At 44.8% G+C, this 71379-nt stretch overlaps 1 protein-coding gene and 2 long non-coding RNA genes across 7 annotated transcripts; 2 read left to right on the forward strand and 1 right to left on the reverse strand.

Annotated features, from left to right (window-relative positions):
• Window positions 1-16376: 16376 nt before the first annotated feature.
• Window positions 16377-17663, reverse strand: LOC309871087. The gene is made up of 2 exons (XR_014315023.1): window positions 17563-17663; window positions 16377-17034 (listed from the first exon to the last, which is right to left on the reverse strand). It is a non-coding gene; the product is annotated as an uncharacterized lncRNA (long non-coding RNA).
• Window positions 17664-26292: 8629 nt separating this feature from the next.
• Window positions 26293-33902, forward strand: LOC309870865. The gene is made up of 2 exons (XR_014314860.1): window positions 26293-26626; window positions 33498-33902. It is a non-coding gene; the product is annotated as an uncharacterized lncRNA (long non-coding RNA).
• Window positions 33903-39141: 5239 nt separating this feature from the next.
• On the forward strand, window positions 39142-55486 carry SLC20A1 (solute carrier family 20 member 1; the record flags this gene model as incomplete). Of its 5 annotated transcripts, none has more annotated exons than XM_082743418.1 (12): window positions 39142-39278; window positions 39753-40380; window positions 40525-40665; window positions 40879-40964; window positions 46138-46234; window positions 46324-46776; window positions 49084-49203; window positions 50683-50952; window positions 51061-51619; window positions 52606-52791; window positions 53557-53641; window positions 54494-55486. In XM_082743418.1, exons 6-12 carry the CDS (start codon window positions 46752-46754, stop codon window positions 54653-54655), a joined length of 1407 nt encoding a protein of 468 aa, XP_082599544.1. In that variant the 5' UTR covers window positions 39142-39278; window positions 39753-40380; window positions 40525-40665; window positions 40879-40964; window positions 46138-46234; window positions 46324-46751. The 5 variants fall into 5 exon arrangements, with proteins under 5 accessions (XP_082599544.1, XP_082599545.1, XP_082599543.1 ...); XM_082743419.1 differs by having other exon boundaries at window positions 46324-46382; XM_082743417.1 differs by lacking the exon at window positions 46324-46776.
• Between the last annotated feature and the right edge of the window lie 15893 nt (window positions 55487-71379).

A 71379-nucleotide genomic window follows, 5' to 3' on the forward strand; every position in this document is an offset into this window, starting at 1 on the left:
CTAGAAGATCAACTACAATAAGGACCAGTCAGCACAGTGGGCTGAACCACCCTACACCAGAGTTTCTCAACCTCATCACTACTGACATTTTAATTGATCAATTAATTAGTTTATATTATTATTTTCTTGGTGAGTTCTACGCCCAGTGCAGGACTCAAACTCATGATCCCGATATCAAGAATCACAATGCTCTACCAACTGAGCCACCCAGGCGCCCCTTTATTGACATTTAAGGCTTGGTAATTCCTTGTGGGAGTGGGGGGAGGTCCTGGGCATTGTAATATGCTTAGCAGCACCCTGACATCTACCCCCCAGATACCAGTGGCATCCCAACCCTGTCACGGAAATAAAAAATGTCTCTAGACATTGTTCTATGTCCTCTGCGCAAAAAATAAGCCTTGGTTCGGAGCCATTGCTTCATTTTTTTAATTAATTCATTATTTTTTTAATTGAAGTGTAGTTGAACTAATGTTACATTAGTTTCAGGTGTATGACATAGTGAGTCAATACTTTTATGCATTATGCTCTGTTCAGCACGAGTGTAGCTCCCATCTGTCACCCTGCAATACCATTACAATACCATTGACTGTGTGTCCTGTGCCATACCTTCTATCCCGCTGACTTATTCCATAACTGCAATACCTCCCACTCCTCTTCCTCCATTTTGCCCATCCCCCATCCCCCTCACCTCTGGTAACCACCAGTTTGTTATCTGTATTTATGAGTTTGTTTCTGCTTTGTTTGTTTTGTTTTTTAGACATATAAGGGAAATCATATGGTATTTGTCTTTCTCTATTTGACTTATTTCACTTAACATAATACCCCCTACCTGCATCCATGTTGTCACAAATAGTAAGATCACGTTATTTTTTATGGCTGAGTAAAATTCCATTGTGTATATATACCACATCTTCTTTATTCATTCATCTCTCAGTGAACACTTAGGTTCCATCCATATCTTTGCTGTTGTAAATAATGCTGCAATAAACAGAGGATGAATATATCTCCTCTAATTAGTGTTTTCACTTTCCTTGGGTAAATACCCAGTAGTGGAATTACTGAATCATATAGTATTTCTAACTATTTAATGAGGCTCCACACTGTTTTCCACAGTGGTAACACCAAATTAGATTCCCACCCACAGTGCGAAAGAAAAGTTCCATTGCTTTAGATGATACTCTACAGAATCAGTCATAATTTTTTTTTAGGATTTTATTTATTTATTTGACAGAGAGAGCTCACAAGTAGGCAGAGGCAGGCAGAGAAAGAGGGGGAAGCAGGGTCCTGCTGAGCAGAAAGCCCGATGTGGGGCTCACTCCCAGGATCCTGAGATCATGACCTGAGTCAAAGGCTTATCCCACTGAACCACCCAGACGCCCCCAAACCAGTCATATTTTTACTGACTCTTGGATCTTCCCCAATGGACTAGCTTTCTGCTCTGTTACTCAAAACTGCTGACTGATAAAGACACCACTCTTTGGACTGCAAACTGGAAAAAAGTTGTGGTTGGTGATTCAGCACACTGGGCTCGTGGTAAGGGCCCTTTCTTTGAGGAGGCTGACTGAAGTCAAGGTGTTGGTCAAGCCTATGTGGTCCAGATTGCCTCCTGGACCCACCGTCACCCTGAACATGGCACTCCATCCACCATCATACACTGGACACAAAGTCGAGGACACTGTTTCTGATGCAGAAGCCTCACTGCATCCAGACTTGTGACTTCTGCCAAGAGCTGCCCCCCTTATCTCACTGTGAAGGAAGCCATAGGACAGAGGGCACTGGCCCTCCCCAATCTTGATGGATTGACCACATTCGACCTTTGACTCTCCTTTTTTGGCTTCCAACAGTACTTCACCATTGTTGGCACTTTTTAAGGTTATGATGTTTCTGTTCCAGTCTGATTAGCTGACTCTGGTCTACTGTTGAGGCCTTTGAAACCAAACTATCATGTATATGGCTTTCTGGATCATTTAGGTTTGACAGTGGTGCACCTTTTGTAGCAAAGCCTGCAAAGCCACCCAACAATGGACCAAGAGTCCAAGAAGTCAATGAATCTATATGCTCTCTGTCATCCACAGGCTTCTGATATTGTTGAGCTTTGCAACAGCCTCCTCAAAAATCAACTCTCTCGTCTCCTCCTTGTCCAAATGCCTGGGTAAGGCAGTTTGGTCACTGTGATGTCTTTGTAGTATGCCAACTTGGCTAGAGTGAACCATATTTCCAAATTCCCATAGCTCGGTGTTGGCTGCCCCCAAAGGCAGATTGGACATTCATCAATGTCATAGCCATAGCAATCTTCTTCAGAAAAGAACCATTCTGTTGAACCCATGCCTAGACTCCATTACTCACTATGGCCAAACAATGTCATACAGGAACTCTTCCATGTATACTGTTCCCACTTGTACATGGACCTAGTGAGCACTGGCAACATCACCTGATTAAAGTTGTGAAAACCTATCATCTGGATTTCGTACAGTCCAAACATGTGAGTTAAATGAAGATATGTTGGGGATCACCACCTTTGCATCTTTTGAGTTCTGGATGGTGATAATTCTGGATGGTGCTAGCAAGAGCTAGGGATCCCCCCCAGGGATACGGCATTGATTTTTGGTTGAGTATCTAAGGTGGAGGTGGGGAGGGAGCAGTTCTAGAAGCTTTCACTTGACCTGTCCCATCATAATACTATTCTTCGGTCAGGAAAGAAATGTGGGGATTTTGCCAGTTGAGAAGGTAACCTGATGTGATCGGGGAAATAACCATAAGGTCAGTTCAGGGTCTCACCTGACCCACTATGAGATGAACTACTGCCAAACTTCTGTATCTATTCACCTCCATAAGCTCTTCTCTCTCCAATGGATGATGGGGCACTTTGGCTTTCCAGAGATTAGGTTCAGATACGAGCTAATATCCACAATATGGCATCTAGTAGAATGAGCACAGGCTTTAAAAATGACCAGAATCTGATTCTTGTTCTCACTTTATTCCAGTTTTGTTTTCCCCTCCAGGGGAAGGAGGAGGAGAGGCAAGGGTTCTAAGTTCTCTGAGCCTATTTGCTTATCAGTGAGATGGAGCTAAATATACTTATCTGATTGTTGTGAGGATATAGGAAGACTGTTGAAGTCAGATGTTTCAAGTGTTGCCTAGAATACAGTCTAATGACCACGAATACCATTTACTTCTATAAAAATGAGAGTACAAACCTGACTCACTATCATTCCTTCATCAATATTTTGATAACTTACATTCCATAGCATTTTGATTTTTAAAATTCCAAATGCTTTACATCATTTAAACATTCATATTTCTTGAAAATAGCTTGAGCTGATAGAAATTCCCTCCTGAGATTTTAGATACCGAGACCTAGAGAAGACAGATGATTTGTCCCTTATTTGCAAATAACAAGCTATCCAATTTAACTTACATTAAAAAATACATTTGGGGGGCGCCTGGGTGGCTTGGTGGGTTGAAGCCTCTGTCTTCGACTCAGGTCATGATCCCAGGGTCCTGGGATCCAGCCCCACATCGGGCTCTCTGCTCGGTGAGCCTGGTGAGCAGGGTGAGCCTGCTTCCCCCCTCTCACTCCGCCTGCCTCTCTGCCTACTTGTGATCTCTGTCAGGTAAATAAATAAAATCTTAAAAAAAAATACATTTGGGGCACCTAGGTGACTCAGTCAGTTGATTATCTGCCTTTGGCTCAGATCATGATTTCAGGGTCCTGAGATCAAGTCCCGTGTCAGGCTCCTTGCTTAGCAGGAAGTCTGCTTTTCCCTCCACCACTCCCCCTGCTTGTGTTCTCTCTCTCTGTGTCAAAGAAATAAATAAAATCTTTTAAAAAATTAAATAAAAGGGGCACCTGGGTGGCTCAGTGGGTTAGGCCTCTGCCTTGGCTCAGGTCATGATCCCTGGGTCCTGGGCCTGAGCCTCGAATCAGACTCTCTGCTCAGCAGGGAGCCTGCTTCCTCCTCTCTCTGCCTGCTTCTCTGCCTACTTGTGATCTCTGTCAAATAAATAAATCAAATATTTTTAAAAATTAAATAAAAAACACATCTGGGGGTGCCTCAGTGGCTCAGTGGGTTAAAAACACATTTGTATTCCCTATCTTAGAACTTAATTTAGCAATTTTTTTAAAATGTTGGTGAGGGTGTAAGAATTGTGTTCCAACCATAGCTAATAGGAGTATAAATTGGAGAAGCATGTCTGAGAGATTTAGTAAGACCAAGAAAAATATCCATAATTTTAAGGCAGCAATCCACTGCCTAGAAATTCATTTATTTTGTCTTTTTTGCAACTTCTTAAGTTTACTTACGTGGATCTTTAGTTTTCTCTAACATTAGAGCATTTAAGGCTATAATCTCGAGACAATATTTATGGTATGGTAGTATTGTCACTGTTTTTAATTTCTACATCCTAAGTGATTTTCACTACAGTTTCTTCTTTGACACATGAATTATTTAGAAGTTATTTCATGAGGGGGCGCCTGGCTGGCTCATAAGGTAGAATGTGTGACTCTTGATCGCGGCCCGTAAGTTCAAACCCCGCGTTGGGTGTAGAGCCTACTTAAAAAGAATAAATAAAAAAAGAATAGAAGTTGGGGCGCTTGGATGGCTCAGTGGTTTAAAGTCTCTGCCTTCCGCTCAAGTCCAGATCTCAGGGTCCTGGGGGCTCTCTGCTCAGCGGGGAGCCTGCTTCCTCCCTTCTCTCTCTCTGCCTGCCTCTCTGCCTACTTGTGATCTGTCAAATAAAAATAAAATCTTAAAAAAAAAAGAAGTTATTTCATGAATTTCCAAATGTGATATTTATCTTTTTTTTTTTTTTTTTTTTTGGTTAATACTTTCTATTATGATTGAATTGTGGTCAGGGAGTGACATCAATCCTTTGAGATTTGGTGAAAAATGGGATGCAGGGTCCTTTTTCATAAAAGTTCAAAATGAGACTCAAAACAACGTGTGGTCCACAGCTGTTGTTCCATTTCTGCCCAAAAGATGTGCCTTTGACTGCAAAGTGTAGTCAATATAGTAACATCTTGGTCAAAGTATTAGAGGAAATGCTGTGTAAAACATCCCATGGATAGTAGCATTGTGAATTTCTCCTTATAGTTCCACCCACTTTTATTTATATACAGTATTTTATGCTATTTAAGTTTGCACAAGTTTGTATTTATTTCATGCTCCAGTGAATTAAGCCTTTTATCATAATGGAGTGATCCTCTTTATCTCTAGTAATGCTTTTTGCCTTAAATTCTATTTGGTCTGATAATAACAGCCACATCTGCTTTCTATTCCTTAGTTTGTCTAAATATATCCTTCTGCATTCCTTTACTATAAATCTTTTAAGTGAAAATTTTCAGTTATTTGTGCGATACACATTCGATTACAATTTACATGATAATCAGCAACCTGTTTGGAATATCTTGGCCGTCTTATTTTGTGCTTCCTATTTGCCTTCCTTTCTCATTCTCTTTGTCTCTGGCTTCTTTTGTATTGAGGAAGTATTTCTCTATAAGTCCTTTATTTTTTTTCTTTGAACAAGTGTGGGATTTCTATCTCTAGCCTAATAATTTTTACCCTAGATATTTTGACATTCACAATTAACTTATTAAAGTCTAAAATTAATGAATGGCTTTACTATCCTTCACATCATACAAGGATATTTGAATACATTAACCTCCCATCCTCTGTCCCTTATTTTGTTTCTCATCTTGTTATTTTATGCCTGGCAGGCATTTTTATCATGCTTTGCACCATAAATGTTCCCCTTTCTTTCCTTCAGTCTTTTTTCTGGATTGCCCTCTTTCTGACTAAAGTACGTCCTTTAGGGGCACCTGGGTGACTCGGGCAGTTGGGTGACTGCCTTTGGCTCAGGATCATGATCATGGAGTCCCTGGATCAAATCCTACATCAGGCTCCCTGCTCAGTGGGGAATCTGCTTCTCCCTCTGACCCTATCCCCTCTAATGCTTGCTCTCTCTCTCTCTCTCTCTCTAAAATAAAAAATAAATAAAACCTTAGAAAAAAAATAAAGTACATTCTTTAGAATTCCCTGCTGCTCTGTTGTCTCTACTTTGTTAGCTAGAAAATGTCTTCACTTTGCTATCATGCTTCAAGAGTATTTTTACTGGGCACCTGGGTGGCTCAGTGGGTTGAGCCACTGCCTTCGGCTCAGGTCATGATCTCAGGGTCCTGGGATCGAGTCCCGCATTGGGCTCCCTGCTCAGCAGGGAGCCTGCTTCCCTTTCTCTCTCTCTCTCTCTCTGCCTGCCTCTCTGTCTACTGTGATCTCTCTCTGTCAAATAAATAAATTAATTTAAAAAAAAAGAGTATATTTACTGATAGCAAAATTCCAAGTCGACCGTTGGTGGGGGAAAAGGGGGGGAGGTAACATAGCAGGCCCAAGACTGCTATCTTTAAAAAGGACTGCTTACAAGGATGGCCCTTGGCTGGCATCTGGGCCCTTGGCTTTCAGCAGGGTTCCCATCATTCCTTAACTGACAGGAATGGCTTCCTGTGTTGAAACTGTAGCATATGGTCTATGCTGAACATCTGCTCTCCAACTGGGAGTCTGGAATTTTGATATGTGCTAGACAGAGGTGCCTATGTTACCAGTTCCCAATACAAGTCTTACATGCTGAGCCTCTAATGAGCTTCCCTGGTGGACAACATTTCACACGTGTTGTCACAACTCTGCTAGAAGAATTAAGCATGTCCTGTGTGACTTCATCGGGGGAGAGGACTCTTGGAAGCTTGCAGCTGGTTTCCTTTGGACTGTGCCCCATGCACCATTTCCTTTTTTCCCCTTATATCTTTTTACTGTACTAAATCATAGCAAGAGTCTGACTATATGTCGAGTCCTGTCAGCCCTCCTGGTGACTTGTTGATCTTGAACCTGAAAGAGTCTGGACACTCAGTCATCTCATCTCAGAACACTGGATAGATTCCATCATTTTCTGGCTTCCAAGCTTGTTGGCGAGAAGTCAGATGCAAGTCTAGATGTTATCCTTATATTCTCAGCTCAAGCACAGTGATTGTCACATGGTAGGAATTCAAATACTTGCCCAAAAATGGTGGAGAAAGGGATTCTGTAGGAAGAAGGGGACTTCGGTCGTTAAATGCCCAGAGGCTCTCCTGCTCATTCTACGTTGTGACCCGGTCTGCCTGAAGAATGGCTCGGGCCTGGAAATGAACAAGAAGCTGTCTCCAGGATAAAATATTAAAATATCCTTTTAGAGGAACTCGGGCAGTTCTGAGGCACCTGTCTGAGTCTCCTGGACTCATGGGTCAGGTGCAGGAGGCACAGACTGAGAGCCATAGAAGCTGAAGTTCAAGGATTCTTAAATATTGGCGATGCAGGAGGGAAATTTAAGGGCCAACAGATGGGAAGACAAGAAGAAACAGGAGGTTCCTGCTACATTTTAGGTGAGAAGGAGCAGGTCTCCTGTTTGGAACGGCTTGGGGAGATGGAACGGTTAAATGCAGAATTTGCAGGATGAGGTCAAGCCCCAGGGCAGAGGAGACAGTGGGGAAGCTGGTCTTGGGAGAGAGGTTGAAGGGCTTGTAAAAGTAACTCATCTCCTTGCCTCCAATGTTCTTTCTCCAGTCCATCTTGGGGGAGGAGAGCAGGTACTAGAAGTGAATACACATCCCCAGAGTTTGTGTTCAAAGGGGAGTTCCGTGCTTATTATGTTCCCTATGACTGCAGTTATCTGGGAACACTTTTAGTTGGTCTACTCCTGCTTGTAACCTAACCCAGACTTGTTCTCAGGGGGATCCCAATTCCACCCCAAATCATCTTTGATCATAACCAGAGGGTGGGAGAGTTATACTCTGGGACAAGACTGTAGGTGGTCGCTGGCAGGGCTACAAAAGGACCATTAGCCAGATCACCTGACTGCCCTACTACTGCCCTGAGAGCCTGTTTAGCTCCCCTGAGAAGACATCTGGATACCCTCTCAGGTGAGGCAGTGATGACCCCTGGGGCCACCCTTTGGTTGTGTGCAAGCTATCCACTCGCTTTCTGCCAGGATGCATCCGGTTAGGGTACCAACCGTTGTAATTTAAAGGGACAGGCACCTCCACCTGCTCGTTCTTTCGTCTTTATGGGTGTGCTACTCTGAGCCTATCCCCCTGGGATGAGTGTTGTTTTGGATAGATTATTTTGGTCAGGGGAAGCAGCTGCAGAGGCTTCCCCACTCCAGGGCTTCTTCCCCACAGGCTAAGGACCACATGGAGTCCTTCGGATGGGCAAGCATGTCCATTCCAATGATCTACGTGTGGATCAGGGAAATGAGCCTCAGGTGGATCTACAGACACGGCGGATCCACTAGGACTTGGCCTGGTCCAGGACTCCATGTATGACCTTCCTTCTGTAATGGTAATACTTCATCTCTACTTTTCAGTTTTAACTCAGGTCCTTTGTCCAACTGTCCTTGAAATATCTGCTTACTCCCCTTTCTTCTGAGGTCCTTTTAGAGGTCCATTTGGAGAAGGACTAGAGGCATCATTACCATATACATTTTCCATGACATGGGGGGATCCTTCCTTATGCAGCCTGGCCTCCCTTTTAGTCAGAGGTCTGATGGGCCAGGGATCATAATTAAAAAAAAAAAAAAAAAGATTTTATTTACTTATTTGAGAAAGAGAGAGACAGAGAGTATGAGGGAGAGAGAGGGAGAAGCAGACTCCCCACTGATCAGGGATCCCCCACCCCCCGATTCAGGGCTCAGTCCCAGCACCCTGGGATCATGACCTGAGCTGAAGGCAGACACTTAATGGACTGAGCCACCCAGGCGCCTCAGGATCATAATTGTTTATTGAGATGGCTGCCTCGAGCCTTTATCATCCATCCTGATTCTCTTTAGTTGTATAAATTAAGCTCTATCTTGCCCCCTAGGAATACTATGCTAAAATACCACTTCTGTAACTCTGTGAGAACGACTCCTCTGCCTGGCTGCCATGAATTAGCACCATACTTGTCACGTACTACAGTAATCTCGCCCACCTTCCTGCAGGCAGCGGTGTGCCATCACCTGGCCTCTGTTATTCTGACCTTCTGTCATCCTCATTAGAATTAGAAGCATAGGGGCACCTGGGTGGCTCAGTGGGTTAAAGCCTCTGCCTTCGGCTCAGGTCATGATCCCAGGGTCCTGGGATGGAGCCCCACATCAGGCTCTCTGCTCAGCAGGAAGCCTGCCTCCCCCGCTCTCTCTGCCTGCCTCTCTGCCTACTTGTGATCTCTGTCTGTCAAACAAATAAATAAAATCTTAAAAAAAAATAAAAAAGAATTGGAAGCATACTTCTTTCTGTAATGGCATCTCCCATCAGGCCTGGTCTACAAAGGAGCTGCCACTGAACTTTTCACGATGCCGTGGGCCACCTTCACCGGCACATTCCTTACCACTCGGGAAAATAGAATGTTCTTCAGGTCCTCCTGTGGACCACACCCACCTGATCCCTTCGTCCACTATTTGCCAGAGCCATTCTGGCAGTTCTGTCTCACTTAGTGCGGGCCAGAAGAGGTGTTGGTTATTACACATCCCCTCCCTTGACTGGTCAGCAGAAAATTCAGGCAATGTGATCATCCATTACACTACATAGTTCAGCCTGCTTATGCCTGGCAGGCAGTATATACCTGATCCTCACTGTAGGCAGTAGGGTTCATCTGGGGCAAAGGTGTGTTCGGAGTGTTAATACCCAACTATCATAGCCCAGCCCAACTTCAACACCGTGTCCTCCCTGAGACAACGTACAGCCTGCTAATAGTTGGTCTGAGTCACCTCAGCAACAACATTTTGTTAATGTGAAGTCAAGGTTCAGTGCTGGCAAGACTGGGGAGTTGGGATTAACTATGTAAAGGAACTCTTAGTACCGGAAAGAACCTATAAGGGAGAATACCTTCTAGAGGAATTCTTTCAGAGTATCCAAAGGAGGAACTCTCAAGGGTTTGTCAGCAGGGTCAAGAGCATAAGACAAGATTCAGCAATCCAAGGGAATTTCGTGTGGGGAAGGGGAGATTAGCAATAATAAGATAAGGCTGAGTAGAATCTAAGTGTCCTGAAAATTAACTTTTTTGACGTGTTGGATCAAGATTCTCTACTCCTAAAGTCCTTCATTTAAACTCGCCACTAAAATGGTTGTCCTGTAGTTAGTTGAGGGCAGCGGTGATAGCGCGGGAGCAGGTTACCCAAGTATTCCAAGACAATAGGCCCAGCCAGGTGCTGTGTGGGCCAGAGATAGAGAGGTCTAGGGTATTCCTTCACCATGAGCCTGCGAGGTTGCGCACCTTTCAAGGTCACGTGATGGGTATATGTAGTCCCTGCCATCCATTGGCTACTGCCCATGGATCATTGAAAGTACAGCAAGGTCCATTTTGGAGGGCGTGTTCAGGACAAGCGTAGCTAACTCCCATTTTGTCCACTGGGCAGAGTTTTCCTCTTCGTGCAAAGTTTTGGACACTTTTTTTCCATGGTTGCACAGTAGCAGGGCCCAAGCGTATTTCACCAGCCTTTCCCGTGGCTGGTCTGTCTATGAACCAGGCCCAGTCATCCTTGGAGACCTTGGGGCACTAATGCCCACCAGAAACCGGAGGCGCTGGCACAAACTTTTTCTCTAGGATTGCTGCCTCTGGGGATGTCTGGTCACGTTTTTGAATGCCTGGAGGCTCCTACCAGTCACTGACTTTTGTAGCTGAAAAAGCTGACTAGGACCAGTGGGTCAGAGGGGGAGAGCAGTGTGGACAGCCTGCGGGAAGCCTGCCTGGACCAGCTCTTCCATCAGTGCGGTAGGCTCTTCCCCACAGCCTGTGCTGTCTTGCAGTCTCCCCCATATGACTGGGCTGGGCTGGGGTGCCCGCTGGGTCCCGCATGGATACCCAGCCCACCAGCACTGTCGCTGTTGTAGTATCTGCCCAACAGGGTCTCTTAACCATCAAGAGAAGTTCAACACATACTTGAAACCGCTGTGTGTCCCCACATCGTGGAGGGTGCGTGACCTTGGGTGCAATTGTTCCTGTGAGTCAAGGTCATTCTTGGAAGGGGACTCAGCAGAGCCACCAGCAGCTGGAGGAATGAGTCCTGATGAGGATTCAGGGCAGTGCCCTCAGGTCAACTACAGACCCCAAAGTCATTGTCTTCACATTGCCCCCACAACTGAGACTCCAGCGGGCAGTCACAGCATTCTGGGAGGCTATCTGCTTCTAGGAGATACGACATGTGGTAATGTCAGGGAATTCCATGATTTGGGCACACTGCCACATTTTTTGTCATAAAGTAGCGTCTCATGGTCAAATAATTTGTGGGACGCCCTTGTAACTGAATAAGCACGTGTAAATCTATGGATAGCGATGTTGGCAGAAGTGCCGTGGAGAGCTAAGCAAACTCATCCCCAGAAGATGTTTGTGTTCACTTGCCTTCATTCCCCACCACCGGTAGCCGTTCACATCCACCACACAGGGGAGCTAAGTGCAGATGTGGTAAAAATCATTAGCCCTTTCAAATCTTTATGCAACTTATTTCTGCAATGTTCCGGAAGCACAGAATTTGGGGGTATTATCTTATCTGTAGGAGGCCCATTCAAGGACTTCATTGGGCCATTCTTGCCATAATAGACCTATTCCTCTGGTAAGGGAAGCAAGGCTGGCGAAATAGCCCTGTGTTGTGTCTGGGATCCTACTTGACCTTCTGCGAGATGGACTCTGGCCAACACTTATCCTGCTCCTGACCTCCCTAATCCTCTCTCCAATGAATCACAGCACCCCGGGGATTAGGCTCAGATAAGCACCAGTATCTACAAATGTGGCTTTCAGGAAAATGAGCACAGACTGAGATTAAGGCACCTGATTCCCGATCCTCTCTTTTGCTAGGCGTGTTATCGGGCAAAATCCTTAAACTCTCTAAGCCTGTTTGCTCATTCGTAAATTAAAGCCAAAAATATTCTTCTGATTGTTTCTTGTTTGTGCTGATGTGATAAGATGACACACAGAGTGCTTTACACACTGTCTAGGATACAGCCTAATACCCATTGATACCACTCGCTGTTTCTTCTGGACATTGTTTTTTGTTTTTAAAGATTTTATTTATTTACTTGACAGAGAGAGACACAGCGAGAGAGGGAACACAAGCAGGGGGAGTTGAAGAGGAAGAAGCAGGCTCCCCACAAGCATGGAGCCCAATGCAGGGCACATTCCCAGGGCCCTGGGACCATGACCTGAATCGAAGGCAGATGCCCAACGACTGAGCCACGCAGGCACCCCTCTTCTGGACATTGTAAAGATGCATAGAAATATATATATATATATATTTATTATCTATCAGTGTTTTAATAGCTCACTTTATGCATTTTTAATTATTTTGCATATATTTCTGATTTTTGTTGCTTCTTAACATAGAATTAAGGGATAAGAACTTAAGTCAAGGTCAGCCATCAACTGAATGAATATTCTTATATGACAGATTGGATAGTAAGGCCCAGAGAATCAAATGACTTGATCCTTATTTGTAAAGAAAGCAGCTCTAAGATTTATCTTTTACTTCTTAACATCTCATCTGCAACGCCAGTCTAGATTTAATTTGGGAAAGATTTTTTTTTTTTTTAATTCACAAGACTGTAGAAAACGTGTGCTCTAACTGTAGCTTGTAGTAACATGAACTGGTAAAGCATTTCTGTAGAGCGGATATCTAGATGAGTTAAAACACCGACTTCTGGACTCAAGCCAAAGAATTTGCATTTCTGACAAGTTCCCAAATGATGCTGATCCTGATGCTGCTGGCCCACAGACCACATTTTGAGAACTACTGATATATAGAATTTAGAGTATTCTGGTAAATTTTTTTTTTTTTTTAAAGAGGGAGTTGGGGAGGAACAAGGGCAAAGGAGAGAGCGAATTTTTTTTTTTTTTTTTTAAAGATTTTATTTATTTATTTGACAGATCACAAGTAGGCAGAGAGGCAGGCAGAGAGAGGAAGGGAAGCAGGCTCCCTGCTGAGCAGAGAGCCCGGTTTGGGGCTCGATCCCAGGACCCTGGGACCATGACCTGAGCCGAAAGCAGAGGCTTTAACCCACTGAGCCACCCGGGTGCCCCAAGAGAGCGAATCTTAAGCAGGCTCTACCCCCAGAAGAGGGCCTGACTTGGAAGGTCGATCTCACAAATGTGGGGCTCAAGATCATGACCCTTAGATCATGATTTGAGCTGAAATCAAGAGTCAGACATGTAACTGACTGAGCCACCCAGGCGCCCTGTATTCTGGTAACATTTAAAAACCAGCTGTGTGGGGCACCTGGGTGACTCAGTGGTTTAAGCCTCTGCCTTCGGCTCAGGTCATGATCTCAGGGTCCTGGGATCGAGTCCCACATCGGACTCTCTGCTCAATGGAAGCCTGCTTCCCCCTCTCTCTCTGCCTGCCTCTTTGCCTACTTGTGATCTCTGTCTGTCAAATAAATAAAATCTTAAAAAATAAAAATAAAAACCAGCTGTGCCTGGGTGGCTCAGTAGTTAAGTGTCTGCCTTTGGCTCAGGTCATGATTCGGGTCCTGTGATCGAGTCCCATGTCGGCCTCCCTGCTCAGTGGGCAGCCTGCTTCTCCCTCTCTACCACTTGTGCTCTCCAGCATGCTGTCTCTCTCAAGTAAATAAATAAAATCTTTAAAAAAAAAAAAAAAAGAAAGAAAGCCAGAAAAATATTCATAAACTTTGACCCAGGATAAAAGAAGATGAGCATGATCTCCCTGATATGAGGAAGTGGTGATGCAACATGGAGGCTTAAGTGGGTAGGAGAAGAATAAAAGAAACAAGGTGGGATTGGGTGGGAGACAAACCATAAGTGACTCTTAATCTCACAAAACAAACTGAGGGTTGCTGGGGGGAGGGGGTTTGGGAGAAGGGGGTGGGATTATGGACATTGGGGAGGGTATGTGCTTTGGTGCGTGCTGTGAAGTGTGTAAACCTGGTGATTCACAGACCTGTACCCCTGGGGATAAAAATATATGTATATAAAAAATAAAAAATTAAAAAAAAAAAAAGAAGATGAGCAGCCCCCCAACACCTACTTTTGATGCTCCTCAACTGAACCCCCAAGACCTGCCCCCCTCCTGTCTCATGAGGCAAGCCCCCCTTGCAGTAGGAAGCACAGAGGAGGCATGACTCATGGGGGTGAGGGAGAGCCCCCCCAGGTTCTCCAGGTGTGGCTGAGTCAGCAAAAAGAAGGGCGTTCAGGACCACGCCCTAGCCCCTCACCCTACTTAAGTGTTTTCCATTGCCAGTATCAGCATCTAGCAATCACAGATATGACTGATTTATCTCACTTACTACCTCCCTCTACAGAGTTTAAGTTCTCTGGAGCCAGAATTTTTGTGTTTGGGGCAAGAACAGTGCATGGATCATAGCAGCTGCTCGTAAGTATGGATTGAATGAGCAACTATCCACATGTGTCTGTATGTTCACAATACTATTTCTATAGGGTTCCACAAGGAAATAGCAGCAGACCTCCTGTGGGTCAGAGGAATGGGAGAAAGGATGGGAGTGAGCATAATTTTCACTGACTCTATTCAGCCTCTGAAGGTTTCCTACCAACAGTTAAAAACAAGACAACAGGCCCCAAATAAAGTCCTTCATGCTGAGCCCCACATTACCAAACCAAGACTTACTTAACTGTCAGGTCTCCCAGAAAGGGAGTACTAAGCCAATCCAATCAGGAGCCACCTGATCAGCAGGAGTTAGGCGACCTGCCCGAGAGACCCTTGCCAGCCCCTAAAGGAAAGTAACTTTGCAATACCCTATGCACTTTTTTTTGCCTGGCTTGATTTTCTCCCTTGTTCCTGCTCCGCTCTAGCTAGAAAAGTCTTTCATCTGGTAGAGCTCCTCTGAACGCCTTTCTATGCGCTAGACTGAATGCTGCCAGACTAAATAGATTTTTGCTCAAATAAACACTTAATTTTTCATGTGCTTCAGTTTATTTATTTATTCATTTATTTTATTTTTTAAGATTCTGTTTATTTATTTGACAGAGACAGACACAGAGAGAGAGGGAACACAGGCAGGGGGAGTGGAAGAGGGAGAAGTCAGCTCCCCCACTGAGCAGGGAGCCTGATGTGGGGCTCAGTCCCAGGACCATGGGATCACGACCTGAGCCGAAGGCAGACGCTCAATGACTGAGCCACCCAGGTGCTCCAAGTTTATCTTTTTTAAAGATTTATTTTATTTATTTGAGAGTGAGAGAGAGCGAGCGCACGCGTGCATGGGCAGGGGGAGGAGCATTCCTCAAGCAGACTCCCTGCTGAGTATGGAGCCTCATGTGGGACTCGATCCCAGGAACCTGAGACCACGACCTGAGCTGAAATCAAGAGTTGGATGCTCAATCAGTCTCCACCCAGTCGCCCCTATCTTTTAGCACAATATACCTAGCTAATCAAAACTGTTAGATCCCTAGTCGTCTTATTACTATTTTAAGTAAGCTCTACATCCGGTGTAGGGCTAGAACTCATGACCCCGAGATCAAGAGTCCCATGCTCTACCAACTGAGCCAGCCAGATTCCCCTAGATGCCTATTATCGATGAGGGAAAAACAAGGTGTCAGAGAAATAAGCCTAACGGGAAAAACACAAGGGCCACACACACAGTATGGTGTGATGGTTCCATGGGGCGGAATAAGAACACCCCAGACAGGCTTGAGGGAAAGCTCAGTGCTTGCAGAGTATCCTGGCATGTGGCCTAGACCTGACACCTCACCTCAACCCCTCCCTAAGCCTTCGCCTTGCCCCAGACTAACCCGGGGCGGTTCCCAGAGGTCCCTCCTGGAAACCAGAAGTTTCCAGCCCTTCCCACCCAGTCGTCTTAGTTACAAGTGTCAAGTAACAACAGTAGTTAATGGAGGAAAGAGACACTTGCCTGTAGCTGCTTCAGGAAGCAGAGAATATCTCTATGTCCCATGAAATAAAAGGCCAAATGAGAATCCAGGGGTCCAGAAGGGAGACAGAAGAACATATGAAGAGAGAAAGGGGAGAAGGAATGCATTAGATCTCAAGTGATTAGTGAGCATCTCAGAGTTCCAGCGCAGGGCGTTGCTGGGAGTGGGGTTAAGGATTTAGAGGTCCCTGAGACCAAAGGAAGAAGCCCTGGTAGGATCACCAAGACTAGCAGCTTGGAACTGGGAAAGCCAGACAAGAGGTCTGTTAGAGGAATTTCAGAAAGAAGACAATAAACTGTAAATGCTCCGGGGACCTGGGTGGCACAGTCGGTTAAACATCTGCCTTTGGCTCAGGTCATGATCTTGGTCTTGGGATTGAGACCCGCATCAGGCTCCCTGCTCGGTAAGAAGCCTGCTTCTCCCTCACCCACTCCCCTTGCTTGTGTTCGCCCCTCACTGGCTCTCTCTGTCAAAGAAAAAAATAAAACATTTTCTAAAAGAATATTTTATTTATTTATTTGACAGACAGAGATTACAAGTAGGCAGAGAGGCAGGCAGGGAGAGAGAGGAGGAAGCAGGCTCCCCGCTGAGCAGAGAGCCTGATGCGGGGCTTGATCCCAGGACCCTAAGACCATGACCTGAGCCGAAGGCAGAGGCTGTAACCCACCCAGCCACCAAGGCACCCTGAAAAATAAAACCTTTAAAAAACAAACATTTATCATTGTGCCACACCCTGTGTCAGAAATACCATTTGATGAACTACCAAAGACATCTGTGAGTTGAGACTGTCTTACCAGAGGCCTTTTAAGAGCCTCTGATACCCCCAGGAGACCAGGGCTTCCCGGGAAGGCGGCAGAGCAGCGGAAGACCTCCTTCGTGCCTTTCGCCCTTCTCTCCCTTCACGGATGCAGACACTCTAGGAGGGGGCGCCCCTTTCCCCTCTGGATCTTTCCATTGCCTCTGACCCCACAGCAGCATCTGTGCTTGCCCAGCAGAGGGCAGTCAGAGCCTGGGTACCACCTTCCTAGCCACCTGCTTAGGAAACAGGACAGATGGGTACCTAGCCCCCTCGCTGCCCACTGAAGCTTGGGCAGGGTGCCCACTTGCTGGCGGCAGCAGCCTGAGAGAAACAGGATGCACCAGGAGGCTGTTAAAAAAAAAAAAAAAAAGGCTGTTTTGAATTCTGTCTAAGCTGTGGCAGTTCTGCCTGGCAGATGCTCAGCTCTGGCCCTCTGCCACATTTACCCTCTTGGGTCCCAGGACAAGGGATCCGTTCCTTCTCATCCCAGGGCAGGCTACTTGCCCTGTTTCTATTCACTGTTCAGAATCTGTTTTTTTCTGAGGCCTGGAATCCTGGAGTCCCAGAACAGGAAGGGACTCAGAAGCTGCTGGTCTGTCCGTTGCCATTTCAAATAACTTCAAAGGCAGGCAGGGAGCCCTAAATTTGTCTCACTGACTCAGGGTGAGATGGTGGGGAGTGACAGTGGCTGTGGGAGCTGAGCCTGCGCCAACGCACCTACGTTCCCCAACTTCTCACTGAGCAGAAAAGAAAACAAGGCCATGGGCTGAGCCGGGAGGCCCGCTGCCAGGTCTTTCTTTCATCCTACGGTGAGAAACTGAGGTCCGGGGAAGGGAAAACTACTTGCCCGAGATCAGACCCGATTCCCCTTCTCACCAGGCGGATCTTTTTCAGTGCGGGCTGAATATTAAACTCAGTAGCAGGGGTGATTAGGACGTCCAGCTCTGCCCGCCCGGCAGGCTGCCTTGTCTTGGATTACTTCATTTCCTTCCTTGGCCACCGATCCCCTGTTTGGAGAAAGGAGCCTCCCCCAGGATACAGGGCCCTGCTTTTCCTCGCAGTGAGTCACAGCCTCTGAGCTGACTTGCGGACAGCTTGACTCCCAACACAGCATCCTTCCCTCCCACTGCTTTTTTCCAGTGACTACCTCCAGCTATGGGGCTTCACTTCCTCTGGCCAACTCCCTAGGGATAGAAACTTCTATTTACTCAGGTCTTTTCCTCCTTGAAATGAGGTCCTGTGGAGAAGGACCCAGGTGTCCTTTCAACCTTGACTCCCCAGAAGTAATGACCATGAGGCATGGAAGAGCTGTTTGCCCGTGTTGTGGGAAGGTCATAGGGAGGCAGCTTGTGTTTGTGATGGCTTTGCAAGGACTGATTGCGGTTTTTAAAAAATCCAGTGTTATATAATTGTTTACTCTGCTCGGACAAGCTGGCGTGCTCCCCCTGTCCAGGAGAATCAGCAGGCTTGGTGGGAATGCTTCGTTAGGGCTCAGCCTCCTGAGTGGCAGGGAGAGGGCTCTGGCCTCATGACCGGTCATCGGCACACCTCTGGGACTTGGGACAATATTCGACAGAGCCAGTCCTGTGAGGAGCGTCATTCGTTCTCACTTAGAGGAATCTGGGTGAGAATTAACAACAGCCATCTCCGCTGTCATGGGGTCAGGGGGCTCCTGCTCCCATCATCTCCCACGCAGCCGTGCAAGAGATGACTGGGGTCCGGAAAATCCCATCTCTGAGGAACATCGTTTGGGGGCAAGAAATAAGGACACTTACCTACTTATCCAAGTGAAAAGAGAAAAAGTGGAAAACAGACTAATGAGATGAGTTAGCTGCAGGGCACTACGAGAACAGGATGGAAAGGCCAAGAGGGACTGAGATGGGGGGGGGGTGGCACTTCTCTGAGATACCTTCTTGTTCTGACTTGGCTTTTGGAACCATTTTAATGTTTCTTGTTTCAAAAATAAACTAAAATAAAATAAAAGTCACAAGGATGGGGAAAGCCCTACAATGGCATATACTTAGAAATAAGCAAGTAAGAAAGAATGCCCTTTGACTTCTATCTTACATTCTAGTAAAAATAGTTGATTCCTTACTATGCGTTAAACATTACCTTGTAGTTCACTTAATCTATGTAACATTTCTAAATGCTAGGTACTATTCCTATCCTAGTTTTACAAGAGAGGAAGTCATGCCTCAGCGGGATTCAGGAAGCTGCCAAGGTCCCAGGACTTGAACTCAGATTTTGTATCAGATTTGTATGAGGTCTCAGTTCTGAGATCCTGTGACAGACTCAGCTCTGTGCCAGGCACAGAGGTATGAGTTAGTACCCCCTGGGTTCCAAAAATCTATAACCTTAGTGATTAACATTTAACACCAGGAGGCTATACAAAATAGGGAAATGAGCGAGTCCCTTATCATTCATAAAGATTTAAAGGCCATAACAATTTCAGGAATTCTGAGCATTCCTTGAGGGCTTACTTCCTGGAGAATATGCGCAAGACTGAAACCTAGGTAGGATTCAGTTAGGTGTGGGAAGGGAGGAAGAAATTCCAGGCAGCAGAACCCACTAGGGAGCAGAGGTGCAGAAAGGGGCTTGGTACATGGGGAGCCAAGGAGAAGACCAGCCTTTGCAGAAGGATGGACAACATAGAAGGGCACCTACATAACCTTCTTGGAGATCCTTTGGAGTTCAAGGTCAAGGTGAATATCATGGAAGGAAGGTGTCCCCAATGAGACTGGGCTGAGGTCAGTGAATTCCCAGGCCCTAAACATTAGCCCTTTCATAGCTGCATATTGTTATTTGATATCTGTCTAGTCCCTTTCCAGTTACTGGGCTCAACGAGCTTACTAGGAAAAGGTAGGCCATGAAGATCCATATTCTGAATTCACAGGTTAAAAACTCTTTTTTTGCATAAAGGGGAAGTAAAATGTGAGAGCCTGTGGTGGCTTTTGCTCTTCTCTTCCAGATCTGCTTTCTCCGCGGAGATTCACAAGCAGAAAGAGAAGCCATTCCCAGTTTGTTCCTGGAGCTGAAAGACAGACTTGTTAGCCTAGCACCTGTCTAAAGCCAGCCTGCGGGTAGCCCCCAGGCTATGCAATCAGAGGTGTTAGGGGAAAGCACTTCCCCTCTCATCTCCTCCGGCAGCTGTAAGTTTGGTGCTCAGCAGGGATAATGAGAAGAAATGAGAAGACAAAGTCTGGAGGCCCGCTGACGTGGACTGGAGGGTAGGGAAGCCAGCCGAGCCTGGTGGGCAGACACCAGTGCTGGTCCTAGCTAAGCAGCAAAACGGAAACATGACGAAAATCAAAATATGGACATCTTGATCAGACTCACGGTTAACAGTATCCTAGGTTTTTATCAGCACCCATACTCAGATAAACCTAAAACGTTTATCTTGAACCAGGGAAGGTCACAACAATGGCTTTCAAATTGCTGCCCTGGGTGTGTGGTGTGGTGTCATAATCTTAGAAACAGTAGAACTAATCTCCTATCGCTCAGAGGATCAAGTCAGCATCTGGCCGCTCCTGATCTTTTCAGTGCTGTCTGACACCACTGCCACTGTTCCCTTCCACAGCGCCCACCCCAAGCCTTGCCTTGGGCCAGCCACACCGCCCCCCACAGCTCTGCCATCTCCTCCCGCCCACACCCCCCCTTGGGAACACCACTTCCCTTCGTCTCCCCTGGCAGCCGCTCTTCTGGACCAGCCACACACCACCTCCTAGAGGGGCAATGGGACTCCAGGGCGAGGCGGTGGCTCCCTCCTCCTCTGAGCTGGGAGGGAGGGGTGCACGGCCCTCTGTCACTGTGGTTTTCACATCCTGTCCTGGTGACATGTTTGTCTTCCCACCCCCAGGCTCAGAGCCTCTTAAGGAGCCAAATCTTGCTTTTTTCTGAACTAGAACAAGATACAGTTTTTTTTTTTTTTTTTAAGATTTTATTTACTTATTTGTCAGAGAGAGCGAGAGCGAGTACAGGCAGACAGAGTGGCAGGCAGAGTCAGAGGGAGAAGCAGGCTCCCTGCAGAGCAAGGAGCCCGATGTGGGACTCGATCCCATGACACCACGATCATGACCTGAGCCGAAGGCAGCTGCTTAATCAACTGAGCCACCCAGGCGTCCCAAGATACAGTTTTTGATGATATTTGTTTAATATTTGAGGGATGGATATTTCCTCTTAAAACAATGTTTCCTAAACTTTTTAAAGCACAGAAAAAATACTTTTTACACCACAACCCAGTTCACGCAGACTCCTCCACACACACCTAAAGGAAACAAACTCTCAAGATATAATCCTTACTAGGTGGCGTGCACTCTGAGATTTTCTCTTTTATTTCTCTCTCTCTCTCTTTAAGTCCTTATTAGGACTTGCAGGTGGAGAGCCACAATTCTAAAGTATAAAGAAAAGCTGTCATATGGGGCGCCTGGGTTGCTCAGTGGGTTAAGCCGCTGCCTTCGACTCAGGTCATGTTCGCAGGGTCCTGGGATTGAGCCCTGCATCAGGCTCTCTGCTCAGCAGGGAACCTGCTTCCTCCTCTCTATCTGCCTGCCTCTCTGCCTGCTTGTCATCTCTCTCTGTCAAATAAATAGATAAAAAATCTTTAAAAGAAAAGCTGTCATAGCTAAAATGAGAAGAGCTTCCCTTCCAAGCCAGGATCAGATTAGGATTAAGCTGTAAACAAATGAGGGCCTCTGCCAGCTCAGATGTGCAGACCATTAGGGTCTTGGCCTTATTATGAAGCTGAGTGCTCGGTGGGCTTTATCGCCCACGTGATGATCCTTAGCCTGGGGCACAATGACCCTTGGCAGCTTTCCTGTTCAGTCCCTCCTAGCTTTCCTTCATTCCTTAACACACACACACACACACACACACACACACACACACACACACACACACACACAGAGGCATGCACACACAAGTTCCCAAAGAGTTCTTCCCTTTGCACTTGCTACCCCTGCTATATTTTGGGCAGCCTTCCATGACCGCTCTCATCATGTCAGACTGTCATGCAAGTCTTTTTCATGGGGCTGGGCGCTCGGTGGAACTTCTGGAGGGCGCCCGGCATGGGAAAGGCTGACCAGAAGTGTTTGGTGTGTAGCTGAGGAGAGACGAATGGCTGCACACGTGGGGGCTGCAGGTGCCCACCTCTTCCTGAATGTGGCCAGGGTGGGGGGTTGCCAGGGGCTCTGTAGGGTGAGAGCGGGGAGAAGCAGGCCAGGTCCAGCTGCTTTGGAGTTGGATGGGCAGGTGCTGCCTGAGGCAGGAAGCAGTGGCTGGAATTCAACAGGGAATCCACAAAACCCACTTATCTCTTCCCTTTGTGTAGAAATCTCACAATTTAAGAAAGGAAGATGATAAACCTGAGCTTTAGGGTAAACTTTGACACTCAAAAGCAGGCCATTGGGACTGGAGTTGCTGAAGAACTAATTAGAATGGCAGGTAGCAGCCACCTCAACCCCCCCACCCCACCCCCACCCCCACCCCGCATGGAGAGCACAAAAGTGACCCACCAGAGTCCCATGCAGCAAACCCCGCAACCCAACTTGCTAACAGTCCGGTAGAAGATTTCCTTGTAACTCTCGGAAATGACACAGATCACGAAATGTCAGCACATAAATCGCATTACATCGGGAAACGTTAAGTTATGCTCCTGCTTGTCCTACGACTGCAGTAACCAAACTTTCAAAAAGCAAGAATCAGGGTACCTGGGTGGCTCAGTCGGTTAAGCATCTGCTTTCAGCCCAGGTCATGATCTCAGGGTCCTGGAATCAAGCCCTGGGTCAGGCTCCCTGCTCAGTGGGGAGTCTGCTCGTGTGCACTCTTGTGCGCTCTTTCTCTCAAAAATAAATAAAAAAAATAAATAAATAAATAAATAAAGCAACAAACATCACCAGCTCCATTCTGTACGGGCCCCAAATTCCAGAACATTCCAGCTGGTTTCTGCCTGCTTCTGGGCCCTGCTCCCTTTGTGTCTTTGTTCTTTCAGCCTTACTGAATGCCTTCTAGCAGGATAGCATTGTGGTGTCTCCCACAGGGGAGGAAATTTAGCTTGGGGAAGAATTTGAGCAAGCCACTCTAGGTTAAAAATAAACAAAACCAAATTCCTCTTAGGAGTTTGCCTAGTTCTGCTTTCTGTTACACACCCAAGTTATAACCCACTATAAGCATTGTTTGTCACATGGGAACGAGAACCTGGCCCTTGTTCCCCTGAGCTCACCTCTCCCAAGTAACTAAGGTAAAGTGAACAGGTCGTGGCCTGCAGAGGACAAAGGTCTGAGCTGAGACCTTGATTCTGTCACTCATAAGCCCTGTGATCTTGGGAAGGGACTGACTCCTGCCCCCAGTTTCTTATCTATAGAATGAGGACAATGACACTGTTCCCCAGTCCCCTGAAAGGAGGGGCATGAGGGGAAATACACGGGAACAGCTAACATTCGTGAAGCTACTAACTTTCTGCAGTGACCACGCAAGTCCACTGGCTTGAAGGGAGATGGAGGTGACCAGCCAGACTAGGCAGAGTAGGCTTTTCCTGTTGTGAATCAGTGGAAAGTAAAGCTGGATGGTCAGAGAACCCTGTCACGGAAAACCTCTGTCAGATGGACCCGTTTGGTCCTGTAGACAATGGTAGACTGTGAGAGACTTCAGGCAAGTAAAAAAGTAGTGGTTTGGCAGATTAGTCTGGTCTAAAGTCTGGTTGGAAGTGGAGTGAGGCTTGAGGCTAGGAATAGGGATGAGGCACTGGACTTAGGAGGCTGAGGGAGGAGGGGGGGCTGGTGTGAGAGGCAGACCCCAGAAAGAGTCCAATTTGGGTGTCCAATTGTTCTGTATGTTTCCCCCACTGCTTCTTCCCCCTCCTCCACCCAGGTCTTTGCTTTTTCAGCTCCTTGTCTTTCCTTCTGTCTCCACCCCTACACCCACCCCTATTATCAGCCCCGTGTCCTTCTACCAGCTAAGGAGGCATGCAAACGCAGCTCAGCAAATGCTTCAGATGATAAAGATGCTGCCCAGTGGGCCTCCCTGGGTAAAGCTGGTCTGGCTGGCATTGATTGGGTCATGAGTGGGGAGGGTAGGTAGGTCCCTGTTTTCTTTAAGACCAGAGTGAGAAAAGCTACTGCAGATTAGACCTCACAGGAAGCTAGAGCCAAGCGACAGCACCTGACATCGAGTGCAAAGCAGCGGGTGGGTGAGAAGAGAGGTGACAGCTCTGGGCTGCTGAGGCCCGTTGCTCCTTCTACTCCAGGCCGAGGAAATCAGGTCACCTGATTTCACTAGCCAGACACAGAGGGACTGACTGTTGCCTCGGGAAAATCAACCATAAAGAAATGTTCACGGAAGAGTGGCCAGGACGTGGCACCTGGGTGAGGATTTCAAACTGGTGGCCACAGGTCCGTTCACCCCGCAGATGGATTTTGTTTGGCCGGCTTAGGCCCTCGCACCCTCTATTATGTTCCACACCATCCTTGCTCCCTCTCTGCCTCATATATTTGCCTTCCTAGTCTCACCCCTGAGCTTATGAATTTACCAGTCCTACCCTAGAAGGCACAGAGGAATACAAAGTTGTTCCAGGAACTTCCAACATTGCTAGAAAAACAAAACAAATACACAGGCGAAGCCAGACCCAATGTGTGGGGCAGACATTGTATATTGAGTTGAGTTTACATAGGAGATCTTCTCCCACTGGAAGAGACAGGTCTCAATGGAGATGAGGTAGGGATGCTGTGGATGGGATCAGGCAGGGGGAGTCAGCCTGGAGAAGGTGCACACACAGCACGGGACCTCTGGGGTGTTTGCACAGGACAGTGATGATAAAAGGCACAAAACAATCCAGGGAAAATAGTGGGTGGGTGGGAGCTGAATTAGGGAGAAAGTTTTTTTTAAAGATTTTATTTTTATTTAAAAATTAAAAAATATATATTTTACCAAGGGGCACCTGGGTGGCTCAGTTGGTTAAGGGTCTGCCTTCAGCTTAGGTAATGATGCCAGGGTCTGGGGTGGAGCCCTGCATCAGTATCCCTGCTCAGGGAGGAGACTGCTTCTTTCTTCCTCTCCTACTCCCCCTGCTAATGCTCTGTTGCTCTCTCTCTGTCAAATAAACAAAATCTTTTAAAAATTTTTTATCCATTTATTTGAAAGAGAGTGCACACAAAAGAACACAAGTAGGCAGGGGAGGCAGAGGCAGAGGGACAAGCAGACACCCCACTGAGCAGGGAACCTATGCAGGACTCTATTCCAGGACCTCAAGATTGGGACCTGAGCCAAAGGCAGATGCTTAACTGACCAAGCCACCCAAGTGCCCCAAGATTTAATTTTTTTTTTCTTGAAGATTTTTTATTTTGTTTATTTGACAGATCACAAGGAGAGAGAGAGGGGAAAGCAGGCTCCCTGATCAGAGAGCCCGATGCAGGGCTTGATCCCAGAACCCTGAGATCATGACCTGAGCTGAAGGCAGAAGCTTTAAGCCACTGAGCCACCCAGGCGCCCCGGATCTTGTTCCTTCTTATCTGTATCAAAACTCATACTGAGCCATGAGTTCTGGGTTGCAAAAGAGGATTTATTTTTTGCAAGATTTAATTTTTTAAAAGCAATCTCTATGCCTAACATGGGACTTGAACCTGCAACCGGTAGATCAAGAGTCACATGCTCCACCCACTGAGCCAGTCAGCTGTCCCAGAAATTTTGAAGATGTAAAAAGTGGTGCAGAGTGGGAGTCGAAGGATCCAAAGGGTACCAAGGAAGCTTCAGAACATCTTGGAGATGCTGCTCTAGTCACCATGAAAGGGAAGTCATAAGAAGGCAGCTGCTTGGGGTGGGGTGTGAGAAGTTGAGAGAAATTTTGATTTACATGTGTTACATTTGATGGAAGAAATATGCAGTTGGCATTTAGGACGGAGACGGAGGTGGGGATGGAGGACTGCAGGGGATTAAATGGGACTTCCAAGGGAGATGAGGTAGGACAAGGTGGGGAGAGAGAGACTCGGGAAGGGAAAGGTGGAAGAGAAACCAGGGAAGGAGACTAATATGGAACTGGAGAGGTGAAGAATAAACAGATGTCAGCAGAAAAGAAAGAGGTCTGTCAGCATTATTTACTACAGGAGCTTCCAGAACAGAGCAGAGAAAAGCCCAGGGTTTGAAGCTAAGGGGTGACAGGGATTTCTGCTGGTGTGGAGAAGGGGACAACATATTTCAGTGTCAAGGAGAGCTGGTGGAGGGGAAGGTAACAGAAGACATTATGTCAAGAAGCACGTAGCAGGTAGAAGCCACAGTAGGAGCAAAGGGAAACCCATGCAAGTTTGAAGGTAGAAGGAAGATTACGGAGAAGAGAGAACGGCATCTGCTCAGGAGAAAGGATAAGATGAAGAAGACAGGACCCAGAGGAGGTAGATGGAGATGCTTATCTTGGATTTCACAACTTTTGCATCTCCTTGTCCCTCAGAGTTGGGCTGGGTCCTGGGTCCCCCGCTGTCTTTGGTCCTCATTATTGTGGTTAGGCAGCAGCAGGAAGTTGGTGAGGCCAGACGGGGCACTGTCTGCGAATGGTGAGGGGGGTCCTTCCCTGGGGACTGGGACCCAGAGCACCAGCAATTATCCCTTTTCCCCTTTGCCACAGATTCCTTCTCTTTCCTCCATCAGCCCTGGTCAGTTCTGGTGGGTTGACACCGTCCAGAGGGCTGTACACAAGATTGAAGCCTCTGGCCCATGTTTCAGGTGTGCAGGCACAAGCAGGCAGAGAGGAAATGAAAGTGGGGTAACCACAAGGAAGAGGGGGCAAGGACCGAGTTAATCATCTGAATTCGCAGCCAAAAGCTCCCAGCCAGCCTTTGCAGAGACAGTGAGTAACTACAGATGGAGAACTCTTGGCGGCAGAGTCTGTGTCCCTTCAGGGTCCAGTCACCGACACTGAGCACAGAACAGCCACCGCCCCCAGCGGGCCAGGGCGGAGGTAGGAGCATCAACAAGCAAGGAGGTGGCGGTGAGGGGGACCTCAGCAGAAAAGCAAATGCAACCCCCCCCCCCCCCCGGAAGGGAAGGAGGAGCTTGCTCCCTGCTGGGCTGGGGGAGCCTGCTCTAAGCTGGGAGGGACAGTATGAAAGGAAAAATGCTGGGGCAGGGCTGATGAGGACCTAAGGGGAAGGGAGGAAGCCCAATGCTCAGGCTGAGTCAGAAGTTTTCGTTCTGAGTGTGAAGACGCTCTGAAGAGGTAGCTTATGTGGATGGAGGTCTGGGTGGGCCATCATCGGAAGGAGATCTAAAACATCCTGAGCCTCGAAACTGGCATTTCCCCCTTATCTGCTGGGTGGGTGTTGTTCTTATAGAAGATGAAAACATTCACAGGCACACGCACGTGTGCACACACACACAAACACACACACTTTATAATGGACTATTATGCAGATATTAAAAGGAAAGAAAGAGCTCTGTCTGCAATGACAGGCAAAGTTATCTAAGACAATGTTAAGTGGAAAGAACAAGTTGTGTAATTGTGCATGGTGGTATTTCGTTTGGTTAAAAAAAGAAAAATGTATATTATATATTATAGAAAAATATGTTTTTGTATATGACAAGGAATTTTTATTTTTTCTATTTTTTTTTTAATTTTTTAAAGATTTTATTTATTCATTTGACAGACAGAGATCACAAGTAGGCAGAGAGGCAGGCAGAGAGAGGGAGGAAGCAGGCTCCCTGCTGAGCAGAGAGCCAGGTGCAGGGCTTGATCCCAGGACCCTGAGATCATGACCTGAGCTGAAGGCAGAGGCTTAACCCACTGAGCCACCCAGGCGCCACTCACAAGGAATTTTTAAAAACCACTTTATTAAAATATGACTGACATGTATTTGTGTATACAACTTGAACTGTTAATAGTTATTATGGGGGTTAGATTAGAAAATTAAGGTTCTATGGAGGGGCATTTTAACTATATGGTCTTCTGTGTTAAAAAACAAAATTCAGGGGTGCCTGGGTGGTTCAGTTGGTTAAGTGTCGGCCTTCTGCTCAGGGTCCTGGGATGGAGCCCCTCCCCCCACCCATCAGGCTCCCTGCTCAGTGGGGATCCTGCTTCTCTCTCTCCCTCTGCCTGTTGCTCTGCCTACTTGTGCTCTCTCTCTGTCCAATAAATAAATAAACTCTTTAAAAAAATTCATACAACCCCCCCGCCAAATCTGGGGTGCCTGGCTGGCTCAGTCAGAAGAAGGTGAGACTCTTGATCTGGGGGTTCAAACCCCATGTTGGGTATAGAGATTACTAAAGAAAAGTAAATCAACTTAAATTCAAGATCAAATGGGCTTTGTTCAATAATTCATGAATCAGGCAGAATCCCATCTAGCAAATAGAAAGGAGCTCCAAAGAGCTGCACAAAATAGAAGGATTTTATAGGCAGAAACAGAGGCTGATGGCAGGGTGGGAGGGTAGAATAATTAGCAAAAGAGAAAAAAAGATATTTTCAGGCAAGGTCTTCTTCCCTTAAGGGGAAGAACAAAGGTCTTATTGGGTAGATGACCTCATCTTCCTTTGGGAGGGGATGGAGAGGTCATCTGTGACAGATGACCTCACTGGTGTTTACCAGAAAATTCCTGGCTAACTGGTTAAGACCACATTTCTGGGGAAAGTTTGAACTGCCATTAGATTAAGGACCAAGCCCCAATTGGGTGACTTGGCCTAGCATAAGTGACACCATTTGGAGTCTGGATTTTCTTTTTAATATCTGCACAGTGTGGTTTTTAAAACACTATTTAGTGTGATAGTTTCAATGACCACATTTTGTGAACGAGATAGAACAAAGGGCTGATAAATATGAATTTTTATGGGGCAAATGGAACAGAATATTTGCAGTTGAGGTCATCCTAGAAAATGAAGTACATTCTCCTTTCCTTCTTTCTGCTTTATCTGGCCTGAAGCTTCACTTCAGTAAGCAGCTTCTCTGGTTTAACTCCAGAGGGAAGAACATTGGCCTTTGAGTTATTCATTCGCTGACTCCCTGCCAGGGCCCATTGTGCCAGTGTTCCAGGCCCTAGTCCCCTACTTACTGTCTGGCTGTGGGCTCTTGGACTTTCATATCCCTATAAGATGGGGTAATAGTACTCGTTCTGCTTATGAAACCTCTTAAAAGCATAAAGTTGAACAAAAATCAAAATGGCTGCCCCAATGCTTCAGTGAAGCTTGATTTTATTTTTTTATTTTTTATTTTATTTTATTTTTTTAAAAAGATTTTATTTATTTATTTGACAGACAGAGATCACAAGTAGGCAGAGAGGCAGACAGAGGGGGAGGGGGAAGCAGGCTCCCCACTGAGCAGAGAGCCTGATTCCGGGCTGAATGCCAGGACCCTGAGATCATGACCTGAGCTGAAGGCAGAGGCTTGACCCACTGAGCCACCCAGGTGCCCCCGAAGTTTGATTTTAAAGTAACCTTTTCCCTCTCTTCTGCAAATCTCCCCTCTTCCCTTCTTAGTTTTTCATTTCAGGAACCTGGTAGCATCCTGAAAATAACTAATGACTAAGGAGGCAGGCAGCATATACAAAAATTTTCCCTATAACCTCCCCCGCCCCCCAGTCCTTTCCCCCGGGGCAGGGTTGCAGTCTTTGAAGGCCATAGCTTGCTGCCAGGCAAAGGAATGAGGCTATTATTCCTCTCTATCCCAACCTCTATCTTTGGATTATATTTTGGCTTCAAAGCATGAAGCTGGTTTTCAACAACATCTATATCACACAGATGTGAAGATGAAATGAAAATGCTTTTGGAGGTATCTAGAACCAGGGGGATAAGAGCCCTATCTACAGATTTGAGGTTTTTATGAATCATCCTCGGAGGCATTATCCAAGGTCACAGTTAAAAAAGTTAATTCCTGGGGTGTCTAACTCGCTCAGTTGGGGGAATGTGCAACTCTTCATTTCAGGATTGTGAGTGTGAGCCCCACATTGCAGGTAGTGAATACTTAAAAACAAAATACATATATTTTTTAATGCTTTTAATTATTTATTTGACAGAGAGAGATCACAAGTAGGCAGAGAGTCAGGCAGGGAGAGAGAGGGGGAAGCAGACTCCCCGCTGAGCAGAGAGCCTGATGCGGGACTTGATTCTAGGACCCTGAGATCATGACCAGAGCTGAAGACAGAGGATTAACCCACTGAGCTACCCAGGTGCCCTAAAAACAAAATCTTTTAAAAAAAAACCCAAAATTTCAATTCCATGAAGCAGCTTTAGTATCCAAAATCTATTCTTACACAACTCCAACACACAAAAACCAGATAATCCAATCAAAATGGCCAGAAGACATGAACAGACATATGAAGATGAAAAATATGAAGAAGATGGTCAACATCACCAATGATCAGGGGAATGCAAATCCAAAGTATAATGAGGGACCCCTAGGTGGCTCAGTGGGTTAAGCCTCTGCCTTCAGCTCAGGTCATGATCCCAGGGTCCCGGGATCAAGTCCCACATCAGGCTCCTTGCTCAGTGGGGTATCTGGTGCTCCCTCTGCCTGCTGCTACTCCTGCTTGTGTTCTCTCTCTGTCAAATAAATAAATAAAATCTTAAAAAAAAAAAAAACTACGGTGAGCTATCACCTCATACCTGTCAGAATGGCTAAAACCACTAACACAGAAAACAAGTGTCAGTGGTGATGCAGAGAAAAATAGAGGATGCCCTGTTGGGGGGGGGAACGCAAACTGGTGCAGCCACTCTGGAAAACAGTATGGAGGTTCCTCAAAAAATTAAAAATAGAATTATGGAGGTGGGTGGGGTGATGGGTCAAATAGGAGAAAGAGATTAAGAGTACACTTATCTTGACACTGAGTGATATATGGAACTGTTGACTCATCGTATTCTATATCTGAAACATCACATTGTTTGTTAACTATATTTGAATTAAAATATAAGTAAATAAATAAATAAAAATAGAATTACTATCTGATCCAGTAATTCCACCAGTGGGTATTTATACAAAGAATATAAAAGCACTAATTTGATAAGATATATGCACCCCTATGTTTATTGCAGAATTATTTACAATAGTCAAGACATGCAAACAACACAAGTGTTCCTCCATAGTTGAGTGGATAAAGAAGATGTGGTATACACACACACACACAGGATGGAATATTACTCAGCCATAAAAGACTAAAATCTTGCCATTTGCAATAACATGGACGGATCTAGACCGTATAATGCTGAGTGAAATCAAATCGGAGTAAACCAAATACCACATGATTTCATGCATATGAAGAATTTAAGAAACAAAACAAATGAAGGAAGAAAAAAACCTAGATAAAAACAACAAAAAAAAAAACCCCAGACTCGGGGCGCCTGGGTGGCTCAGTGGGTTAAAGCCTCTGCCTTCGGCTCAGGTCATGATCTCAAGGTCCTGGGATCAGACCCAAATTGGGCTCTCTGCTCAGCGGGGAGCCTGGTTCCCTCTCTTTCTCTGCCTGCCTCTCTTTCTACTTGTGATCTCTGTCAAATAAATAAATAAAATCTTAAACAAAAACAAAAACAAAAAAACCCAGACTCTTTTTTTTTTTTTTAAAGAGTTTATTTGTCGAAGAGAGAGATATCGAGAGAGTGAGCACAGGCAGGCATAGGCAGGCAAAGGCAGAGGGGGAGCAGGCTCCCCACTGAGCAAGGAGCCCGATCTGGGACTCCCAGGACACCGGGACCATGACCTGAGCCGAAGGCAGCCGCTTAACCAACTGAGACACCCAGGCGTCCCCTGACTCTTTTTTTAAAAAAGATTTTATTTATTTATTTGAGAGCAACAGAGAGAGAGAGAGATAGTGAGAGAGAGCACAAGTGGGGAGGAGAGAGAGAAGCAGGCTTCCCATGGAGCAGGAAGCCAGACTCAGGGGTTCGATCCCAGGACCCGGAGATCACTACGTGAGCCAAAGGCAGACACTTAACTCACTGAGCTACCCAGATGCCCCTCAAAACCAGGCTCTTTTTTTTTTTTTTAATTTATTTTTTATTTATTTTCAGCATAACAGTATTCATTATTTTTGCACCACACCCAGTGCTCCATGCAATCTGTACCCTCTATAATACCCACCACCTGGTATCTTGACCTCCCACCCCCCACCCCTAAAACCAGGCTCTTTACTATAGAGAACAAACTGGTGGTTACCAGAGAGATGAGTGAAATGGCTAAGGAGAATTAAGAGCACTCTTGTCATGATGAGCATCGAGTAATATAAAAATGGCTGAATCACTATACTGTGCAACTGAAACTAACACACCACTGTATGTTAACATACTGGAATGAAAAATAAAAAAAAAAAGATGGAAAGGAAAGTCCAGTTCCCTGCAGAGAGCAAGTATGGAATAAATTAAACGGACAGTCCTGAAAGGGAGGTATCTTGGAGTGACAGAAAGTCGCCCCCAGGAAATAAAGTCACCCTTGGAAAATAAAGCTAAGAGGAATCTGGGCCTAATAGAGGAGACCATCAACCACAGAAGCATTCAGCCTAAACGATGTAAATGTAGTGAGTAGGGAATTTGGGGACACCCAAATCCAATCAGTATCCAAATGTATTACGTATTTGCTAAATGCCAGGTACAGGCCAAGCCCTTTAGTTATTCCATCCTCCTAACAACCCTATTATCTCCACTTTATAGAGGAGTGTGAGGCATGGAGATTTGCTCGAAGTCCTGGCAGGGAAATGGGAGAGCCAGGATTCTGATTTCAGATCTCCTGATCCCTGTGTGCTGAAACGACTCCTCAGCCAAAAAAAAAAAAAAAAAAAAAAAAAAGGGGGGGGGGTAGGAGCACTTGCTCAGGAAACTGGGACTTAATATAGAAAAACAAGGGATGGCTTTTCAAAATCCAGCTGAGAAAGAATGTGTTAACATAATGTTTCTAAACTTACCAGGTAACAAAAATCATTCTTCTTCCCCTAATTGCTTCTCAAGCTGTAATGTACATATGAATCACATGGTGACCTTGTTAAAAATGCAGATTCTGATTCAGTAGGGTTGGGTGAGGCCTGAGACTGCCAACTGCCTTCCTGAGGATCTGCAGACCCCACATTAAGGAACAAGGTTCTGGCCAGTGGGGAAGAAGGTCCCTGTCATCGGAAATAGATTTGCCTGATGAAAATGAGGAAACTGGGTTCTGCTCAGATTCTGTCTCCCACAAGGCAGCTTCCAGCCGCTGAAGCCCCTCTTTGAGTCCCCAGACACCTGAATTTCTGGACCTGCCTAGGCTCTGTTCTCTCCCCCAAGACAGCTTTTTATTCAGCTTTGCCCACGGGGCCCTGTGGGGTTCTTCTTGGCCAGCTTTCTCTTGCTGAGGTGAAGGGAAAACTGAGGGGCTCTGAGCCAGCCAAAGGGGGGAGCCTGTGGAGAGCAGGAGGTGGGGCAGGTGGGGGTAGACTCTGAGATGTGTGGCCTGGCACTCTCTTGCGCCCTGGAAATGTTCGCTGAGGGAACGTAATAAGGGTGTACTGGGAAAGGAGCCGTGTGAGCTGGGTACAGGAGTGGGAGGTCTGGCGGGGTTGGGTAGAAGGTTTGCTCTTTGGCTGTTGCCTCTGTGGCGGGTCCTCAGCGTGAAGCTCTAGATGGAAGGAGTTTGTGTTTTGTGAGGGCATGGGCTGGTCAAGCTTGCTTTTTCTGCCCGATCCATAGTAGACTATTTGTTGAGTGAATGAACAAATGAAGAGCTAGGGGAAGCGAGGCTGTGCCTGGAGCCCTTCCCCTCTACCTCGTCCTTGGAATGGCTAGGGGGATGACTCACGTCCTGCAGCCCACTCACTTTCTCAGCCTAAAACCACATGGCCTGGGGTGTGGTGCCAGTGAGCTGACCCCTTTCCCCTCTTCCGCTGCAGGATCTTCATGACACACAGTTCCTGAGTTTCCTGCAAGTTGCCTTTCCTCCCTGCTTTCCCGGTAAGAGCTGAGAAATGTGGGCCTTGGAGAAAATGGAGTCCCAGTTTAGGTCTCCAGAGAGAGGTGTTTCTGAAGAATTGTTCAAAAACACTGGGCTGTCCTGCAAGCTGGCTCGAAGGAGAACCAGAGACTTCAAAGCCGTTTCAAGCTCCAGGAAATGTCCTTCTGGGGGTGCCTGGGTGGCTCAGTGGGTTAAGCCTCTGCCTTGGGCTCAGGTCATGGTCCCAGGGTCCTGGGATGGGGCCGCTTGGCAGGGAGCCTGCTTCCCCCCCCCCCACCCTCTGCCTCTCTGACTACTTGTGATCTCTGTCAAATAAATAAAATCTTAAAAAAAAAAAAAAAAAGAGCTGTCTTTCTCTCCCCTCTGTCTGGGTCCTAGGCCATATCACATGCAGATGTATGAACTCAAAACCAAAGGAAAGAGGGGTGCCTGGGTGGCTCAGTGGGTTAAAGCCTCTGCCTTCGGCTCAGGTCATGATCCCAGGGTCCTGGGATCGAGCCTCACATCGGGCTCTCTGCTCTGCAGGGAACCTGCTTCCTGCTCTCTCTCTCTCTCTGCCTGCCTCTCTGCCTACTTGTGATCTCTGTCAAATAAATAAATAAAATCTTAAAAAAAAAACAAAAAAAAAAAAACAAAGGAAAGAGACCAGGCAGTGAGCATTCAGGAGGAGGCACATAAAGTCTGGAGTGGGAGGCCCTGTCCCCCCCACTTCTTACGTGGGCAGAGCAATGGACCAACTCATTTGCCTGAGGCAACCAAATCTGGCTCCTTGTTGTTGTGGGACACTGGCCTGAGACCAGTCTCAACCAGTGTCTCCACATCAGAGCTCGGCTGTCCTTGTGCTTAAAAGTACCCTTCCCCTACTCTCCATCTCTGTCTGGAACTTTCCGTGGATCCGAGCCATGGATAGTGGGCTCCCAATCCTGTTTGATGGGGAATGAGGAAGTGTCTGAAGGCAGAGGCCAGCCATGTCGACAGCAGGTGGGAAAGTGCTGGTGGTGATGGTGATGCATGGTCCTTACTTTATTATTATTAGTTATTCATTCATTCTTATTATTTATTCTGAAGCTATTGCCTGTAAGCATTGACTACGGGTGGGTGCAAGACAGATTTTCTTTCTTGAGAAGTCTCAAGAGGTTGGAGTTTTCAGTAACTCTGAAACATGGTCAGGCCACTGCATCGACTTTATTTCTGCAGAGAACCTGTGCCCTTGGCTTCCTGCCTCTTCTTACTATGGGGAAACTGGGGACAGTCTTGGAGTCAGGTCTCCTGGAAATGCCCTTTCCATTCCAACAGGACTCAAAGAGGCTTAAAATGCAGGCATTAAAGAAACAATTAATAAAAATAAGGAGGAAAGGAGATGGAAGTAAAAGTGTTAACTGAAGTGCAAATACAAGTTAACACCTAAGAGCATCATGTTTGCCTGTGTACTTACTGACAGCGGGGGACCGAGCACCTACAAACTTGCAGTTTGTTACATTCTTCACTGGTTTACTTGTTGCTTCATTCTTTGTGCTTCAGTTTGTCTGTAAAATAAGGTACATCAGCTAGAGCTTTATGGTCCCATGAGATGATACACACAGATCACCTGAAACAAAGCTTGGCACATTATAAACTTTTACAATATTACAATATTACTACCTCATTCATTTGTGACTGTAGCCAAGAGGAAGGGAGTAGTGGGTAGAAGGGAGGTGGTTTTCTTTTATTCGAAGGTTCCTACCTTCTCTTCCGTGCTCCATCCAAGTCCTAATGGAGAGCCTCTGAAGTCTTTGATCGTAGTCTGGTTCCACACTGTTCCCACTCCCACTGCAGTCACTGCCCCTCCAAGGAGATTATTTCCAGGACGCTTACTTCCTGCTCATCGGACAGTGACCTCAGATGCATTTCCTTGACTGTAAGACTCTCGGGCTCAGGAAGTGCAGAAGTGGTGTTGCCTCCTCGTTTTGTTCCACTTTGGCAGGTCTGGAGGGGCTGGTGGGTCTGCCTTCCCAGCTCTCAGAAGCTTCATTCCATCAAGTTAGGGAGAGAACTCCAAACCGATAGTGCCTGGGTTGGTGTTTAGCAGTATGTAGTAGGTTGTTTTTCTCTCTCCACTTTGAGGATGTGGATGGGTGAGGGACCCTTGGGCTTGTGAGCTCAGGGCCAGTGACTCTGATCTACCAAAGATCCTGTGGGCAGTCAGAGCCTGGGCCAGGCCCAGGCCTCCCACTCCCAGGGCAGTGAGCCCACATGTGTCCTCCGCCACACACTGCAGCCTCCCCCTCTGGTAGCAGGTCCCAGTGACCCCTCATTTTCTATAAATGGTGGGAGAAGTCTGAAAGAGCTTGGCCCAGATGGCAGCTCTGACACATAGTAGGCCTTCAACAGTTGACTAAGAAGATGAATGCTCAAGTAGTGCCAGCCATGGGTGAGAACTTCAGAAGAATTTTATATACCTTGTCCTCATGATGGCCCTATAGTGTAGGGACTCCCCTACATCTCCCCTTTACAGATGAGGCAAATAAGGCAAGAATTTATCTGCCCTTGGTCACGTGACTAGCGAATAGCAGAACAGGCAGTTTGGCTTTACAATCTGTGTGTTTTACCACTAGACCAAATGGCCTCACTCAGATCCTAGAGTGTGCACCAACACCTTGACTCGAACAGAGAAACATTATCCTTAGGGTCTTTGCCCTCTTTCCAAGTTCAGCGAGGAGGTCAGAACCAGTACAATTTGTGTATGACTTGAAGGTCTGTCTATCTCTTCCCATTTTCAGAGCACTTTAACTTCTCTTATAGGCAGAGACCTACCTCTTCTCCCCTATGGGAGGATGAAGGTGTCAGGTGTCAAGGTGTCAAGGCAACTTCAGGTGTCTAAGGGCAGTCTATACCCTACTGATGTTCTTACCCCTGGTGAGGTGGTCAGGACCCACCCCAGTCCCAAATGTTCCCTCCTCATAGCCTGGTTGATCAAGGCACTCTGTTGGCCTTAGGAGGAAGGATAGGACCAACCTAAAGTTGTTGACAGAATTCACCTGTAACGCAAGGGGAAGTTTCTTCGATTCTCTGCCCCAGGGCCCCCGACTCTCTGCAAACCCATCTCAAGAAGTCTGGACTGTGCTCTCTCACCTTGATGGTTACTCCCTGTGGCTGCCTGACCTCCTCACTCAGAGGATGTCCTGCAAATATCTGCGAACTTAAAGGGCTAATACCACAGACCAGAAAAAACACGCCCATGGACAAAATGAAAAAAGCACATGCTGTGAAACGTCCTAAGCAATTCCCTTACAAACAACTGCTTTGAAAATTATTGTTTTAAAAATTTTATTATTTTTAAAATTCAAGTATAATTGACATACAGTGTTCTATTAGTTTTAGGTGTATAGTAACTCAACCGTTTGTTACTCAGTGCTCATCACAGTAAATGTATTCTTTTTTTTTTTTTAAGATTTTATTTACTTTATTTATTTATTTGACAGAGACTACTTGTTGTAGAGAGGCAGGCAGAGGGGGTGGGAAAGGCAGGCTCCCTGCCAAGCAGAGAGCCAGATGTGGGGCTTGATCCTGGGACCCTGAGATCATGACGTGAGCCAAAGGCAGAGGCTTTAACCCACTGAGCCACCCAGGCACCTCTGGTGAGGGTATTCTTAATCCCCTTCACATATTTCACACACCTCCCCCAAGCCAAAATCATTGTTTTTTTTTTTTTTTTTAGGATTTTATTTATTTGAGAGAGACAGAGAATATGAGCAGGGGGAGGGCAAGAGGGAGAGGGAGAAGCAGACTCCTTGCTGAGCAGGGAGCCCAACACCAGGCTTGATCCAAGGACCCTGGGATCATGACCTGAGCCTAAGGCAGACACTTAACAACTGAGCCACCCAGGCACCCCAAAATCATCGTTTTAAACGGCCGAACACTAAGGACCTTGAACGGATCAGTCCTTTCATTTAATTTTTTCATAACCTTGGAATGAATTGAAGATGGAGGGAGGAGTACATTTTAAGGGGAGAATTACATCAGAATTGCATTCTAGGGTCACTGCTCCCAGACACGCACTTTCTGTTTCAGACATGATCTTGCGACCTAGAGCTTTGTGAGTTATTCACAGAACTCCATCAGCTGTTCTAGATAGGTCAGAGAATACTCATGTGCGGTTTAAGACTCCACAGATGTCCCAGACAAAGATTTAGAGCATCTTTGCTTCTGCTATTCTATGTCCTGCTGCTAGAGATGACAAAAAGGTGGGGAGGGCTCCAGAACATTCCAAGCCTGGTAAGTATTTCTGGTTGAAATCCTTCAATCTCACTACCACCCCGACAAGAAAGCACGACTTTAATCTCCTGGCATGATTAGTTTTGATCCTAAGCTGCATAATAGAATAAATGCCCCCAAACGTGCAGAGTAAATCTTATTAACGTCAAAACTACATTATATGCCCTGTAGGAGACCAGAAATCAATTTTTACATCAAGAGAATAGGAAAGCTTCTGGGATGCACAGAGAACGTCCCCTTACACCTTTTCCTACATCCCCAAACAGGCGTTTTTACATTAAGAACAAACCGGAAATTAGCATTCTGTGCCTACTGAGTGCTGGTCGCATTCGCGTTCCTTAACTCATTTAAGTCCTGCCACAAAGTAAGTACTGAATGCTAACATCTTACATTCGTGACAGTGCAGTCTGGGAGATCTGGAATTTGCTCAAGGTGACACACTGCAGCAAACAGGAGTCAGGATTTGAATCACAAGCAGTGTCCTTCTCCACCCCGACAGCCCCCACCCCCCGCCACGACGCAGAAAACACAGGTCTGCAGGAAATTAATGACCCACAGCCTTCCTAAGGCTCTGCGCCATAACGGGGAGACAACCTGGTTCTCGTGACTCTTCAGTCTTTCTGTTTTCACCGAAGTGCATGACTGCGGGAGCAAAGCGACCACGTGAGCCTTCTCCCTCCCCCGGCGAGGGCCCGAGCTTCTCTGGCCAAGGGCAAGTCACAGGTGCGACAACGTGCCAGGACTGGATCCGGAGCCCGACGGCTCGAGCTCTCCCGCAGCGTCACTGGACTGCCCGGTGTGGCCTCTGGACGCGCGACAGGTCACTAGTGCGCTCAAAGGGAGGCTGGCGAAGCGGTCAGCACTGTGAACCCGCGAGGTGGAGGGACTAGGAATGACCTTGGTCGCGCGGCCTCTAAAACCCCGCATGGCGACCTCCGACGGCAGCGCTAGGGTCCCCCACGGCCTCCACCAGTAACGCACCGGTGCAGCGAGACCCTGCACAGACGCAAGGGCGAGGCTGCAGAGAGGGGGCTGGCCCTCCCCACGTGGACAGGCTCCCCGCTGGGGGCGTGGCCGCCGGCGCGAAGCCGGCCAATGAACGCCGCCGTCGGGCTCACCCGGTTGGGCACGCCGGCCGGTGGGGCTGCGCCATCCCGGGGGCGGGGCTCCGGAGACGGGGCGCGGCGCGGCGGGTCACGCGGGTCGCGGCGCCGGGCTATAAGAAGGGGCCGGCGGCGTGTGTCGCCAGAGTGATGGCTGCCGGCGCGCGCTGCGTGCTAGCTCTTCTCGGCCGCTGAGGCGCCCGCGGGTGCTTCCAGGGTGGGTCGCCAGGCCCCGCCGAACCATCCCCGGAGCCTCCGCCCCGGGCCGACTCCTCGTCGACCCCAGGTGCGTGCGTCTGTGGTTCCAGCCCACCGCCGCGGCTTGCACCTCTCGTCTCCCGCTCGGCTCTTCGTTTCCTCTGGTGAGTAGTGGCGCCACCTTGGATAAGGCTTTCTTCTCCCCGCGGCCAGGCGCCGATGCCGTGGCGCGGGAGGCGGCCGCGTGGGCCGGTGCGGGCTGTGCGGCGAGATTCTGGCTTCGTTTCTGTTCGCCTCCCTCCCCCACCCTGCCCGCCCGCGGGCCTTTTTGGCGGTCCCCGGGCGGCGCGCGCGGGAATGGCCCTTTTCCGGTTTTCGTGGGGAGGGCGCGCGCGGGCGGGCGGCGGCGGGAGGCGGGGGTTGGGGGGATGCGGGCTGGGCGCGCGCCGGCCGAAGAGGTCCCCGGCGCCACGTGCCCACCGCCTCGCGAGCCCTGCGCGGGGCCGGGGCCGGGGCCGGTGGGATGCGGGCGGGGGTCAAGGCCGAGTCCCCCTGCCGCGTGGGCCAGCGCGAGGTGCTGCACCGGCTCCCCAAGGGCGCGCTGCTATTGTTATTTTCTCCCCCCCCCCCACCCCCAGGATGAACTTGCGTCCTTTCTCTTCTCCGCCATGGAATTCTCCTTGCTTTTAGCCCTCCAGAGCCAAAGAAACCCCAGACAACAGATGCCCATACGCAGCGTATAGCAGTAACTCCCCAGCTCGGTTTCTGTGCCGTAATTTACAGTATTTAATTTTATATAATATATATTATTTATTATAGCATTTTTGATACCTCATATTCTGTTTACACATCTTGAAAGCCGCTCAGTAATTCTCCTATAATTAAAAACAAAAACAAAAACAAAACCACTAGTCTAGAGAATGGCATCTACCGTGACAACGCTGACTACCAGTACTATTGCTGCTACTGCTGCTTCTGGTCCATTGGTGGACTACCTATGGATGCTGATCCTGGGCTTCATTATTGCATTTGTCTTGGCGTTCTCCGTGGGAGCCAATGATGTAGCAAATTCGTTTGGTACAGCTGTGGGCTCAGGTGTAGTGACCCTCAAGCAAGCCTGTATCCTAGCTAGTATCTTTGAAACCGTGGGCTCCGTCCTCCTGGGGGCCAAAGTGAGCGAAACAATCAGGAAGGGCTTGATCGACGTGGAGATGTACAGCGCGACCCAACAGCTGTTGATGGCCGGCTCCGTCAGTGCGATGTTTGGTAAGTTCTTTTTATGTGTGTCCCTTAATGGCGGGTGAACAAATGGGTATTTCCCTTCCGTGCTTTCCCTTTCAGATTTTCTTCTGCAGAATGCAGCGCATTCCTAAGAATTTTGCCATTTAATAAAACTTGCCTGTGTTTCAGGTTCTGCTGTGTGGCAACTAGTGGCTTCGTTTTTGAAGCTTCCCATTTCTGGAACCCATTGTATTGTTGGTGCAACCATTGGTTTCTCCTTTGTGGCAAAGGGGCAGGAGGGTGTCAAGTGGTCTGAACTGATAAAAATTGGTATGTTTAATTCTAAATGGTTTTTAAATTTTTATTCTTGTCATGTGCTATCATGGCATTATATGAAATATATGGTGTAAAATAGAAAGTTTTGAAGATAGAATATTAAAATGTAAAGTGGTTTTTTTTTTTTTTTTTTGGTTGGTTTGTTTTTGGTTTCTGATTTTCATTAGTTGACATTTTTTTTTTTTATTTTATTGTGTTCTGTTCCAGTGATGTCTTGGTTCATCTCTCCACTGCTTTCTGGTATTATGTCTGGAATTTTATTCTTCCTTGTTCGTGCATTCATCCTCCGTAAGGTAATCCTTCTCTCCTCCTTTATGACCTTTGATGGGTCATACTCAGTGGTATTCAGACTGCTAGCATTCTTCTAGATGTGATTGGTGTGGCCTTAGAAAGTTAAAAAATTTATGTTTGGTATATTTCTTGTATGTCGCTAAGTTTTCTGAAAGAAACAAGTTTGCGGTAACCAGGAATGCATTCAGGCAGGAAAAATTGAATGAGTACTGTGGTGTCCCAAGAAATAGGAGAGGCTGGGAATGAGAAAATAAGGAAATTTATTCAGGGGGGCTTTGTAGAAGTGTTTGCAGATTATTGCTTTACCTAAACTATCATATGCAGATCAATTTGACTTAAGAGCTTGGGGTTCAGGAAGTCACAGTGTCTCTTGAGGCTTTTTTTTTTTTTTTTTTAAAGCTGTTAGTTAAATTGAGTAGTTTGGGTCTCCACATAGTTAATTTTGTAGTACTGATTATCATAACCAGTTTATTTTATTTTTTTTAAAGATTTTATTTATTTGACAGAAAGAAAGATCACAAGTAGGCAGAGAGGCAGGCAGAGAGGGGGGGAAGCAGGCTCCTTGCTGAGCAGAGAGCCTGATGTGGGGCTCGATCCCAGGACCCTGAGATCACAACCTAAGTCGAAGGCAGAAGGCTTAACCCACTGAGCCACCAAGGCGCCCCTCATAACCAGTTTATAAGTTTCTAGGTGGAGACTATCTCTCACAGTGACTTGACTCTAATTTCTTAGACTGGGTAAAAAGAGCCAATAAAGGTAGTTTTGTTTTGTTTTTCTTGGCCAAAAAAAAGTTTCCAGACAGTCATTTAATTTCCTGTCCTATTTGAAAATCCCTTTTGAGTGACCCAATAGCATTTCTTTTATCTAGAATTCTGGTGCTGGCTCCAAAATAAATGTAGACAACAAGAAATGTTGTCATTGGACTGAGTTATTTACTGAGTAAGAATCAATGCATTTTTCTCAGGAAACAAAGTTGTTCTTTTTTTGAGGTGAATGGCTCTTAACTGTCTATTGTAAGTTCTTAAAAACGCTCCTAAATGGAAGAAATCTGAGTGAAGGAAGATAGGTAGCTTAGAAATCTGAGTGAAGGAAGATAGGCAGCTTAATCCCAAAGGGTAAGAATATATTCAGAGCCATTTGTTTGGTCTAGTTGTAAGCTTCTGTAGAGAAGGATTTGTACCTTTGTGGAAATACCATGATTCATTAATCACTTTTCCTGTGACCCGAGTGTGGTAGAATATAGCAGTTGAATATTTGGAAAATTTGAAACTTTTGTAGGTTGGTTATAACTTGAGAGTAAATAGTTAATTGTTACTATTATTGGCCTTGAAATATGCTACTGTTCTATTTCGCAAACAGGTATGGAGAGCCCCTACCCTCCCAATTCCCCAGAACTGCTGTAGCATATGATAACATGATGCTTAGATTTGAGGCATACCAGTAGTTACAGCTCAGATTCTTCAGTCTTATTAGAGGCATATAGCTTGCTCTATACCAGATACCAGGAGAATTAATTAGGATCCTCTGTAGGGGATTCCTGCTTTATATAAAAGTTTACATTGGGTCTTTGTTGATAATTGGGAAACAGATTGTTCTTTTTTTTTTTAAGATTTTATTTATTTATTTGACAGACAGAGACCACAAGTAGTCAGAGAGGCAGGCAGAGAGAGAGGAGGAAGCAGGCTCCCCACTGAGCAGGGAGCCGGATGCGGGGCTTGATCCCAGGACCCTGAGACCATGACCTGAGCCGAAGGCAGAGGCTTGAACCCACTGAGCCACCCAGGCGCCCCGGGAAACAGATTGTTCTGATTCTGGAGAGGCTTTGTGTGTCTCCAGACAAAACAAACTTGTCTTCTTTCTTGGAGGGAGAATGGTGGTGGTGCTCTGAGGGATTTTCAGTGGCCCGATCTCTGATTTGAGAAATGCGTGACAGGTATTTTTTACCCAAAGTCAGTAGCTTAAGTTAAGTATATTAACTTCTTAACTATATATTCATTATGGGGGAATGAGGGTGGACATGATCAAGAATGATTGGAATAGTGTTTATTTTTTTATTTTTTAATTTTTTTAAAAAAAGATTTTATTTATTTATTTGACAAAGAGATCACAAGTAGAGAGGCAGGCAGAGAGAGAGAGATGGAGGGAAGCAGGCTCCCCGCTGAGCAGAGAGCCCGATGCGGGGCTCGACCCCAGGACCCTGAGATCATGACCTGAGCCGAAGGCAGCAGCTTAACCCACTGAGCCACCCAGGCGCCCCGGGAATAGTGTTTAAAACAGTATTGACTTTGAGGACCTTCTTGACCTCCAGGCCTTCCTTTCCTCCCCATGGCACATATGTACCCTTGTGTCCAGTCTATCAGTGAGTCTTTAGGTGATGAATATGAATAGTTCTGGTTATCTCAGGTTTTAAATCTCAAGAAAACAGCCTAATGCTGGTAACCTTTGGGCATCCTGGCAGTTAAAGTCTGAATATTTGACCATTAAAATGCTTTCCAACTTAAGATTCTGTTTTGGGAATTAACATTAAAATTGCTTTTAAAAAAATTTGTTTTCTCAATGTCTATTTCAAGGGTATTGGGTAGTCTATTAGGAAAAACCAGAATGGAGGTGCCATACTTCCTCATAAGGACCGAGGGCAATAAACAGGAAATAGGGGAAAAGGGTAAATTTTCCTATCGAGTATTTAAATGCTAGTTAGAGAAAACGGGTTGTTCAGCATTTTCCCTTTTGTTAGGAATCACATTAAATTTAGGACATCTTTTCTAACTAAGAGGAGCCTTTTTCTCTATACAAAGGCTTATGTGAAAATCCAGTATGTAAACAGTGGAACTATTCTGGTTGAAGATGGGGAATTCTGAAGACCCCTTTTTCACATCTTACGTAATTGTGTGGTGAGATATTTACATTATTTCCAGGTAAAGATTAAAGTGTGTGTTAGATGGGTCATACAGTAATACAAATTATGTGAAGTTGTTAGCCTTGGTTACCTGTTGTGAGTGACCCAGAGGAGTCTGGAAGGAGTAAAAGGGAGAACACAGTTTGTTTTATCCTGCCCTCCCCACCCTCCTGGCTGATTTATGAATTTAGCCTTTTCTTTTCTTTTTTAAGATTTTATTTGACAGACAGAGATCACAGGTAGGCAAAGAAGCAGGCAGAGAGAGAGGAGGAAGCAGGCTCTCTGCTGAGCAGAGAGCCCAATGTGGTGCTCGATCCCAGGATCCTGGGATCATGACCTGAGCCGAAGGCAGAGGCTTTAACCCACTGAGCCACCCAGGCACCCCCGAATTTAGCCTTTTAGACCACAAGTCTGTATTTCATTTCTTTTTCTTTTCTTTATTTTTTAAAGATTTTATTTATTCGAGAGAGAATATGAGCTGGGGGAGAGGGAGAGGCAGACTCCCCACTAAACAGGGGATGACGCCCCCCCGCCCCACCACCACCATGGGGCTCAGATCCCAGGACCCATCCAGGCATCCCTAGTCAGAAGTTTTAGAATCACTATGGGTCTTTCCCTTTCTTCTCAAGATTTTCTTTTTGGATTGTGATCAAGACAGCATTAAACCTTTAGAGTAATATCTTTCAAAGTTTAGTCTTCCCCATTTATTCAGATCTGTATTCTCTTTAAGGATTTGACTTCGGTGTTTTCCTATAGAATTAACACACATTTGTTGTTAATGCAACTTTTATTTCTAGTCACACTAGCCGTGCAGTTCCTTAAACATTTGTTGGAGTTTTTGCCTGAGGGCTTTTGTACTCTGGAATATACCCTCCCCCTTGCTTTTTTTCCCACCTTTAGATATGTACTGGCTTGTTGACTTAACACATTTGTGTCTTTGTTCCACTGATACTCCCCAGTGTGCCCCTCCTTCCATCACTGCCCCTTACTCTTTATTTTCTTTATAGTATTTATTGCTATTTTTTTCTGTACTAGAATGTAAATGCCAGTTTTTTGAGGGCAGGAACTTTGTCTCAATTCATTCCCATATTTTAGTGCTCAGAATAGTGTTTGGCATAGTCTGTTGAATGAGGAGGTGACTTAGTGTACAATTCATTTTTATCTTAGCACTCTGGTAGATCATTAATAATGGCATATTTATTGATGTCTAGAAAAAATGGCTGTCACAGGTAAATTCTGCATATTTTGGTTTTAAGAAATCTTTGCAGGGGCGCCTGGGTGGCTCAGTGGGTTAAAGCCTCTGCCTTCTGCTCAGGTCATGATCTCAGGATCCTGGGATCGAGCCCCGCATCAGGCTCTCTGCTCGGCATGAAGCCTGCTTCCTCCTCCCTCTGCCTGCCTCTCTGCCTGCTTGTGATCTCTGTTAAATAAATAAATAAAATCTGTAAAAAAAAGAAAAGAAAAGAAAACAAATCTTTGCAGACATGCTGAGGAATGTCCTCACATCTCATTGTCCATTTCTTTTTTCTTTTTCAAGATTTTATTTATTTATTTGACAGACAAAGAGAGATCACAAGTAAGCAGAGAGCCTGACGTGGGATTCAATCCCAGGACCCTGAGATCATGACCTGAGCTGAAGGCAGAGGCTTAACCCACTGAGCCACCCAGGCACCCTCTCATTGTCTATGTTTTGACGTCTTTTACAAATGTATAGTACATCTCAGATGTCTGCTCAGATTTACTTTTGGCCATCAGGTTCCTTAGAATACTGGGTGATGGGGGTGTGTGGGTGGCTCAGTGGATTAGGCTTCTGCCTTCAGCTCAGGTCATCATCTCAGAGTACTGGGATCGAGCCCCACATTGGGCTCTCTGCTCAGCAGGGTACCTATTTCCCCCTCTCTCTCTGCCTGCCTCTCTGCCTACTTGTGATCTCTCTCTCTCTGTCAAATAAATAAAATCTTAAAAAAAAAAAAATACTGGGTGATGAAACTGATTATTTGGGACATTACCAGTCAGTGGTATAAGTAGCCTTGTTAGAAATAGCACCCTTCCCCCCTCAAATAATTAAAAACCAAACACAAACTTAGGTTCAGGTAGATGTATAAGATGAGATCAGCCTTGGTAAGGGAGACTTCTAGGAACAAGGCCAACTGGGATTTTCCTACTACTGTGGAGACCATTAGCCGGCACTGTAATTCCTGAACCTCCCCCTTTACAAGGTTCTTTGGAAATGAATTAACTTTAACACCTTTTAAGGTATTGATCTTAATCTTTTACAGGCGGATCCAGTTCCTAATGGTTTGCGAGCTTTGCCAGTTTTCTATGCCTGCACAGTTGGAATAAACCTTTTTTCCATCATGTATACTGGAGCACCTTGTAAGTACATAACAAAATATTTAAATGTGAATTTAAGTTGTTTATAAAACTTGCATTAAATGCCCAATTTACCCCTTTTTGCTTTACAGGGCTGAAATCTCCTAGAAGGTGGCTGGCCTGCACCCATTTCAGAAGGCTGCAGGCTAGTGTATGCTGAGTTAACCTAGATAGTTTTTCAACCAAAGAGACCTGCTAAGATTCTAAATCACTACAGACCTTTACTCTTTAGTCTTCACAGGATCCACGATAATATGACCTTCTCCCTCCCTTTCTCCTATCTATGTTGAAAATACTGGAAGTGATAATGACCTCACCTACTGACTACTGAAGAGTCATTAGTTATATTTGGTCTTCAATAATCAGTCATTTAGAACTGGTTTGCTGGATATTCTCATTTTTCTCTCCCAAATGGAGCTACCTTTGTTTCTAAGCACTAAATTTACTTCCCTGAATCTGCTTGAATGAGAAGAGCTGGGATGTTTAACAACTGGTCTAAGTACACTTGGAAGAAGAATTCATGCAGCTAAGAGGAAAAATAATTTGTGAGGATATAAAGATTAAAATGATTGCTTTTATTTTGGGACTAAGGCAAAGCATGGATTAAATTATGATACATGTTTAATTTGGGAACTGAAAAAGATCAGTCACTTGTAATTTACAGGACGTTACATGCTTTGATCAGTCATTTTGCTGTCTAGGGTCATTTGACTTGATGGTCAAGTCAGTGGCTTTTGATCTTTTGACAGTGACCCACTGGAAAAAATACATTGTACATTGCTGCCCAAGACACTCATGTAGAGAAGCTGCTTGCTCTTAGTGTGTGCTCTGTACCCGTGTTTTCAGATAATTCTCTAGCTTTTTTTTTTTTTTTAAGATTTTGTTTATTTGATGGATAGAGATCACAAGTAAGCAGTGAGGCAAGCAGAGAGAGAGGGAAGCAGGCTCCCTGCTGAGCAGGGAGCAGGATGCCTGGCTTAATCCCAGGACCCTGAGATCACCACCAGAGCTGAAGGCAGAGGCTTAACCCACTGAGCCACCCAGGCACCCCTCTCTAGCTTTTTTTTTTTTAATGCTCCTTAGGGCAACTAAATTGATTACTTTTCTGACTAATAGATCATAACTTGTTTCTTAAACTTCACTGAAGTAATAAGTCACTGACCAAAAATGAAATTAGCTCAGTATTTTTTTTAACCTTGTCTTTATTTTTGGAATAATTAGGAAAGAAAATGGACAACTTAATGAGAACACTGATCTTACTTAGGGGATACCAGACTCCTTACCAAATGGTATGGGCAAAGAAAAGCTTGCATGCTACATTTTTGTTCTTTTTTAAATTGAAGTCTTTGTGCTAAACTAAAAAAGTCTCCTGTGAGGCTCTCAGCACTGAAGTTTTATCTGGTAGCTGCAAAGCTTGTAGTTCAGTGAAATCATTTTTGAAAAAGGAATTTGGGATGTTTTTGTTCTGTTCTGTTCTTTGTGGATCATTTACAAGAAAAATTTCCCCTTCTCGTTTCCCCTCTTTGGGGAACTTGGAACACAGGCAAATTTAAATTGTGATAGAGATTGATTAAATTTCATGAATATTTTAGTTTGTGTGACTAAATACATGGTTAGAATTGATAGGAATTAAAATGGAAAGATTTATAGTCACTATAGAACTTTAGTTTTGAAGGGACCACAATTTATATCTGATTTTTAAATATTAATAATTGGGGAAGAATAGATTTTCCATTTTTTTTTTTTTTTAAGATTTTTATTTATTTGACAGAGATCACAAGTAGGCAGAGAGGCAGGCAGAGAGAGAAGGAAGGGAAGCAGGCTCCTTGCTGAGCAGAGAGCCCAATGTGGGGCTCCGTCCCAGAACCCTGGGATCATGACCTGAGCCGAAGGCAGAGGCTTTAACCCACTGAGCCATCCAGGTTCTCCTAAGTTTTCCATTTTCTAAGTAATTTAATTCCTAATCAGAATAAAGCAAAAGAACTGTAGGTAGCCAAGCTATTCTTGGATAAACTATAATCATTATAACATCTTTTAGGCTAAAATAGAATTCTGTAGTGTTTTGCTTCAGTCAGTAGTCTAGGCTAGTGGCTTGGAACTTGTTGGCATATAAGTGATAAGCAGAAGAGGACTGATACTGATGATCCCAAAGCTAGGTGGAAAGTAGGCAAGTCCCTAAGATAAGGCTTGTTAATGAAATTACCACTGAACTATTTTCTTATTGTGAAAGATAGCCCTTTGAACTATTCTTATCTTTTGATAGATAATCTGGTTTTTCTATATCTTAGTTTGATAATGTCTCTTAAGAGATAATCTTTTTAAAGGATTTTACTGGAGGATAATAATAGTGGATGTGGTAACTTCCACAGAGAATTCTGTCACTATGACAAAGACGACTCTTGGGGCCCTTTTCTTTTTAATATCAAAATCTGTATATGCAAACATAATGTGTGGCAGCTACCATCTGGAGGCTAGGGAGTAGAATGCTTCCATTTTTTCATAGCTAGTGCAGATCCTGAGAATAGCGATCCTTATTATCTTCTAAGTAAAGAAAGGAAAAAAAAAAACACTCAGTTTTTGAAGGAGCTTGGGAGACTTGAACCTAATCTAGCAGGTGTGGAAAGTGGGCCAGAGGTGGTGGTGTGGGTTTCAGAGGACAGGGGGATTTTTCTCCCCTCCTGAATTTATGTAGTCAGGAACACAATGAAAACCCTGTGGACTTAAGACTGGCAGCAATTGTAAAGGGTGATGGGCTGGCTTGGGGAACTCCAGAGTCCCCAGAGGAGGGTTTACACATTGTTGCAGGGGGCTGTTGCCCTGGGGTTTTCAAGATGCACCATTTTATCTCCTAGTGCTGGGCTTTGACAAACTTCCTCTGTGGGGCACCATCCTCATCTCGGTGGGATGTGCAGTTTTCTGTGCCCTTATCGTCTGGTTCTTTGTATGTCCCAGGATGAAGAGAAAAATCGAACGTAAGTAACAAATTGTGGCAGAATATTTTAACTAGGAATATGCTCGTTTCTTGTGTGATCAGTTAATAAAAACACATTATTCCGATAGATTGGCAAAGTCAAAAATTTAAGTGAGATTTCAGGAGATGGGTTTATTGGCCAAACTATGTTTCTATTGATTTGAAATGACCTGAGACCTACTTATAAGGAATAGTTGGCATATGTTGGGAATGAGCTGGTCATTTAATCTAGTTTTTACTGTATCAGTTGCTGAAGACAAATACACAGAGAAGTAGCTTAACATTAACTTCGAAGTATGAGGATATCTTAAAGTCTAATAAGGGTAGGCATAAAATTTTTAAGGGGGAAACTATTCTAACTACTTTTGTGTGTAACTTCACAGATTTTGACATGCGAATTTAAGTGTCTTGTTAGTATCTGACTTTTAGATGTGGTCGGTTCTCAGAATTGTCACACAGATTTGAGAGGTAGATATTTTCCATTGTTAATGTGAAGGAATTGTTTAGACCATTACTACATAGGGTAGTAGAGTATAATTAAATACAGAATAAATTTTGTTAGTGTTAGTCTTATTTAAACTTTGTATTCATTTCCTTACTGGCTGAGATTTGTTACAGTAATCTTTCTGCCCTTTTCATCTGCAAATGATTGGTTAGAGATTTCACCTTTGTCTTTGGGAAGTGAAAGGCTGCACACACTGCAGGGGCACTAGGAAGAGTGCTGTGTCATTGCAGCTGCACTGAAGTGCTTGTGCCCTGCGCACAGTGGGAATGAGGCTTGCATGACCTCCTGCTCTCGTTTTTCCTCCAGTTTGGGAAAAGAGACCAGTCTTGCTAATATTTTAGGTCCTAGTTTATAGCATGGTTGTGCTGCCTGAATGAACGTGTAAATGTACTGGGCATTGTAGACTGGGCAGAGGATATTCCTGCTCATTCGGGGCATTTAGATCCATAAGGTGTGGAACATTAAAGCACGTCTCTGTTTTACAGAGGTGGGAATTTGAGTTTTCCTCTGTAGTTGTCTGCATTGAGCTGTTCCTTTGCTTAAACTCCTAGACTGAAATTTGGGGGCATTCCTTTTTTAAAAAGAACGTGAATTAGATGCAGTGTAAATTTTCAATCTGTCTACCTCATGCTTGAGGTACGTTTCACCTCAGAATGGGTTAGCAGGGAACTAGGAATAGTTTTTATCCTTATAAAACCGAAACCTTTGTTTTGTAAAGGAGAAGAATATACAACAGAGCCCAAAGTGCCTAAAATATTTTACTGTCTGGCCCTTTACTGAAAAAGTTTGTGACTACTGAAGCACTGTTGATTTCTTCCCAAAGGAAAGATAGGAGATATGGCAAGTGAAGCAAACAAGGAAACCTATCCCAAATTTTCACTGAAATACATTACGTTGAGATGGATAGGGGGAGGGAAGGTGTGGAATGAGTTTGGTCAAAACCAAACCAACCCCCCCCCCCCGCCTTTTTTCTAGGAGAAATAAAGTCTAGTCCTTCTGAAAGCCCTTTAATGGAAAAAAAGAATAGCTTGAAAGAAGACCATGAAGAAACAAAGTTGTCTCTCAGTGATATTGAAACCAGGAATCCTATTGCTGAGGTAGGATCTGCCACGGTGCCCCTCCGGGCTGTGGTGGAGGAGAGAACAGTTTCGTTCAAACTCGGAGACTTGGAGGAAGCTCCAGAGCAAGAGCGGCTTCCCAGCGTGGATCTGAAAGAGGAAACCAGCATAGACGGCACTATGAATGGTGAGTGGAGTGAGAAGAATTTTACTTTGTTACCTGTACTGGGGAGGAGGCTTATTGTTTGGACCCCATGATGTTTGTTTTTAACGTTACTATTTTGGTCTTGGCTAGGGGCAGTGCAGTTGCCTAATGGGAACCTTGTTCAGTTCAATCAAGCCGTCAGTAACCAGATAAACTCCAGTGGGCACTATCAGTATCACACTGTGCATAAAGATTCTGGCTTATACAAAGAGCTGCTCCATAAATTACATCTTGCCAAGGTGGGAGACTGCATGGGAGACTCTGGCGACAAACCCTTGAGGCGCAATAATAGCTATACTTCATATACCATGGCAATTTGTGGCATGCCTCTGGATTCATTCCGTGCCAAAGAAGGTGAACAGAAAGGTGAAGAAATGGAGAAGCTGACCTGGCCTAACACAGACAGCAAGAAGCGAATTCGAATGGACAGTTACACCAGTTACTGCAATGCTGTGTCTGATATTCACTCGGCATCCGAGATGGACATGAGTGTCAAGGCAGAGATGGGTCTGGGGGAGAGAAAAGGAAGTAGCAGCTCTCTCGAAGAATGGTATGACCAGGATAAGCCAGAGGTGTCTCTCCTTTTCCAGTTCCTGCAGATCCTTACAGCTTGCTTTGGGTCATTCGCCCATGGTGGAAATGATGTCAGGTCAGTTGACTTGGAGTCTCAGCGTGCTGAGTATCACCTTATCCCTTTTATAAGGGATAGTTTTGTATCACCTTATCCCTTTTATAAGGCTGTGGTTGTGGCTTTGGTACCATAGCACCCTGTGGGACACGAATAATCTAGAGAGGATGAGGTAATAGCTGTTTAGCTGTTACTGACTTAATTAAACAGGCAGCAAAATTTTTTTTAGAGGGGTGCTTGACTGGCTCAGTCAGTAGAGCATCTAAGTTTGTGGCCCATGTTGGGTATAGAGATTACTTAAAACCTTTTTTTTTTTTTTTTTTTTAAGAGATTTTACTTATTTATTTGACAGAGATCAGAAGTAGGCAGAGAGGCAGGCAGAGACAGAGAGAGGAAAGTAGGCTTCCCACTGAGCAGGGAGCCCAGTGTGGGGCTCGATCCCAGGACCCTGGGATCGTGACCTGAGCTGAAGGCAGAGGCTTAACCCACTGAGCCACCCAGGCACCCTGTGACTACTTAAAATCTTAAAAAAAAAATATTGTGTATCCCCCTCCCCCCCCTTTAGAGAGATTACAAAGAATGTTTCTGTAGATGATAAACACAGATATTCTTCAGGGAGAGTCTTCTCTGTCAAGATAGGGGCCAGTTCTGTGATAGTAAATTCTATGAATACTGAGATGAAAAGCTTAAAAATCACTGCCCTAGGGAATGAATTTGGATGTTGTTGGCCTTAGTTCTGTGGTTTGTAAACTGGTCATTGGAACCTGAGTTGTTCTAGGCTACCTCTTGGATGAGAGGCCACCAAATGCATGGGATTCTTCTCTTGAGAGCAGCTTTTATTTTCTTCTGCTGTGTATGTTGGGGTTCTATTTATTTCTGTTGAAAGGACTGTTTGCTAAATGAGCTTGACAGCTTTGCTTTAAATAATCTAGTAGGTCATTTAGCAAACTGGATCTTGTCAAATTCTAGTTCTGCCTGAAAAATCTTTGTCCTCTTTTTTCTTTCAGCAATGCCATCGGTCCTCTGGTTGCTTTGTATCTGGTTTATGACACAAGAGATGTTTCTTCAAAAGTGGCAACACCAATATGGCTTTTGCTCTATGGTGGAGTTGGTATTTGTATTGGTCTGTGGGTTTGGGGAAGGAGAGTTATCCAGACCATGGGGAAAGATCTAACACCAATCACACCTTCTAGGTAAGTTGGTAAAACAGGTTTTAGGCTAATGCTCATTTTCTTAGGATGCATAATATGTGTAGTGTTACCACACGAATCTTCAGCTAATGTAACCCAAGCTTGAATTATTTCCTGGTGTTCCTCTCATTGTTGTGAACTTCGATTTTACATACTGTCTGGCCCTTAAACAAAATTTTGGTCAAATATTCATCTCCAGTGGTCTCTTAATAACATAACTTTTCTGAGAAAGGCTGTGTGTGGAGCAAATAGTCTGTATACTTGTCCTTTATTTGTCTCTACTTGAGAGCTAAGATTAATTACATTCTTCAAAATAGAAGTGCAGACTTTAATAATGGGCTCTTAGGAACCCTTAGAACCTTAAAAATGTTAGAAAAGAGGGAAGAGAGCCCAATTTAAAGTAGATTTCAGGTGCACCTGGGTGGCTCAGGTAGTTAAGCGTCTGCCTTTGGCTTAGGTCATGATTTCCAGGTCCTGGGATCCCACCCTCCATTGGGCTCCCTACTCGGTGGGGAGTCTGCTCTTCCCTTTAAGATTGCCTCTTCCCACCCCTCTGCTTGTGCTCTCTCTCTCTCAAATGAATAAGGAATAAATAAAATCGTAAAAATAAAGCAGATTTCAGGAGCTACAGCAAATGAAAGATGTTAGGTCAGTGTTAGGTTTTGTCACTGAGTGGATCACAGTAAGATTGGGTTAACTTTGAGGTAATGTTAGCTTATAAAAAAGATCACCTTCCATTCTTGACAAGTAATCTTTTTATGTCTACAGTGGCTTCAGTATTGAACTGGCATCTGCCCTCACGGTGGTAATTGCATCAAATATTGGTCTTCCCATCAGTACAACACACTGTAAAGTAAGTATAGTGTAAGGTATATGAACTGTGTCTATTGAATGGTTCTAGTGATACAAAGAGTTTTTTTTTTTAATGTAGTAACTGTGGTTTAGAAACTTTTATGCAGTTGGAGTCTTGAAGAGTTCACAAATTTAGGACAAAGGACTGTAATAATGTAAAGGCTTACAGTTTATAATTCCTTGGGTCAAAGAGTGTTCTTATTTAAGCCGATAATGTATGTTCTCCCCAAACAATGGCGAAAGTCCTTTTACAGATAGTTAACCCATCTGTGAGGCATGTTGGGCTGTTGAAGGGCAGTGTTAATTATAGAAGGCGTATATTCATAGCCTCAGAATTGAAATACTGAGAATCTTGTTGAATTCTGAAGTTGCTTGATGGCCATGTAATAACTAGAAAAAGGAAGAAACTAGCTTCCTTAAGGCAATTTAAGTTGGTTCATCCTGGAGCCTGTGAGTCATACTTCCTCTTCTAGGGTATCTCCAGGTGATTCGCTATGAGGTCTGATATCTGTCCTCCTCTAAAATGATGCTCGGAAAACCTGAAACTTAATATATTAAAACTTGATTTATTTAAGACTTTATTAGAGCAGTTGATTAAAATGCTGGTAGCTCAGGAGAGAGGAAGTGTTCTCGTTCTCGTCTTTTTACGCCAGTTACCACAGAAGTAATGATTGGATTTTTGTATTGCCTTCGTCTTCCCATGAGTAAGCTGCTTCTTACCCTGTTACAAACCATCTTGCATGGAATCAGTCTCATCAGCAGTTTGGGGCTGCTTACCTATGTATGATTATGAGTCTGTTACCAGAATACCATTGGCCTCTCCTAACCAGTGTCCTCCATCCCTCTCTGCTAGGTGGGCTCTGTCGTATCTGTCGGATGGCTCCGATCCAAAAAGGCTGTTGACTGGCGACTCTTCCGCAACATTTTTATGGCCTGGTTTGTTACCGTCCCCATTTCTGGCGTTATTAGTGCTGCTATTATGGCAGTCCTCAAATATGTCATCCTCACAGTGTGAAACTGTTTGAGATTACAATTCGTGTTGATGTTTGGGGCACCTTACACATTCCTGCTCCTTTCAAGAAGGATCACAGTGTTACAGAAGACCGACAAGAGTTTTTTTAAAGTTTGGGAGCTGTGGGAGGGAAGTGTTACTTGTGCTATAATTGCTTTTGTGCTAAATACAACTTGTCTCAAAATTAGCTATGTAAAATAGCTGGGTTTCCACTGGTTCCTATTGAGGTCCCTTTTCCTTCTGGGCTGTGAATTCCTGTACATAATTCTCTACTTTTTGTATGAGGCTTCAATTCCATTATGTTTTAATGTTGTCTCTGAAGATAACTTGTGATTGCTTTTCTTTTTTTTTTTTGTTTTTTGTTTTTTTTAAAAACAACCATTCAGAGCCTTTTGACGCAGTGTGCTCTGCTTTGGTGGTTTCACCAGCTTCTGCCCTAACATGCACAGACAGGGACCTAACAACAAACATAACTGAAGCTTCCCTTGTAGTCTCTTAGAGAAATAGAGCCATTTGTACTCTGCCCTCCTGTCGGTAGTGGCAGGTTCCGTTGGCATTTGTGGGAACTTCTTATAGGGACGAGGTTCTTTGGACACAGTGAAAATTTTTAAGTTAGTAGAAACTTCTTGGCAAGCAATTCATTGACAATTACTGCTGAAAAGAAGTAGGAAGAAAAAGCCTTCTGGCTGTCTTGGTTATTTCTTTACAATTTCTGGCAGTGTGGGATGGATGAATGGAGTGGAATATGAACTTTGGGCAAGTTAAATGGGACAGCCTTCCATGTTCATCTGTCTACCTCTTAACTGAATAAAAAAGCCTACAGTTTTTAGAAAATTTTGTTCTCATGGTTTTTGTTCATGTTTGAAGCATCTGGGCTATAGATCAGTTAGCCCTATGCCATTCTTAGGAGAGTGTTCTCATCTTAAATGAGAACTACCGACTTACTTAAACTTTCCCACTCCTCCCTGGTAAGTTTCTTGTGATCCCAGAATGTACGTGACTTAACTCCATAGGTACTGTTGTAGCTGTTTTGCATTTTTCCTTATAATAGCACAGCCTAGACACTTTCACATTAGCATGTATAAATGTACTCATTGTTTGACAGCCGCAAAGTTTTCCTGTTTGAATGGACTGTTACCAGATCCTTATTTAGAATGTCCCTAGCTTTGCTATTATGAAGGATATTAAGACAGGTGGGGTGTGTATATGTGTGTGTGGGTAGCTCAACTTAAAAATGCTCAGTGTGGGTTCTTCAGTCTGGACCCATTACCTCTTTTACCCTTGATCAGAACAGTTAATGAAAAGTACATTGCTTTGCAAACTATGTTGATGATTCCTGTCCTGAGAGTTGTGTTTTAGGAAGATGCTTTTGAGAAGCCACACTATACCTCATAAAGATAAGCCTGCCTGACCTATGCCTGAGAGAGATTAGATCACTGGTTGGGTACATTCCATGAACTCCTCGATGTTCACCATTTAAGGTTAGGCACTGTGCTAAACTTTTTATATACATTTAATCCTTAAGACCTCTTCAAATAGGTTTTTACCCGTCTCTTGCAGGTGACAGAACTGGCCTGGGGAGCTTTATCTTTCCCAGTATTACATGGTAGCAGAGAATTGTCATCAGTTGTAGCCTTTGGGGCTGGCTGAAAGTAGCCTTGTGATTTTTTTATTTGAGGAAGGAAGGAGGGAGCTCATTATGGTAAAGAAGAATTTAGCATTAATCCCTGAGCTGAAGGTTTTGGAGGAGATGCTCTTGAGTTTTGGTATTGGTTTCCTTTCCTGATGCTGTGTGACCTCACAAGTTCTCCATCGTGTCTTCCCTGTGATTAAATGAATAGTGACCAGCCTCAACATTTCCCCTTGGCTTGGGAGAAAACAGCTGAGAAAATACTTCAATCAAGAATGTGTTTCTCGGGGCGCCTGGGTGGCTCAGTGGGTTGAGCCTCTGCCTTTGGCTCAGATAATGATCTCAGGGTACTGGGATCGAGCCCCACATTGGGCTCTCTGCTCAGCAGGGAGCCTGCCCCCCCCCCTCTGTCTGCTTCCCTGCCTACTTGTGATCTCTGTCAAATAAATAAATAAAATCTTAAAAAAAAAAAAAAGTGTGTTTCTCTAGGAAGAGCAGCTAGATGTGGGAAAGAGGAACCCCAAGAGCTGGGAAGAGACCAGAGGGAGTTTGTATTTCCGTATATAGTAATACTTACCATGGGCCGGGAATACATGCTCCAGAGAGCCTTTGTCTATGCTTTTTGGGTATAGAGGTTGCCTTTTTTTTTAAACGAGTTTTTAAAATCGAAGGTTATATGTGGGCATGTGAAGGAGTTATGTGATTCAGCAAGGCTTACAACAGAAATGGGTCTCCCACCACATGTCTCCCTCTCATGATGTGACACTCTGTTCTTTTGGTATTTATCTCGGTGTTGCTGAGTGTTATTGTTTGTGTAACTACTTGGCCTTTCCAGCTTTTGGCTCTTGACTTCCTATAGTGGAAAAGGATGTGTAGTTTTCATCATTTTCAACTTTTATCATATACAGACCCTAATCTCCCACTTTCACTGTATAGTTGGGTCTTAATTTTAAGATAGTATTCATAGTATTTAAAAGCTGTTACTGAGTTGTTGAGTCTTAACAGTAATCTATGTAGTCACTTTTCTTATACAACTTCTTGTTTTCCCTGAAGTAGTCTTTTTTAGGACCCCGTACCAGTTTTATTTTTGTAAAGATTTTGTTTATCTGCGAGAATGAGCAGCGGGAGGGAGAGAGAGAAGCACATTCCCCGCTGAGCAGGGAGCCCGACACCAGGCTTGATCCTAGGACTCCAGGATCTTGACCTGAGGTGAAGGCGAATGCTTAACGGACAGCCATCCAGGTGCCCCCCTGTACCAGTTGTCTTAATTTCCTACCAGAGTCACCTAGACACTCTTATTGGCTTGTTTTAATGGAGAACACCTTGTAAGCATTATTGGGTTGTTTTAATGGAGAACGCCTTGTAAGCAGTTTCCTGGGACGAGTATTGGAGAGGATTTTTGGGGGGGACCTTGCACATCTAGACATGCTTTCATTACATTTTCACATTTAGTTGAAAATTTGAGTATATGATCTATGTTTGAAATACTTTCCCTTGAATATTTGAAGGCATTGCTTTCAGGGCTGCTATGGAAGAAGTCTGAAATCTTTTTGATTTGTAAATGACCCATCTTTCGGGAAACTCGTTAGGATTTTTAGTCCTTACTGTTGGAAACCTGACAGTGAAGAGTTGGTTTACTTTTCAGTTGACTTAAGCACTTCTTTGAGTCTAGAAAATAACGTTTTTCAATTCCAGCAACTTTCTGAATTTGATATCCTTTTTTTTTTCTTGAGCTTTTTAAGCTACCCAACTGGTCCTAATTTCTGAGTATTTTGCCAGTACCTTTTTCTGTTTCTCTGATCTTGTCCTTTTTATTTTTTTGAGAGATGCCCTCAGTTCTTTCTAATCCTGTAAAAATTCCTGCTTATTTTTGATTTCCAAAACCTTAAAAAAATAGCATCCTGGGTGGCTCAGTGGGTTAAAGCCTCTGCCTTCGGCTCACGTCATGATCCCAGGGTCCTGGGATCGAGCCCCACATTGGGCTCTCTGCTCTTTGGGAAGCCTGCTTCCTCATCTCTCTCTGCCTACTTGTGATCTCTGTCTGTCCAATAAATAAATTAAAAAAAAAAAGCATCCTATTAAGGGATGCAATCAGTATCTCTTCGTCAGGATATTAATGAAAATTAAAATATTTATCTTCCTGTTTTTCACTCTTGTCTCTAATGCCAGCGACTTTCCTGGTCATCTCCTTTGTATGAGAGGAAAGCACTAAAATGGTGGTGGGAAGCTCTGAGTGTGTGGGTAGGACTGTGGGGCTTTTGTCTTGGGTAGCAGTTTTCCCACCACGGCCACCCCCTCCAAAATATATGGCAATACTTGTTTTGAGACATTCTTTGTTGTCACAGTAGGGGGATTTCTATATATTGTACAATTGTAAAAACATTGTGCAGTACACGGGGAAACCCCTGACAGCACAGAATTACCTGATTTAAAATGTCAAAAGTCTGAGGCGGAGAAACCTGGGATTAGGGTGGTTTTGGTTAGATTTCCTTGGGAGAATCCCAGAGAAGCATCAGACTGCTCAAATTTCTGGCACTCAGTGGGGAAAGAGGTCACTATGTATTTTAATCTCCCTGTGTCCATTACAGGCAGTCCTTGCTTTGTGTGACTCCAATATGTACTATCGGTTACTGCAGTTTAGGCAAATAATAGCCTTCCCCCAACAACACGGTTCAACTTTCAGTTGCTGTGGTCTTTTCACTGAGCAACTGCATAAAGTACAAACTTGAATGCTGGTTCTTCAGTCCGCAAAGCACATTTGCAAAAGAACAGAGTGCAGCACCATCAGTGGCTTCTCAGATCACTCCTTTCTAAGTCTGCTGGTGGCTGCTTGCCAATCATCTGTTGGGCAGTTTACTCCCTGAGGACAGAGCTTTTGATGGTGTCAGCTCTATACCTCCTGGTGGTAGAGAGACATTATAAGCTTGTAGCACTCCTGTCGGGTTATGCCCCACATTCTCCTCGGGCTTTTGAATGAAAACGTGAAAACTTTGTGTTTTTACCATCAAATACAACTTCATTGATCAGCCGGTGGACAGGTTTATTTCAACTTTTAATGGGCTTTTGGATGGTTATGGATGCTACAACCGGAGATCTTGCAGTATCTATAGCTGAGGTTTGGAAGACATGGGAAGCATTAAGGTAGAAAGTAGTAATATGCAGTGTGACAGAAATGTACGACACTGCAGATAGTCATGGGATTCAGACTGAAAATGAGTTGTATTTGTCCATGGGAAGGTTGCTGCTGCTGTTTGAGGGATTCTAGACAGGCAGCTACGGGCGCTTGATGAAGGTGATCTTTTCAGCATAAATGCGTAAGTGATTGTGATAAAAAGTGTACGGATGTCCCAGAAGAGGTGATGGTGGCCATCACTTCACAGTAAGGAAATTCTTGGAGATATTTTACAACATTCAATAAAGGTGAAGTGTTGGAAGCTGATCCCAAAATGTTGAATCCCAGTATTTCTAATGTTTTAAATTAGTGGGATAACTAATTTTTTCCATTTCTGTATTCACTTATTCCTCTGTTTAATGTTTTGACAAATTTTTAGACTTCACAGGGCAGCCATCTTTTTTCCTGTTGATTATTAGTTTGTTTTGCATGGTTTCAGCTTGCATTGTCAGTTTTACGGACCCATACCTACGGTGCATAGTGAGGGCTGCCTGTATATTTCTTTTTTTTTTTTTTAAAGATTTTATTTATTTGACAGAGACACAGCAAGGGAGGTAACACAAGCAGGGGAGAGTGCCAAGCAGGGCACCCAATGTGGGGCTCGATCCCAGGACCCTGGCATCATGACTTGAACCAAAGGCAGACCCTCAACAACTGAGTCACCCAGGCGCCCCTGCCTGTATATTTCTTGAGCCTAAAACTGCTATTTCCCAATCCATGGACTCCCTGGTACCCTTTATAAAGTAAACTTCCTGTCTAATGAGACAGATGCCTGACCACAGTGTGGGATAAAGGATCTGGGGGCTTAACTGTTGATATTGAAAGAAAAAAAGTTTAATTACAGAGATCTTTAAATGAACGTGAACACAGAAGAGTATAATGAACTTGGTGTACTTTCTACCCGTCATCCAGCTCCCAAGAACACTCAGTATCCTATTATTTCACTTCTTTCTCGAAATTGTTCAGTGGAGTATTTTTTTAAAAAAATATTTTATTTGGGGCGTCCAGGTGGCTCAGTTGGTTAAGCAGCTGACTTCAGCTCAGGTCATGATTCCAGGGTCCTGGGATCGAGCTCCGCATCGGGCTCCCTGCTCAACGGAGAGCCTGCTTCTCTCTCTCCCCTTCTCCCTGACACTCTGCTTACTTTGATCTCTCTCTAACTCTCTGTCAAATAAATAAAATATTTAAAAAATATTATTTATTTGACAGAGATCACAAGTAGGCAGAGGCAGGCAGAGAGAAGGGAAGCAGGCTCCCTGCTGAGCAGAGAACCTGAAGCTGGTCTTGATCCCAGGACCCTGAGATCATGACCTGAGCCCAGGGCAGAGGCTTAACCCACTGAGCCACCCAGGCACCCTCCTTAGGAATTCTTGACTAATATTTTAATGATTTTTTAAAAAAGATTTTTATTTATTTACTTATTTGACAGAAATCATAAGTAGGAAGAGAGGCAGGCACAGAGAGAGGGGAGGAAGCAGGCTCCCTGCCGAGCAGAGAGCTGATGTGGGGCTCGATCCCAGGACCCTGGGATCATGACCCGAGCCGAAGACAGAGGCTTTAACCCACTGAGCCACCAGGTGCCCCTTAATGGTTTTTTTAAAGCAAAAAATTTATTGGAATGTTTACATTGAGAAAGTTTGAACAATTAAGGTAGAGAATGAAAAGAACCTCACTTAGCTTTCCCCTTTCCCAGCTCCAGTCCCCAAAGGTAGCTGTCAGTAGCTTGCCTGAGAGTAATTTGTGATTTCTGTCAAAAGCTTACATTTCTTTTCTTTTTTTTTTTTTTAAAGCTTACATTTCTTAGGCACTTTGCCCTTGCATGTGTGCACATGTGTGCATGCACACACACACTTGAAGAATCTTTTTGAGAGATGAAGCTGTAAAGCCTCCTTGGTATCTAGAAGTTAAATGGTGTCATTTCAAAGAATAAACAAGTCAATGTTGAGACACCCGTTAACCTACAGTTGTACCAAGAACTAGATAGATGTTACACAATTGTGCTTACTTGTGTTTACTTGCAAGTTGCTAGGTCCTTTGCAAGCTGGACTGAGCTTTAGGCAAAGCTAGTGCTTTCAACCATGCATTTCCTGCCTGGCGGGAAATAAAAGGATTTGTTCTCACCCTCCACTCCTTTCCCTTCAGGCAATATAAAGCTGCTTACAGACGAAAGTTGACAAAGTTAAGATCATTGCTCATTAAAAGCTGGGTTGTGGGGACACCTGGGTGGCTCGGTTGGTAAAGCAGCTGCCTTCAGCTCAGGTCATGATCCCAGCGTCCTGGGATCAAGTCCCACATCGGGCTCTTTGCTCAGCAGGGAGCCTGCTTCTCCCTCTGCCTCTGCCTGCCATTCTGTCTGCCTGTGCTCGCTCTCTCCCCCTCTCTCTCTTCCCCTCTCTCTCTCTGATAAATAAATAAAATTAAAAAAAAAAAAAGCTGGGTTGTGTTCTCTATAAAATCTAGTGATATGAGGATGCCTGGTCTATTAAAACCCTTTCTCCACTGTGTGCAGTGTGTAAGATTTTCATATCTTTTTTTAAAAATTAAAAAATTTTTAAAAGATTTTATTTATTTGACAGAAATCATAAGTAGGCAGTGAGGCAGGCAGAAAGAGAGGGAGAGGCAGGCTCCCTGCTGAGCAGAGAGCCTGATATGGGGCTCGATCCCAGGACCCTGGGATCATGACCTGAGCTGAAGACAGAGGCTTTAACCCACTGCGCCACCCAGGAGTAGGTCTTTTTTTTTTTTTTTTTTAAAGTGGCTCCACACCCAGCATGGAGCCCAATGCAGCGCTTGAACTCATGACCCTGAGACCAAGAGTGAGACACTTAACCAACTGAACTACCCAGGTGCCCTGATTTTCATGTATCTTGATGGCTGATAAATGTTTTCTCTTGCCTCATGCCAAACTTTTGTTCAGGGCTCCAAATTTTGGTAAGGTTATTAACCCAGAGAAAGCTTGGTTCTCTGTAATATTGTTTTCTGCCTTTCTTTTCACTTCTATTTGAGAAATCTAATCCCATCCTTTGTTTCACCTAAGACACATTTGATAAGCTGAGAGGGGTCTGGTGGCTGTAGATTGCTGAGGTGTTTATACCAAATGATTTCTTTTGTGACAGATGGAGACTTCTGAGAGTTTATGAATAGATTTTTTAAAATAACTACTAAAAACACTGGAGCTGCTCATTGGCAGTAGTCCTTGCCTTTCTAATGATTGGGCTTTAGCATAAACCCTTTTTGTTACATTCAGAGGTGATACTGGATTTCTCTCATCAAACATACCGTGTTGCAGTGCAGAATGCTACTTATTAAAAGGACAAGATGGTTATTTTCTGGAGACTGCTGATAGAGCAAGGTCTTTCCTCCCAGAGTATTATTGCTAAAGACCTAGATAGCAGGTTTCTACTTCCCATTCATTCTATTTCTAGAAGCAAGCAAATGTTCTCTAATTGCAGGCTTGGGCTGAATGCCTCAACAGTGTTTCCCACTGTGCTAATTGGAAAAATATAATTCTCAACTAACTCTGTCCTGCTTTGCAAAATAATAGTTGGCAGCTGAGTTGCCAGTTTGGTTCCTAAAGTGAAGTGGTGCTTTTGGACCACTTGGAACCTTTGGAAATTCCAGGGAGAGCTTATTCTGTGTACAAGGATCATTAGAGATCAAGCTTCAGCCCATAGTAACCCAGTGCCTGTTCATTTGATATCTTTTCCTAGGAGTCATTATTAAATTTAATTTCAATTAAAAACTTTTGGGGGGGGGCAGGTTCTGGGAATGTTAGTCAATATTTCCCATTAGTTGAACAGTCCTGTGAGGGGCCTTGTGTGTACCTTACTGATTTGGAAGGGAGATAATTTTCTTTTACCTAAGGCCTTGGCTTCTGGCAAGCTCTCCGTCCACATCAAATATGGTTGGTCTTGCCAGCTTTTTGGGAATACTGCCAGCCTGTGCATATAGAGTTGATGTGACACTTCTGTTTAGAATCTTTGGTTTTTCTCGGACTTCCCCACAGAATCACTATCTAGTATATAGAATGGCTTTTTTTTTTTTTTTTTTTAAAGAAAGGCTTTAAATTCACAATTTCCATTGGATTCAGGTCTTAAAGACAGTTGATTACCTCATGTGTAACAGTATAATATAGTGGGTTAGGAACATGAGATCTGGAGCCACATTTATCTGGGTTCTAATCCCAACTTTAGCACTTGCTAGTTGTGTATCTTGGAGGCTGTTTAATATTTCTAGGCCTCAGTTCCTTTGTCTAAAGATGGGTGATAATAATGGTACTTATGTCACAGAATTTTCATGAGGTTTATGTGAATAGTGCATGTGAAGTGTGTAATGCCTGACACTTCGAAAGCACTTTGTAAAAATAGTGTTTATTAACTGATCTCATTCTCCAAATAAATATATGTAATTTTCTTGGTATGGTAATGTTCAACTTGACATTGATACCTTTCCTTGGCTGATGGGACAAATAATTTTCCTTAGTTAAACCTTTATTTCTTACATCTGAAATAAAGGACATAACTTTGGTGGAATGTCTTTGAAGAAAAGTATATAGGACTCTGTATAAATTGGGATTAGGTTAAACTGAGTGACAGGAGGGGCACCTGGGTGGCTCAGTTGGTTAAGCATCTGCCTTTGGCTCAGGTCGTGATCTTGGGTCCTGGGATCAAGCCCCATATCAGGCTCCCTGCTAAGTGGGGAGTCTGCTTTTCCCTCTCCCTCTGCCTCTTTCCCTATTCATTCTCTCTCTCTCTCTGTCTCAAATAAATAAATAAAATCTTTAAATCTATGAACAAAACAAAAAAACACCTGAGTGGCAGGAAATCGCAAGAACGAAGAAGAAAGTTTCTTTTTTTGCCAAGTGAAAGAGGCCCAAAGGCTGTTACAGTGGCATCATGGTCCTCAGGGTAGAAAGACTTTCTATCATGTTCCATCTTCAGCATGTGATAACTCCCTCAATACTTAACTCCCTCAAGGCTTAAAGACCCAAACTATGCCAGTTTTCTTATTGATCACTCAGTTCTGATGAGCAGGAAATGCAAGTGGTATAGATGGCCTTAATCAGGTGTGTATGTGCTGGGGGGTGGGATATACACAATGCTCTTGGTACTGATTTCTGCCAGAAATCAAATTTCACAGTAGATCTGACAGAAATCGTAGATTTCTATCAACAGAATTTAATAAAAGAGCTAATGAAGTATAGAGTGAAATGGCAAAAAGCAGACACAGCTGTGTCCTAGATGTCGCAGCTAACGAGGCTGGGAAAACCAAGATAAGATGTTGGAAATATTAAAACTTGAGAAACAGAAGAGCCCCGCTGAAGCTGACACTCAGACCTCTGAGGAAGGGTTGCTGTTGGCTGCTGTGGGTCCCCAGCCATTGAGGAGGACATGCTGGTGGCTAGTGACTAAGGTCTGTGAAGAGGCGGATTCTGTGAGGGCTGCTGTATAGGAGGGGACCACTGCTGTCCTAGTGAAGAAATGTGAGGGTGACCTTCACAGGAACAGGAAGCAAGCAAGCAAGGAGTGAGTTCTTTCCCCTGGCAATCTCCTCATAGCCCGCCCCACCCCACCGCCCTCCAAAGTCAGACTGTAGTAGGGAAGTCAGTCCCCAGTCCCTAGTCCCCGTGTCACCACGAAGCTTAAGGGCTGAGATATGAGAGCTTAACCAACACCGGACGGCTACCTGCCAGATGTCTGCATTTTATTTTATTTAAAAAACTTTTTTCCCCAGATTTTATTTTTAAGTAATCTCTATACCCAACCCCAAGATCAAGAGTTGTGTGCTCTACCAACTGAGCCAGCCAGGTGCCCCAGGTTTCTCCATTTCAAGAGGATCTTTGGAATTAATACCTGATCAGTCGAGTGAAAATGAGAATGTGTGAGTATCCTATGCTTTAGCAGTCTTTGACCCAATTGCCTTAGTATCCACTGGGGAATCTAGCTGGAATCAGTTATCACTAAGATGGTTGTAAAATGGTGATTTTGGGGCCACCTGGGAGGCTCAGTCAGTTAAATGTCCAACTCTTGATCTCAGTTCAGGTCTTGATCTTAGGGTTGTGAGTTCAAGCCCCATTGGAAACTCCACTTACTTAAAAAAATTAAAAAACAGTTATTTTTCTATTTTTCTCATTCCTTGCATGTTTATTAGTTGGCATTCTTTGGTAAAGGAGAGCTTTCTCTTCTCCCTCATCCCTCGCCCTGGGAAATATGGTTTCACTCTGGTGGCCACATAGCCAGCTTAGAGTTGGAGTTGTACTAAGAGCTGGGATGGAACAGATGCTGGTATAGGTAGCTAGCTGTTACACGTCCTGGCCTAAGCAGTCTTATTACTGCGGTTGGATTTGTAACTGACTCGAATTGTAAAAACATCAGAAAGAATAAGAAGGAATTACTACTTTGTGCCTCACATATGGAAGGATGAGAGCAAAGAGCTGGAATTCACAGGTGGTGTCTGGTGTTTCAGGCCCTCATTCTCCTGAGAGGACTTACATGGGCCAGTGGTTCTCCACCATGGCAGCATCCTGCATTCACCTGGAGAGATGAGGCCTAGGTTCCAGCCTGGCCCATTGGGATTTCCTGTAGGTGTGACCTGGGTGTCAGGATTTTTAAAAGCCTTCCCATAGATTCCAATATGCTTCTGGAGTTGAGGGCTCTGGAACAAGCAGCCTAAATTGGTCACATGGGGTAAAAAAAACACATGGGGTATTCTCTGTTCCATTCCATTGGATGGGAATGAAGGAACTGAACTAGGTATATTGGCATGTCTTGCTTTCAAATCTGCACTCCCAAAAATCTGCCCACTGTTGGTGTTTGACCTTGACTACATGGCATATTTGTAAATTTGACTTCTTCCCTTAAAAAAAAAAAATTCTCAAAATCCAGTCTGACCAGCTAGTCCAAATCCAGGCAACCAGGTTTAGAATGCGTCTCATAACTTTAGTCATAAATTTATTGGAGCTTCTGTAAAAACGGAAGCAACTTTTTGTACCTTATGCGGAAGGAGAGAATCCTGAAGGTGAGTGACCATAAGGGGTGGAATGTCTGAGTGAAAAGGACAGACATTGTTATTGTATATGAAGCCCTTGCTGTGTCCCCAGCATGGTGCTACATACTTAATATCAAGTTGGTCTTTAAAATATACTTTTAAAATTTGCTGTGAATTATTTATGACATGGAAAAGGTTATATAAAGAATAAAATCATGAACACTCGTATACCCAAATGTAGCTTAAGATTCCAGGCCCTGGATTGTTTTCCCTTTGTTCCATTTAGGGCCGCTAACTATTTGTGTTCATTATTTGTTATGTAATAATAGGTAACCAGAGCTACAGCCACGATAGAAACTGAAGGGAAGACATTTCTTCTCTTTTATGGATATGGAAAAATAAGTGTATTTAACGCATGTCAAAATTTGAAATCCACCCAATACGACTATTTTGGGTTTATTTTTCCCATATTCTACAAATAGCACATTTATAAAATCACTTATCGATGACTCCCAATCTGCTTTTTCCACTTTTCCATGTTCTGTTCTAGTCTTCGCTCTAATGAAACATTTAATATCTAATTAAATATGCAATTATAAAATAGATGTCGTTTAGATTTCCTGTGTTCTGATTCTTAGGTGGATTTGGTCAAGGGAAATCACTCTTCGGGTGCTAAAAAATTAGTCCTAGTTCACATTAATTTAGCACTCATTTTGCTTTAACTCATTTAATACAATAACTCAGGAAGTTACATACTATAGATGAGAAGACCGAGGCCATCTAAGGGTTAGGAAACAATGCAAGATCACATAACCAGCACACTAGGGAATGTGACATTACAGCAATGGAGAAAATTAAAGTACAGGGGATGGTTTATCTGGGGCCCATACAGAGAGAACACATCATGTGAGGCAGGAGCATTTCCAGATCGGCGATAAATGGACTGCTAGATGCCAGCTCGACTGCTCCTCCTGCAGTGACTGAGTGCTAGGAAGATGAATTTAAGAGCATGGAAACAATGTTGGCTGTATGCTTTGGCGATAGTAACTTCAGAAACAGCAGCCAGCAGAGAGCTAGATACCATAAAGGTGACCCACTGAGACTTGTGCCTGCACTTGGAGCCCTTACCAAGAAACATGACCTGTGCTTTTCGGGTCCTTAAAGCCCATTAAAAACAACTGGGTGGTCAAAAGAAGGAAACTAGGGGTGCCTGGGTGGTTCAATTACTTAAGCCTCCGACTCTTGATTTTGGCTCAGGTCATGATCTCGGGGTTGAACCAGGTTGGGCTCTGCCCAGCGGGGAGTCTGCTTGAGATTCTCTCCATCTCTCTGTCCCTCCCACTTATAAAGATAAGTGATGTTATAGGTCTATCTAAGATTTAAGAGACAAATTTCCTCCAAAGACACAAATATCTCCAGATTTCAAGATCTAGGCTCCAGGCTGCTTTCCTTCTAGCTCTTTCAGGAAGCAGTGTGCATGTGCGCACTCTCTCAAATATATAAATCTTAAAAAGGAAGGAAACAGTGAGGTGGTTGGCTTAGTAGATGGTAGAGATGCCTCTATTCCCCACCTCTGGGGTTTTGGTGCTGGTATCTTGTACTCTTGGTGAGGTCTACCATGTCCGTGAGCCAAGGTGGAGTGTTGGATTCAAAACAGTGATTTGTAAGCATAATTACCATGATGCTGATAATACAGCCATTTTCTTTTTTTTTTTTTTTTTTTTTTTTTTTTTTAAAGATTTTATTTATTTATTTGACAGAGAGAGATCACAGTAGGTAGAGAGGCAGGCAGAGAGAGGGGAAGGGAAGGAAGCAGGCTCCCTGCTGAGCAGAGAGCCCGATGCGGGACTCGATCCCAGGACCCTGAGATCATGACCTGAGCCGAAGGCAGCGGCTTAACCCACTGAGCCACCCAGGCGCCCCAATACAGCCATTTTCTGCATGCTGGCCTGCAGCGCTGACGTTCCCAGTGCAAACCTGTGGCCGGCAGCATCGTGGTCTACCCTGACCATGATGGTGTCCTAACGGGCTAAGCCTTGTTTGTCCCCACCCTCACCTCGTAGTACCTTCTGTCACACGGCAGAGTTCATAGCTAGGAGCCACTCATCTACTTGATGACCCCAAACTCCTGGGCGAAGCAGGTGAGAAACCTGCTTTGGAAAGAGGCTGTTCCTGGAATTGCCTTTGTAAAGGTTCTGGGCTAACACCAGACTGGGACTGGCTTCCTTGCTTGCTTCCTCCCGAGCAGCCCTCTTGGCACGAGGGAATAGCCTGGTATCTCAGGATGGATGGTGGCAGTGGCAGACAAGCTTGGATCCCCAGGGCTCGTTTTGCTATAATAGTTGCAACTTCTTTCCCACACAAAGCACTCTTACTCAGGCCCCACCACTTAGAGCTTGTGTATACCCTTTATTGAGGGGCTGGCTTTGCCTGCTGTTGGGGTTCTAGTTCCTGATTGAGGTCCCATGCATTTCCTGGGCCTTTGTTTCATTAGCCTTACAATGGGGCTAATAGGGCTTTTGAATCCTGAGCTTTGGAAGAAATTAGAAGGATGTTATAAAGATAAGTGATGTTATAGGTCTATCTAAGATTTAAGAGACAAATTTCCTCCAAAGACACAAATATCTCCAGATTTCAAGATCTAGGCTCCAGGCTGCTTTCCTTCTAGCTCTTTCAGGAAGCAGGTGCCCTGGATACTCATGAACATCTCAGCAGCCACTCACTCCCTCCTCCCTTTCCCCCTTCCCAGCAGCTCCAGATTCCTGGTGGAGGAGGTAAGTGGTTCCAGCCCTAAGCCAATCAAGACAAGCCAATTCTCTCTTCCTCTGGGAGGGACATGTGAACAAATATGGTCTAATCAGAGTGAATCTCTGGACTGCTGGGAATTTCTGCAGCACAATTATCACCAGAATTCAAAGGGAAGCACGCAGCAGCTCCTGGTAGTACCCCCAAAGATGCTGCTGGCAACGAGGACGTGCAGAGCCAAGGACAGAAACAGATCCTTGTAACATTCCTGAACTACTGGAGGAAGCCTCCCCATGGACCCTTCCACCCTCTGCATCTGTACATTTCTAGTATTGTTTAATCCAGGTTTTCTGCTTCTTGCAACTGAAACCCTCCTAGCTGGTACCTGTGGGATGCCAGTTACTCCTTTGATCTGAGCTGTTATCTCTGATGTGGAGGAGGGAAAACTTAGAGATCGTGGCCTAGGCCCTTCTGAGAATTCTAGAACCCCAGGGCTGTAGGCTCATGGGGGAAGGCAGCCTTGACTTGTTCATCCCAATATTCCTAGCAGAGATGGAGCCCTCCTTCCCAGATGTGAGGAGGACCTAAGTGTCTGGTCCTGAGGGAGTTTACCATCAAGCATTCATGCCCATGTGAGTATGGTTTGCCATGGGCTTGAAGGACTAATTCCCTATAGGGCTATATTCAGTTTCTCTGGAACAAGGGAAGTCTAGCCACTCTATAAATAATCACATAAATAATCCCATTCTCCGTCCTTCCCCTATCCTCACGTAATAATACCAGCAGCTTGAGGGCCTGGGGGGCTCAGTTGGTTAAGTGTCTTTTTTTTTTTTTTTAAGATTTATCTATTTATCTATCTATCCATTTATTTGTGACAGCACACATGGTGGGAAGGGGCAGTAGGAGAAGGAGAGAGAGCCTTATGCAGACTGCCCACTGAGTGCCGAGTCCAACATGGGGGGCTCCATCTCACAATCCTGAGACCATGACATGAGATGAAATCAAGAGTTGGACATGCAACTAAGCCACCCAGGCGCCCCAACTGTTTGACTTGTTCTTAGCTCAAGTTTTGATCTCAGGACCATGAGTTCAAGTCCTGTGTTGGGCTCCACGCTGGGCCTGGAGCCTATGTAAAAAGAAGAAGAATAAAAAATACCGACAGCTCAAAACACTTCTCTTTTTGTTTTGTCACTGCTTCCTTTTGGTCTCACCAGATGACCCTGGGGATGTGGCTTTCAGGCGCTATCATATGCCTTTTCTCCTATCAGCCTAGGCAGCCCAGTGCTTGCTGCCCCACTTAGTCTGGTACTCCTTGACAGGAAGGGAGGGCCTCATTTGTTCCAGATTCTGCTTGGGTCTCTTGTTCTTTTCCCACCCAGTTGATCAATAAGTTTATCCTCTAGGAAGGATTTAAAGAGAGAGAGAGAGAGAGAGAGAGAGAGAGAATAACTGATGAAAAATTAATACAAAGCCACAGTCATGGAAACAGTTTACTGCTATTTTCTGTATGGTCCAAGAATAGACATCAAATCATTGGAAGGTCCTGAAATAGACCCAAGTGTATCTGATATATAAGAATTTACTATGTGATGGGGCGCCTGGGTGGCTCAGTGGGTTCAAGCCTCTGCCTTCGGCTCAGGTCATGATCCCAGGGTCCTGGGATAGAGCCCTGCATCAGGCTCTCTGCTCAGCAGGGAGCCTGCTTCCTCCTCTCTGCCTGTCTCTCTGCCTCCTTGTGATCTCTGTCTGTCAAATAAATAAATAAAATCTTAAAAAAAAAAAAAGAATTTACTATGTGATAAAAGGAGTGTTTCAAATTACCGGGGAACCAATAAATCAATGGTTTTTAACTAGGGTGGGGGGGTGACTTTGTCTCCCAGGGGACATTTGGCAGTGTTTGGAGACATTTTTGGTTGTCATACCTGGAGAAATGATCCTGGAATTCGGTAGAGGCCAGGGATGCTGCTAAATATTTTACAGTGTGCAGGAGGCCCCTGCATTAGAGAAGCTGTGGCTCCAAATACCAAGAGTGCCACTTTTAAGAAAATCTTAAGGTAAATGAAATAACCAACTGTTGGCCAACTGTTCAAGAAAAGGAAAATGGAGTTAGATTCTGAATCATATCACAGTAGAAATAATTTCAAGTTAGATAAGAAAACATTTTAATAAGTAGAATCTTTAATAAGACCTTTT

This window comes from Mustela nivalis (genome assembly GCF_964662115.1).
Source record: "Mustela nivalis genome assembly, chromosome: 8".
Classification (NCBI taxonomy): Eukaryota; Metazoa; Chordata; class Mammalia; order Carnivora; family Mustelidae; genus Mustela; species Mustela nivalis.